This window comes from Culex quinquefasciatus, chromosome 2 (genome assembly GCF_015732765.1).
Source record: "Culex quinquefasciatus strain JHB chromosome 2, VPISU_Cqui_1.0_pri_paternal, whole genome shotgun sequence".
Classification (NCBI taxonomy): domain Eukaryota; kingdom Metazoa; phylum Arthropoda; class Insecta; order Diptera; family Culicidae; genus Culex; species Culex quinquefasciatus.
In genome coordinates this window covers 109,671,920-109,744,008 of record NC_051862.1, presented here as the reverse complement: position 1 = coordinate 109,744,008, position 72,089 = coordinate 109,671,920, and the positions used below count along the sequence as shown (strand labels likewise).

The following is a 72,089-nucleotide window of genomic DNA, read 5'->3' as shown; positions in this document are numbered from 1 at the left end:
ATACGACGAGTGCTGAAAAAATCAAGTTTTGCAACGAGTTCCATACAACATTTTTTGCAATTTCGAAAAACACCCATTGAGTGAAATTTTAAGTCGAATTTTCATGTATTTTGTCAATAAATCGTTTAAATCAAAAAAATGTTGAAAAGTGTTACTTTTCGAAACAAGTGCTGAAAAGTTCAACTTTTCAGCACCCATTTCAGTGCTGAAAAGTAGAACTTTTCAGCTTTTATTTTGAAAAGTGTTGCTATTCGATTCTGTTATTTTTGGTACAGAAAAGTAGGCTATTTCGTCGTTCAAGAATGACAGGAAAAGTAAGTAGTTTCACGACGGAATTGCAAAAAATAAATTAATCAACATTTTGATCACGGAAATGGATTTCCTTCAAAATTGAGTCTAAGACCGACCCTCTCAGATTTGTGGTTCCTAAGTTATCGTCGTTTGAAGACAGAGGTTTCGCTCACAAATCGCCAAAAAGTCGATTTTTTGGGAGGGTACAAAAATGGAGGGGGTGGTCCGATTTGGATGAAATTCGGGATTTTTGCATGTTTTGATATTCTCAACAGCTCTGCCAAATTTGAGCAGAATCGGAGATGGTAATTTTCAAATGCTGTTCCGCTTCAGATGGAATGACCCATATGGAACTGCTGTATATATTCCACTTTGTCCACTAAAACTGCGATAACTTTAAAATTTCAGCAATGACCTATACATCCCGAGCAGGGGTAAATAACACGGGAATACCAAATTTTGGTATTACTTGGGCAAATAACAGCGACCAAAATGTGCCCTTGGTTGCCCAGTAATAGATGGTAAAATACCATGAAATCATACCAAAGTCTTGTATGTGGAAGGGCACAACAATACCAAACCATGTTATTCCAAGGGTAAGATAATACCTCAAAATAAAACCATTTCAACACCAAGTTGAGGTCTTCTGGATTTTTGATCATTGCTTGAATACCAAAACTTGGTATTGCCATGGTTTTAATTTTAGGTATTCCCGCGCCCTTGGAAAATCATATTTTGGTATTTCTGTGGTCTTCCACATACATGAGTTTGGTACGATTTCATGGTATTTTACCATCTATTACTTGGCAACCAAGAGCACATTATGGTCGCTGGTATTTGCACAAGTAATACCAAAATTTGGTATTTTCATACCATTTTTAGTGCAACAGTTGCAGTTAGTGAAAAACGGAAATGATCCATATGCAACAGCCAAATCTACTCACCTGATGATTCCATGTTGTTCTTAGTGATATTCTTCACCACACCGAATGCATTTGTCATTGATGAATGGCCTGTGCTTGAAGTTCTTGAAGCTTCTGAAAAATAACAAGATTGAAAAATAAGTGTTATTAAAATGAAACTGAATTAAAATTCACCAAAATTCAATAATCTGTCGATTGACTCGTTTTTCAAAGTATTTGGTTATCCTGACTTAGAGAAATGTCAACCCTTTGGAAAAATAATTAGTGAGTATATCACACAAATTTATTAAATCATCTTTAACATTTTTGGGTTTCAAGTCATTTTAGCGCAAAATGCATTATCTCGTAAATTTTTTAAAACATTTCCCATAGTTTCAGAGAAAATTGATGAAACCTTTCAATACCAAAATAATACCAAAATGTGCCATCCTGACTTAGAAAATTTTCCACAATTTCAAGTCATTTCTGTAGGGGGTATATAAAAAATGTTTAAAATCAAGTTTGAAATTTCCGGTTTTCAATTGAAGCATTTGCTTTGAGACATCATTTTAGCGCAAAATTAATTATTTTGTCAAAATTGGTCAAAATTTTCCCATAGTTTCAGAGGAATTTGATAAAACACTTTAATACCAAAATAATACCAAAATGTGCCATCCTGACTTAGAAAATTTTCCACAATTTCAAGTCATTTCTGTAGGGGATATATCAAAAATGTTTAAAATCAAGTTTGAAATTTCCGGTTTTCAATTAAAGCATTTGCTTTGAGACATCATTTTAGCGCGAAATTAATTATTTTGTCAAAATTGGTCAAAATTTTCCCATAGTTGCAGAGGAATTTGATAAAATACTGTAATACCAAAAGAATGCCAAAATGTGGAGTTCGACCATTGACAAATTCTGCAATTTTGCAATATCAAAACAATACCTTAAATTGGTATGATACCACATTTTGCTCTTGCATAATCCTTAAGACAAATTTTAAAGGGTCCAGGAATACCAAAATTTGGTATTGATACCAGAGAAAGGTATTATTACGCATTTCCCTTGTTATTTACCCATGCTCGGGATGTCTGGGTATCAAAATTTGCGTTTTTTATTTATTTTGGTACCCAAACATGTATAGGTCATCGCTGAAATTGTTAAGTTATCGCAGTTTTAGTGAAAAACGTTACTTAATCCACCTTTAGGTAGTTGGTGCCTTCCTCGCATATTTTTATCAAAATATCTGAGATCCGGCCTCTAAAAAAGTTTATTAAAAACACTAAAGTTTTTATAACTTTTGATGGGGTTGTCAGATCTTCAATCTTTTGAACGCGTTGGAAAGGTCTTTTAAATACCTTTCTAACAATACCCGAGCAGGGGTAAATAACACGGGAATACCAAATTTTGGTATTACTTGGGCAAATAACAGAGACCAAAATGTGCACTTCGTTGCCCAGTAATAGATGGTAAGATACCATGAAATCATACCAAAGTCTTGTATGTGGAAGGGCACAACAATACCAAACCATGTTATTCCAAGGGTAAAATAATACCTCAAAATAAAACCATTTCAATACCAAGTTGAGGTCTTCTGGATTTTTGAACATTGCTTGAATACCAAAACTTGGTATTGCCATGGATTTATTTTTAGGTATTCCCGCGCCCTTGGAAAATCAGGTTTTGGTATTCCTGTGGTCTTCCACTTACGAGCAATTCCAGCTCAAATCAGGAATTTTTCTGGTACTTTTGTACCCGACCCTCTCCGATTTTAATGAAACTTTGTAGACATGTTATCCTAGGCCTATATAAGCCATTTTTGTGTATATGGAGCCAATAGTACTCGAAAACAACATTTGAGAAGGGCGTAAGATATTTAAATATTTTTGTATTTTGTAATTTAAAAATTACTGTATCTCGAAACCGTTGCGTCGTATCAAAAAGTGGTCAAAGACAAACTTGTAGGAAATTGGACGGGCTTTTTGAAAAAAAAAACACTGAAACAAAAATACACGTCACATCTATGAGATTTTTTGATTTTTAAGTCTAAAACTTAAATTTAAAGGTGATGTCACGATTTTTTTCGTTCAAAATTTTTGAGGGAATAGCCTAAAATGTTACCAAAAGACTGACGAAAAATGCAGGATGGTATGTCACTCCTAAAAAAATACAAAAATCATTTACTAAAACAGTTCTTTTGAAAAGTGGTCTAAACGTCAAAATTTTTAAAAACCGGTAGTGGCAATCGATTCTCCAGACAATTTTACATAAAAGTCTCCATATTGACCATTGTCCTATGTCCAATTCTTGGGAAGATACAGCGGTTTTAAAAATAAAAATGTTGAAAAAACGGGTTTTTTGTGGTTTTTGGCCATTTCTATATGACAGACTTGGTTTTTCAGTCTCGTAAATATTTTTACCGGAAAGCTCGTCCAATTTCCCATAAGTTTGTCTTTCCAAACCAAAGGCACATTTTTGTCGCTGGTATTTGCATAAGTAATACCAAAATTTTGTATTTCCATACCATTTTTAGTGCAGCAGTTGCAGTTAGTGAAAAAAACGGAAATGATCCATATGCAACAGCCAAATCTAATCACCTGATGATTCCATGTTGTTGTTAGTGATATTCTTCACCACATCGAATTCTTTTGTCATTGATGAACGGCCTGTGCTTGAAGTTCTTGAAGATTCTGTTGATTCTGTTAATCTGTTGATTAACTCGTTTTTCAAAGTATTTGGTTACCCGACTTAGAGAAATTTCAACGTTTTAAAAAAAATCTTAGTGGGTATATCAAAAAAATATTAAAATCAGCTTTATCATTTTTGGGTTTCAAGTCAATTAAAAATTAATTATCTTGTCAAATTTATGAAAAAAATCCCATAGTTTCAGAGGAATTTGATGAAACCTTTCAATACCAAAATTTGGCATCCTGACTTAGAAAATTTTCCACAATTTCAAGTAAATTCTTTAGGGTGCCTACAGAGTGGACGCTACAAGCGATGCTACAAGCGACGCGACTAATTTGACAGACCAAGCGACAACGCGCGACTGGATTTTTGCCCCAGAGTGGACGCGACTAGAAGCGACTCCAAGCAACGCGACTGAAAGAAGCAATTTCGATGCAAACATAATATCTTTTGATGTTAAATGCAGTATTTGTTGTGCTCTAGTTCCAGAAATGGTTCTCCGAAATAATTTGGTGGCCACTGGCCACTCCAGAACCGATACTGAATGTCCCCGGGAACCACCGAAGAGGCCAATATCTGATCAGAGCAAAACCTGTCATTATTGGAATCTTTTTTTCATTTTGGAAGGACATCTCAGACATGGACAACCTAAATAATTGAATAGCCACTGGCCACTTTGGAACCGGTTCTGAATGTCCCCCAGGGAACCACTGATATGACCAGTATCTGATCAGAGCAAAACCTTTCAAAATTGGTATTGAAATTCTTTATTTTAGAAGAACATCTCAGAAAAAAAATATTTTGGAAGAACATTCTGAAAAATTTAGATTGACCTGGCCACTCCGGAACCGGTTCTGAAACACATAAATTTAGAAATTCAAAAATACAAATACAGAGCAAATGTTCGCTAACTGAAACGAATTCGAATTAAAAAGCACTCAAACGTTATAACCAGTTGTCAAACTGGCTTCGACATTTCAACCCCATTGTTCGACGATATCCGAACACGTTGTTTTGCTTTTTAATTATCCGCACAATCCGTACTATCCGGATATTTGTAACAAAACATAATAGTTTTGGAGATTTTGCCTAATATTTTTTACTTTAATCATTATCTGGGGTGGATATGGTAGAGCACCCAGAAATCGCCATGCTCCAGTATTCACCCACTTACAGAGTTTAAACTGTGTTTAACTAACCACCATTTATACCATTTTTGGATAGAATGCAGGTACTTAGCCGGGTCCGGTGGCGCAGTGGTTAGCGTGGTAGCCTCTCACCCCAGTATGGCCTGGGTTCAATCCCAGACGGACCCGGTGGCATTTTTCGAGACGAGATTTGCCTAATCACGCCTTCTATCGGATGGGGAAGTAAAACGTCGGTCCATTAGCGTAAACCACACATAACCTTCGGACGCCTAGAAATGAGCAGAAACTTGCAACAGAGCCCTCAAAAGACCCGGGGGTCGTTAAAGTGGATTGCTTTGCTTTTTGCTTATCAAACCTGAACTAATTAATTTATTCATGAAACTGGTAGAGGGGTAATTTATGAAACTTGTTTTATGCAAACATGGATATTTTATATCGAATAAACACAGCGTTGCTCAGTGGGTCAAAGTATCTCGAAAAGATTTTACAGACTTTTAAAATTTTATTTACTCCACTTTAAGTTTTTGTTTTGAAGGCACAGTCTACCTTAATTTTAAATATTTTTTTTTAATTTTTAAATTTATAAATAAAAAAAATAAAAAAAAATATTTAAAAAAAATTTAAGTACATTCAAATAATAAGAAATCTCAACGTTTCGTACTCCGCAGTTAATTCAAGAATTTAAAATTCAAGAATTTAAGAATTTAAGAATTTAAGAATTTAAGAATTTAAGAATTTAAGAATTTAAGAATTTAAGAATTTAAGAATTTAAGAATTTAAGAATTTAAGAATTTAAGAATTTAAGAATTTAAGAATTTAAGAATTTAAGAATTTAAGAATTTAAGAATTTAAGAATTTAAGAATTTAAGAATTTAAGAATTTAAGAATTTAAGAATTTAAGAATTTAAGAATTTAAGAATTTAAGAATTTAAGAATTTAAATTTAAGAATTTAAGAATTTAAGAATTTAAGAATTTAAAATTTAAGAATTTAAGAATTTAAGAATTTAAGAATTTAAGAATTTAAGAATTTAAGAATTTAAGAATTTAAGAATTTAAGAATTTAAATTTGAATTTAAGAATTTAAGAATTTAAGAATTTAAGAATTTAAGAATTTAAGAATTTAAGAATTTAAGAATTTAAGAATTTAAGAATTTAAGAATTTAAGAATTTAATTTAAGAATTTAAGAATTTAAGAATTTAAGAATTTAAGAATTTAAGAATTTAAGAATTTAAGAATTTAAGAATTTAAGAATTAAGAATTTAAGAATTTAAGAATTTAAGAATTTAAGAATTTAAGAATTTAAGAATTTAAGAATTTAAGAATTTAAGAATTTAAGAATTTAAGAATTTAAGAATTTAAGAATTTAAGAATTTAAGAATTTAAGAATTTAAGAATTTAAGAATTTAAGAATTTAAGAATTTAAGAATTTAAGAATTTAAGAATTTAAGAATTTAAGAATTTAAGAATTTAAGAATTTAAGAATTTAAGAATTTAAGAATTTAAGAATTTAAGAATTTAAGAATTTAAGAATTTAAGAATTTAAGAATTTAAGAATTTAAGAATTTAAGAATTTAAGAATTTAAGAATTTAAGAATTTAAGAATTTAAGAATTTAAATTTAAGAATTTAAGAATTTAAGAATTTAAGAATTTAAGAATTTAAGAATTTAAGAATTTAAGAATTTAAGAATTTAAGAATTTAAGAATTTAAGAATTTAAGAATTTAAGAATTTAAGAATTTAAGAATTTAAGAATTTAAGAATTTAAGAATTTAAGAATTTAAGAATTTAAGAATTTAAGAATTTAAGAATTTAAGAATTTAAATTTAAGAATTTAAGAATTTAAGAATTTAAGAATTTAAGAATTTAAGAATTTAAGAATTTAAGAATTTAAGAATTTAAGAATTTAAGAATTTAAGAATTTAAGAATTTAAGAATTTAAGAATTTAAGAATTTAAGAATTTAAGAATTTAAGAATTTAAGAATTTAAGAATTTAAGAATTTAAGAATTTAAGAATTTAAGAATTTAAGAATTTAAGAATTTAAGAATTTAAGAATTTAAGAATTTAAGAATTTAAGAATTTAAGAATTTAAGAATTTAAGAATTTAAGAATTTAAGAATTTAAGAATTTAAGAATTTAAGAATTTAAGAATTTAAGAATTTAAGAATTTAAGAATTTAAGAATTTAAGAATTTAAGAATTTAAGAATTTAAGAATTTAAGAATTTAAGAATTTAAGAATTTAAGAATTTAAGAATTTAAGAATTTAAGAATTTAAGAATTTAAGAATTTAAGAATTTAAGAATTTAAGAATTTAAGAATTTAAGAATTTAAGAATTTAAGAATTTAAGAATTTAAGAATTTAAGAATTTAAGAATTTAAGAATTTAAGAATTTAAGAATTTAAGAATTTAAGAATTTAAGAATTTAAGAATTTAAGAATTTAAGAATTTAAGAATTTAAGAATTTAAGAATTTAAGAATTTAAGAATTTAAGAATTTAAGAATTTAAGAATTTAAGAATTTAAGAATTTAAGAATTTAAGAATTTAAGAATTTAAGAATTTAAGAATTTAAGAATTTAAGAATTTAAGAATTTAAGAATTTAAGAATTTAAGAATTTAAGAATTTAAGAATTTAAGAATTTAAGAATTTAAGAATTTAAGAATTTAAGAATTTAAGAATTTAAGAATTTAAGAATTTAAGAATTTAAGAATTTAAGAATTTAAGAATTTAAGAATTTAAGAATTTAAGAATTTAAGAATTTAAGAATTTAAGAATTTAAGAATTTAAGAATTTAAGAATTTAAGAATTTAAGAATTTAAGAATTTAAGAATTTAAGAATTTAAGAATTTAAGAATTTAAGAATTTAAGAATTTAAGAATTTAAGAATTTAAGAATTTAAGAATTTAAGAATTTAAGAATTTCAAATGTTTAGATTTTTAAAATTTCAGGTTTTAAAATTCCATAGAATTTTAGAATGATGATCTCGATGATGATCTGTTTTCCTTGAGAATTCACCTGAATTGCTTACTACATTACCATATTAGTCCTACATTATTACCAATGAATCAAGATTTTGCATTGTGTCCAATGTCCATACAAAAATGTTTTCAAAATACAAATTCAAAAGACGCTTACTGAAAAGTGTTCTGATCGATACGATTTCTATGACAAAGTTATGCAGTCCAGCCTCGATTATCCGAAGGTTTCTATGGGACTTTAGGGTTCTATGTGGACTTCCGATAATCGTATCAAATTTTTGTTTTGTTTTTTTTTTTTGTATTTTGTTACTTTGAACAAATTTAAGTTCTGCAACTCCATTTTATTAAAATTCAAATGGTTGATTGTCATCCAAGTACATTTTCCTTATGAACGCCATGGACCATTTCCGAGATGTCCTTCCAAAATGAAGAATTTCGATACCAATATTGACAGGTTTTACCCTGATCAGATATTGGCCACTTTGGTTGTTCCGGAGAACCAGTTCCGGAGTGGCCAGTGGCCACCAAATTATTTCGGTGGACCCTTTCTGAGATGTCCTTGCAATATGAAGAATTTTGATACCAATATTGACTGGTTTTGCTCTGATCAGATATTGGCCACTTCGGTGGTTCCGGAGTGGCCAGCGGCCACCAAATTATTTCGGTGGACCATTTTTTAGACGTTCTTCCAAAATGCAGAATTTTGATACCAATATTGACTGATTTTGTCCTGATCAGATATTGGCCACTTCGGTGGTTCCCCGGAGGACATTTAGAACCGGTTCCGGAGTGGCCAGTGGCCATCAAATTATTTTGGTGGACCATTTCTGAGATGTCCTTCCAAAATGAAGAATTTCGATATCAATATTGACTGGCTTTGCTTTGATCAGATATTGGCCACTTCGGTGGTTCCCCGGAGGACATTTAGAACCGGTTCCGGAGTGGCCAGTGGCCACCAAATTATTTCGGTGGACCCTTTTTGAGATGCCCTTCCAATATGAAGAATTTTGATACCAACATTGACTAGTTTTCTTCTGATCAGATATTGGCTACATCGGTGGTTCCCCGGAGGACATTTAGAACCGGTTCCGGAGTGGCCAGTGGCCACCAAATTATTTTGGTGGACCATTTTTGAGATGTCCTTCCAAAATGAAGAATTTCGATACCAATAATGACCGGTTTTGCTCTTATCAGATATTGGCCACTTCGGTGGTTCCCCGGAGGACATTCAGAACCGGTTCCGGAGTGGCCAGTGGCCACCAAATTATTTCGGTGGACCCATTCTGAGATGCCTTTCCAATATGAAGAATTTTGATACCAACATTGACTAGTTTTCTTCTGATCAGATATTGGCCACTTCGGTGGTTCCCCGGAGGACATTTAGAACCGGTTCCGGAGTGGCCACTAAATTATTTTGGTGGACCATTTTTGAGATGTCCTTCCAAAATGAAGAATTTCGATATCAATATTGACTGGCTTTGCTTTGATCAGATATTGGCCACTTCGGTGGTTCCCCGGAGGACATTCAGAACCGGTTCCGGAGTGGCCATTGGCCACCAAATTATTTCGGTGGACCCATTCTGAGATGCCCTTCCAATATGAAGAATTTTGATACCAACATTGACTAGTTTTCTTCTGATCAGATATTGGCAACTTCGGTGGTTCCCCGGAGGACATTTAGAACCTGTTCCGGAGTGGCCACCAAATTATTTTGGTGGACCATTTTTGAGATGTCCTTCCAAAATGAAGAATTTCGATACCAATAATGACCGGTTTTGCTCTTATCAGATATTGGCCACTTCGGTGGTTCCCCGGAGGACATTCAGAACCGGTTCCGGAGTGGCCAGTGGCCACCAAATTATTTCGGTGGACCCATTCTGAGATGCCTTTCCAATATGAAGAATTTTGATACCAACATTGACTAGTTTTCTTCTGATCAGATATTGGCCACTTCGGTGGTTCCCCGGAGGACAATTAGAACCGGTTCCGGAGTGGCCACTAAATTATTTTGGTGGACCATTTTTGAGATGTCCTTCCAAAATGAAGAATTTCGATACCAATAATGACCGGTTTTGCTCTTATCAGATATTGGCCACTTCGGTGGTTCCCCGGAGGACATTCAGAACCGGTTCCGGAGTGGCCAATGGCCACCAAATTATTTCGGTGGACCCTTTCTGAGATGCCCTTCCAATATGAAGAATTTTGATTTTTATTTTTTTTATTTACAATTTAAAATTCATTTCGAACCATTTTGCAATTTTTTAATTAAATGTACTTTATTTATTGCATTAAACAATTCTTCTGCTCATTTTGTTCGAAATTTTGAATAGCGAAAAGCTGAACAAAACATCACAATCAATTTAAATCGCTTGATTTGCAAGCGACTGACCTCGGTTTGCACAGGTCGGTCGCGCGACCAATTTGACAGTTGCTTGTTCGTCGCTTGTAGCGCAGCGAAAAATCGCTTCTACTCTGAATAGGCGAGCGATTTCTGCTGGCCGCAAATGAGTCGCGCGTAGTCGCTTCGCCTGTCAAATTAGTCGCGTCGCTTGTAGCGTCGCTTGCAGCGTCCACTCTGTAGGCACCCTAAAGAATTTACTTGAAATTGTGGAAAATTTTCTAAGTCAGGATGCCAAATTTTGGTATTGAAAGGTTTCATCAAATTCCTCTGAAACTATGGGATTTTTTTCATAAATTTGACAAGATAATTAATTTTTAATTGACTTGAAACCCAAAAATGATAAAGCTGATTTTAATATTTTTTTGGGTACATTGGGTGGGCAAGTTTCAAAAAAGTGACCTTCTCCAAATATTTTTTGGTATTTTTTTTCTCGAAAGTAAACGTTCTAACTAAGAAAAATCCAAATTTTCAAAGCTCTAAGTTTGTTCATTACGGAGATACGCAAGCTGAAAGTCAAAAAATGGAGTAAAAAACTAGCGTTTTTCGTAAAAAAGGCTGATTGTTTAATTTTAACATAGCTCAGCCATTTTAAATGTTTTATTAGGACAAATATACATCGTTGGAAAGATAATGAGATAAGCTTTGAAACTATTAATAGATAAAATGTTGTTTCCAAACCAAAAACTGAAGTTTTCATCGAATAACTGGAGCATTTTTTTGACAAATCATATTTTTTTGTGTTTGTTAATCGAGTACTTTTTTTGCTAACCGATGCTAAACATGAAACTAAGATCACTTGAAAGATTGGATTATAATCTAACATTGCTGAAATTTCCAGCCTGCGATTTTTTTGCGTTTTCGGAGATATGCCATTTTGAACATTTACGTTTTATCAAAATTTGCTGCAATCTACATATGCGCCCGTTTATTTCACTTGCTTTGCTACCTACTTCGTGGGCATCGTCGCTTCAAAAATCAATACCTGGTTTCAAGAAGTTCGAAATGACTTTATTGGAATTTTCTGTTGCCTACATTTAAAATTGAGTACCTTAGTCAAAATAAGGTATTCGTACCGAAGTTTCTCAAGCGAAACTGGAGAATCTCAGTTTGATACCGGAAAAAGTATTCAGCAAAATGTTGACTTAGCATGATGAATTTCTGCGATCAATCCATGAAACTGATCCACATTTAAGTTCTATGTTGGTTAGTACAAAACATCATAAAAGTACCTTTAACATATCCTGAAGCTGTCACAAACTCTATAATCAAATGAATTTTAAGAATATGGTTTGTATTTTATCGTTTTACTTCATAATTAATATTTTGAATAAAATTAATTTTTCTGTTATTTGATTTAACAATTAAAAATTTCGCAATTTATGCCCGTAAGGGGGGGGGGGGTGGTCTCAAGTTATATGGCATGGACTCACAAAAAGAAACACACAGCAGTAAATAATAAATATTTGACTTAAAATGAATTTATTACGCTTAACAAAATTTTGTTGGAGGGGAGGAGGAAAGGGGGGGGGGGGGTGAAAGAAAGAGGAGGGAGGGGTAGTGTCATTAAAGTGGGGATGTATTAGCTTATCCATAATTTAATAATATAAACTTGCAATACAATATATACGCAATTCTGTTGCACTTGCAAATGTATGAAAAGACAATTTATTATAAACAATCAACTATTGAAAAACATGAAAAGTCATAAAAATCGACGTATATCATTTCAATACCATACAATTACCCAAATTTGTATGAAAAAAACATTTAAAAAGCAAAAAAATAATTTGGCCGCCTGTTTGTATGGAGATGGCCCATATTGGGCTGGCGGTTAACAGGAAGCAGAGGTTCTTTCACGAGCTTTCTTTCTGCCTTGCTGTCTCCGGTTTATTTCTGGCACTATCGTCTCACGTTCCGGCCAGCGGGTAAAGACGGATCTGTCTCGGGTTGCTCCTGGGTAGCCCGGGTTCTCTCGACAATATTCCGGGCAGCAGCAGAAAAAAATACGTTGTGTGTGGAAACGTCATCTTGGTGAAAATTTTTGACAGGAGTTCAAGAATGACGTGACGTGAGCGTGCGTTACAAAATTGGTTTGACAGTACCCCCGTACCGTTAGAAGCTAGGGGTTAATCACTTCGAGTATACTGCATACGCGTATCATACGCACATTCTCATTGTCTGCATAAATACCGTATTGAGGATATATACCCCATACTCGTCGGTTATATCTACCCAAATATCAGCTTGGATATCATACGCGCATAATACTCGCGGAGTATTCCTAGGTTGCATACCGTATCGACTCCAATATTGGCTTCATATTGGTGCAGTATCAGAAGTGAATTGCCCTTTGGTTACAAGCGTTACCTCCGGTATTCGTCCATATTGAGCATGAGCATGAGCATGAGAGACCACCCATGGTTGTCCTTCTCCGTTGCTGAACAGGACCGTAAAATCCTATCAATACAACGATCATACGCTTCAACGGTCTAATCGTGTTTCCCTTATCAACAGCATGTATGAATGCGCTGAAAAGATAAAACATCAAGATCAACTAAACTAGATCTGGAGCTTATAGGTAACAGTCGTTGGCCACCAACGGCGCCCGCCATGTCAGTTTGTAGATCTCGGGGGGATTGGGACGGGAATGTTAGTTAACACTGGTTGTTCGAGCCTGACAGCGCCAGCTCGAAGAAAATTTGGTTTGGTTTTGGCAGCACTGCGCTTGCTGTGATGACAACTGCCACGAAGGTGGCAACCCAGCCTGCGTCGTTGCCAACAGCGGAAAAGACGCGCGCAACGACGTGTGCTCGGCAGCAAGCGAGACAGAGCTGGCAACAGCGCGTCAACGACGACGCCGTAAAGAGAGGAAGGGATCGCGCGAAACGACGTGCGTGGCAACAACGCGCCGTTGACGACGGCCTGAGCGAGAGAGCAAAAGGGAGAACGAACGACGCACGACGACGATCGTGAGTGAAGATTTTGGCGCGCAACGAAGGAGGAGAGAACGAGAAATGTGCGCGAAACGAGCAAGTTCATCGCAAGCAGCCGAACCGGTCGGACGTAAAGTCACCTCGGCGCGGTCGTCGGAAGGAAACACAAACTAATCGCTAAAGTTAAGTTAATTTAGTTAAATAGAATTAGTGCAAAGAAATTCTAGTGTTTTCTGTTTGCCTGTGATACTTCCGACCCTCCCAAGCTGGTTCCCCAAGTCCGCCTGAAGTGAAGTGAAAATACAGTCCGCTCCGATCATGGTCCAAACGAGCCGGATTTGGTGAACCGGGAGTGTGGAGACAGTGCAAGGCGGAGGGTCGTTTTTATCGCGGCAAGTGGGCACAAGGCCCAGAGTGGAAAAGACGCCGCGAAGAAAGTGGAAAACGACGCCATCTTGGCTGAAAAATGAGCCTGTGAAAAAAAGACGCCATTTTGGAAAAAAGTGCCCAGCGCAAAAGTGCGACGCCATTTTGGAAACGTCCAGAATGCGTCCAAAGAAAGAGTGAAAAAGTGCTAAGCGACGCCATCTTGTATGCGTCCAGAATCTTCTCAAGCCGGAAGTAATTCCGGACAGAAGAATCGAGAAGTGAAGTTCCGGCCAAGAGGACACAAAAGTTCCCCCAAGTACCGTGATTTCAGACTTGGCTGATTTCCGTGCTTGGTTCGGACACTGGGTCCGATCGTTGGTGTCAGGCAGAGACGGAAGAAGCTTTCGGGAAGTGGTCCTGGAAGTGAACTCCGATAAGTGGAGCGAAACCTTCTGTGAACTTGTTCCGGGAAAGAAGACGCTCGAATTGAAAGACTTCCGCGAAAGTGGTTCCGAAAGAAAACGCGAAGAACTTTCTTTGAAGTGGTTCCGGAAGTTCTTCGCAGAGATAAAGTGAAGGCGAACGGTTCCAGCAGCCGTTCCGTAACAGTGCCCTGCCACTGAAGCAACGGTGGTCGAAGAGCTTCGTCCGAGGAAGTCACCGAAAAGGCTGGTGAACTCGGAGAAGGCGGCCACATGGAAGAAGATCGATCGGCAAGAAACCCAGTCACGACGAGCACTTCGTGATCCCCAGCGGAGCAGCAAGTGCAAAGGAGATGGAGTGGTTCAACCAGCGTGAGTTGGCTCAAGGTAAGCTCACCACTATTCTTGACAGCTTGGAAGATGCCACGACGCTTACATGGGCAGCGTTGAAGACGTGCCAGAAGGAGGTAGAAACCGCGTACGATGCGTACCACACGGCGTACGAGCAGATCCTTGGCATGGTTCCGTCAACATCACGGGACGAGCAAGATGCCCTCTACGACGCCTTCGACGACCTGCACACAGAGGTCCTGACGGTCATCGAAGAGAAGCTGCTAGAAGTAGGCCAGTCCACACGACGAAGAAACGAGTACACGCCTGGTGTACCACAACGGGTGGACGAGACGACGAACCCAACAAACGGTAAGATCATCGGATGTGCCAACGAAACGGCCATCGACGAAACCCCGAAGCGTTCCTGGAAGCTGCTGGAAGAGCAGCTGGACACGGAAGATCGGGTACGACCGGAGTTTACCATCCAGCATGGTGAACGTTCCGAGAACAACACCAAGACCGTCATCGAGACGAACAAGAGCGCTGACGTGGAGGACACGTCACAAGCCAACAAGACACCCGGAAAGACCGCAACGGACGACTCGGGTCAGCAGACCACCGGGAGCGATCCGGCACAAACGTGCGACATGTGCGGACTTGGCCAGCACAAGAGCTGGGAATGTCCGCAATTCCTGGAGAAGACAGTCCCCGAGCGGCTGTTCAAGACAAAAGAGAAGCGCCTCTGCTTCAACTGCCTCCGGACGGGACATACCTCGGCGCAGTGTGTGTCCACCGGAGCGTGCGCGACGTGCAAGAAGCGGCACCACACCCTGCTGCACGCCGAGTGCCGGAGAAACCCCAAGCAACCGACAACACAAACGAAGGTGGAGCAACCTGGTGCTCCACAACAAGCCAAAGCGAGTCAAGGGACGCCAGAGGCCAGCTCCTCTGGACATCTAGCGCCGGACGCGCTGTCAGCCGTCGCGGACTTTCGAGACGAACCCTGCAGCCCAAACCCCTGCCATGGTTTATTGATCCCAAGTAAGTTCGACACACACTTGACGAAAAACACTCTGGACGGACACAACGCGAACGAGATGGCTGGCGTCGAGCAGATGCAGCCACGTTCCGACACATCGATGATTCCTGCTGGATTTCTACTCGCCGTCAGAGCCAATTAGGCTCTGCGCGAGACGAGCTTCAGCCAGGTCTTGGACGGCACGATTGGAAGTGGCGCAGCACACGAAGAAGCGGTCCTGATTCAAGGCACGGAGTTTGAGGATCGACCCAAGTTGGAGCAGCACACCGAAGCCTGCGCACGAGAAGTTGGAATCTACAAGGAAGCAAGTGAGGTGAGTGATCCAACGAATTTGAAGCAAGTTTACCTGCCGTTCCACGTGATGCTGAGAACATTTGAAGACGACGCTGACTTTTCAAGCCGAGCGATTCCTGGCCAAGGACACAAGGTTCAAGGTCCCACGACGCAGCGCTCTGCTGCACTCAGCGTACTTGAGAAGACTACAAACGCATGTGGAGGAGTAACGGTGCGTACAAGGGCGGCCTCGGCGCCGCACAAGGCTGCTGCAGTTGCCACACAGCCGAGCTATGAGTGCTCGAAACATTCAGTAGCTGCAGCACCGGCAAGGAAGAAGAGTGGCACTGGAGGACTCGGTCCACACGAGCGGTCGGTAAACGCCGACCCACTGAAGCGAGCATCACCTGAAGGCACTGGAGATGGTCCAAGTGGAAGCAGAACAAGATGCCGGTTTCCTACAATCGGCAAGCATCAACAAGCACTGGAGCACACCCCACGGGTCGGCCAGGCCTTTTGGCAGCCCCTGCGACTGTCAACTGCGCTGACCGGCACACCCTGTAAGAATGCAACGAAGTTAAGCCCGGTTTTGGAGAATAGGGCGAAAAGGGTTCGCATCGAATTGCGATTCCCAAGAGCGCCCGACGAAGAAGTAGAAGAACACTCACCTGGTCAACTTACGGCCAAACCTGGGAGGCGAAAGAGTGACCTCTGGATCGCCTGGAAAACAACGGCAGTTCTTCGCGGGTGGAGGATGTTCGAGCCTGACAGCGCCAGCTCGAAGCAAATTTGGTTTGGTTTTGGCAGCACTGCGCTTGCTGTGATGACAACTGCCACGAAGGTGGCAACCCAGCCTGCGTCGTTGCCAACAGCGGAAAAGACGCGCGCAACGACGTGTGCTCGGCAGCAAGCGAGACAGAGCTGGCAACAGCGCGTCGACGACGACGCCGTAAAGAGAGGAAGGGATCGCGCGAAACGACGTGCGTGGCAACAACGCGCCGTTGACGACGGCCTGAGCGAGAGAGCGAAAGGGAGAACGAGCGACGCACGACGACGATCGTGAGAGAAGATTTTGGCGCGCAACGAAGGAGGAGAGAACGATAAATGTGCGCGAAACGAGCAAGTTCATCGCAAGCAGCCGAACCGGTCGGACGTAAAGTCACCTCGTCGCGGTCGTCGGAAGGAAACACAAACTAATCGCTAAAGTTAAGTTAATTTAGTTAAATAGAATTAGTGCAAAGAAATTCTAATGTTTTCTGTTTGCCTGCGATACTTCCGACCCTCCCAACTGATTCTCCAAGTCCGCCTGAAGTAATGCAAGAATACAGTCCGCTCCGAACACTGGTTGTTACCAAGGGTGGGTTCTATACGATATCCACACCCCCACGTGTGCCGGAAAAAACTACTTCTACTTGGGATTTTGTTAGTTGGTAAGGGTAATGGTCAGGATTCATCATAGAGGATGATAATGCGACCCAATAATCAAGAAATTTTGTTTAATAGTGTGATGTATTATGCATTCTCAAGGCAAAAAATTGGATGATGCGGATGAGACTATTCCCAGTTATTTGGTGTTGAGTTTAGCATAAATGATTCAATCTTAGACAGCCGGCTGTGGAAAGATAAAACATTTTTTTTAAAATGCGAAAACGCGAAACCGCCCGGATAGAAAAACACGCAATCGTGGGACAACAAAGACGGAAACGGCAACGAAAATCCTTCGTAACGACCGCAACGCGCACCGTTCAAGATCACCAACGCAACTCATGACATCGTGAGGAGCTGATTAAAAACATAAATTAAAATAACGGAAATGTCCTGTCTTGAATCTATAACGCGACAATGATAAGTTTTGGAAATAAGCAAATTTCATTAGCAAAATTCTCAAAAATAACAGAAACCGTCATGAAGCGAGCTCGTCCGAATTTAACTAGCCGTTTCAGTTTTCTTACAAAAACCACCCGAGCAACATAATCAAGTACGACGTGAATCGGTAGAGTACACAGAAGCAACTGTCAACTCAGGCAAACCACCCGGAAAGTAGGTACACTCCAGAAAATGCACATACACAACACCGGGGGAAATAAACAAATCGACGGCGAAGAAAATCAAACGCGACGCCTCGACGCGAACCGTCTGAATGCACAGAACCAAATCTCACTGACCTGTAGGCAAATAAAATAGTATATTAAGATTTAAAAGGAACAATCTCACCGGATTCATTCCATCCTTGTCTCCAACAAAGCGGCCTTAGGTTGCTCGCAGCTTTAACACACCGCTCCATCACCATACTCGCCGGTCACCGTAGAGTCTTCAGATAACACTTTCCAGCGTTAATGTGTCATCGGTAACCAGAAACGCAGTTTGGGCTGCTGAATCAGCACCCACGTTGTACACATTTTCATCAAAACAAAAAAAAGCATTTTAAATTCCGATTTTCCGAACCGCGGAGCACGCATTGCATTATTAATTTTAAAAATATTTATAAAAAAACTGTGAAGATACAGTTTTGCAACTGGGCCCAAATGAAATGTTTGGCTTCAAAACAAAGCACTCGAACAAAACAAATGTCACTGCTGCCAACGCTGTGAACAGCTTGCCCTGCAGGAAAGGCATAACATCTGACAGCGTCTGATGGGCGCAAGATCCATGAAATCAGCAACGTGCCACAGAAACAAAGCAGAAAAAAAACACAAAATGGAAATCTTTGCGAACCTCAAATTATACAGAAAACACCAAAAAACCGAAAACTTTCACTGTGCCCCACTCAAGCAGGCTCCAAACAATCTTTTTGACACAATTTAGACACTACCACGCGCGTTCAACATCGAAAAAAAACAAAAACCCGACTCGCCCACGACTAGCCAACCGCACTTGGCCAGTGCTGCCAAGCTCCTCTTCCCTTCGGTATTCGTCCATATTGTTAAAAAAAACTGGATTCCAGCTTTTTCAGAGCAGTTATTTTAGAGCCAATATTTCGAGATACAAGCATTCCGAGAAAAACGCGTATTGGTGCTCGTCACCAAATCATTGATATGTGAACCATTGTTAAAATATTTTTTTTTTTGTTATTTTTGTAGGTTCTTGGAGTTCTACTATGTTTAACAATTGTAGCGGGAGCCTCTTCATCTGGGTAAATATAATATAAAAAATATAGCTTAATTATTATGTTGTCAAATCACCTTGCCACTCGCATGAGTATTTGTTAAGAAGTGCGGTAAGATAGAGCAGTCACTATTGATTTCCCTGGTAGTTCAGGAATGATTTTTTTTATTTATTCCACCGCCTCCATCTACAATTCTCAGGACCTTAAACCTGTTGCCTTAAAAACTAACATTAACTTATTCTAGTTTTAAACACAGGTTTGGACACGACATAATCAAAACAAGAGCAAATTTCATAAAATTGACGGAAACAAACATCTAGCGGGTTATGTCTCGGAATCCACAGCAGGGGGCGTTCCCCTCTGAGTCCTTGGCGAGCCGCTTCATTGAAGCATACGTGCAGCAGGTCGAATGCGAAAAGACGCTGCATCAGGGTCCGACGCTCGGCAAGTGACTGCAGCCTCAACAACAAGCAGCGTCCTTCGTACGATGGCAGGATCAGCGGGTTGTTCCATGGCAGCTTGTGCAAGGCAAACCTCACGAAAGCACGCTGGACTCGTTCAATCCGTGCAGCCAGCGTTACGTGGTACGGTGCCCAAACAACCGCAGCATACTCCAGGACGCTCCTGACCAGCGACGCGTACAGCACTTTTAAAGCAAACGGGTCGTCGAAGTTGGCGGTATTGCGCTTCAGGAAGCCTAGCATCGCAAAAGCCTTTCCAGTTGTCAAAGCGATGTGTTCGTTGAACTTCATTTTACGGTCCACGGTCACGCCTACCCGAGCATGGGTAAATAACAAAGGAAATGCGTAATAATACCTTTCTCTGGTATCAATACCAAATTTTGGTATTTCTGGACCCCTTAAAATTTGTCTTAAGGATTATGCAAGAGCAAAATGTGGTATCATACCAATTTAAGGTATTGTTTTGATATTGCAAAATTGCAGAATTTGTCAATGGTCGAACACCACATATTGGTATTATTTTGGTATTAAAGTGATTTATCAAATTTCTCTGAAACTATGGGAAAACTTTGACAAAATAATCAATTTTGCGTTAAATGATGTCTCAAAGCGAATGCTTACATTGAATACCGGAAATTTCAAATTTGGTTTTAAACATTTTTGATATACCCCCTAAAGAAATGACTCAAAATTGTGGAAAATTTTCTAAGTCAGGATGGCACATATTGCTATTATTTTGGTATTAAAATGTTTTATCAAATTCCTCTTAAACTATGGGAAAGTTTTGACCAATTTTGACAAAATAATTAATTTTGTCCTAAAATGATGTCTCAAAGCGAATGCTTTTATTGAAAATCGGAAATTTCAAACTTGATTTTAAACATTTTTGATATCCCGAGCATGGGTAAATAACAAGGGAAATGCGTAATAATACCTTTCTCTGGTATCAATACCAAATTTTGGTATTCCTGGACCCTTTAAAATTTGTCTTAAGGATTATGCAAGAGCAAAATGTGGTATCATACCAATTTTAGGTATTATTTGATATTGCAAAATTGCAGAATTTGTCAATGATCGAACACCACATTTTGGTATTCTTTTGGTATTACAGTATTTTATCAAATTCCTCTGCAACTATGGGAAAATTTTGACCAATTTTGACAAAATAATTAATTTTGCGCTAAAATGATGTCTCAAAGCGAATGCTTTCATTCAAAACCGGAAATTTCAAAATTGATTTTTAACATTTTTGATATACCCCCTATACCCGAGCAGGGGTAAATAACACGGGAATACCAAATTTTGGTATTACTTGGGCAAATAACAGCGACCAAAATGTACCCTTGGTTGCCCAGTAATAGATGGTAAAATACCATGAAATCATACCAAAGTCTTGTATGTGGAAGGGCACAACAATACCAAACCATGTTATTCCAAGGGTAAGATAATACCTCAAAATAAAACCATTTCAACACCAAGTTGAGGTCTTCTGGATTTTTGAACATTGCTTGAATACCAAAACTTGGTATTGCCATGGTTTTAATTTTAGGTATTCCCGCGCCCTTGGAAAATCATATTTTGGTATTTCTGTGGTCTTCCACATACATGAGTTTGGTATGATTTCATGGTATTTTACCATCTATTACTTGGCAACCAAGAGCACATTATGGTCGCTGGTATTTGCACAAGTAATACCAAAATTTGGTATTTTCATACCATTTTTAGTGCAACAGTTGCAGTTAGTGAAAAAACGGAAATGATCCATATGCAACAGCCAAATCTACTCACCTGATGATTCCATGTTGTTCTTAGTGATATTCTTCACCACACCGAATGCATTTGTCATTGATGAATGGCCTGTGCTTGAAGTTCTTGAAGCTTCTGAAAAATAACAAGATTGAAAAATAAGTGTTATTAAAATGAAACTGAATTAAAATTCACCAAAATTCAATAATCTGTCGATTGACTCGTTTTTCAAAGTATTTGGTTATCCCGACTTAGAGAAATGTCAACCCTTTGGAAAAAATAATTAGTGAGTATATCACACAAATTTATTAAATCATCTTTAACATTTTTGGGTTTCAAGTCATTTTAGCGCAAAATGCATTATCTCGTAAATTTTTTTAAAACATTTCCCATAGTTTCAGAGAAAATTGATGAAACCTTTCAATACCAAAATAATACCAAAATGTGCCATCCTGACTTAGAAAATTTTCCACAATTTCAAGTCATTTCTGTAGGGGGTATATCAAAAATGTTTAAAATCAAGTTTGAAATTTCCGGTTTTCAATTAAAGCATTTGCTTTGAGACATCATTTTAGCGCGAAATTAATTATTTTGTCAAAATTGGTCAAAATTTTCCCATAGTTGCAGAGGAATTTGATAAAATACTGTAATACCAAAAGAATACCAAAATGTGGAGTTCGACCATTGACAAATTCTGCAATTTTGCAATATCAAAACAATACCTTAAATTGGTATGATACCACATTTTGCTCTTGCATAATCCTTAAGACAAATTTTAAAGGGTCCAGGAATACCAAAATTTGGTATTGATACCAGAGAAAGGTATTATTACGCATTTCCCTTGTTATTTACCCATGCTCGGGTAGAAATGACTTGAAATTGTGGAAAATTTTCTAAGTCAGGATGGCACATTTTGGTATTATTTTGGTATTTAAGTGTTTTATCAAATTCCTCTGAAACTATGGGAAAATTTTGACCAATTTTGACAAAATAATTAATTTTGCGCCAAAATGATGTCTCAAAGCGAATGCTTTCATTCAAAACCGGAAATTTCAAACTTTATTTTAAACATTTTTGATATACCCCCTATAGAAATGACTTGAAATTGTGGAAAATTTTCTAAGTCAGGATGACACATTTTGGTATTATTTTGGTATTGAAGTGTTTCATCAAAAAATGAGCATGAGCATGAGCATGAGCATGAGAGACCACCCATGGTTGTCCTTCTCCGTTGCTGAACAGGACCGTAATATCCTATCAATACAACTGACCATACGCTTAAACGATCTAATGGTGTTTCCCTTATCAACAGCATGTATGAATGCGTTGAAAAGATAAAACATCAAGATCATTAAAACTAGATCTGAAGCAAATAGGTAACAGTCGTTGGCCACCAATGGCGCCCGCCATGTCAGTTTGTAGATCTCGGGGGGATTGGGACGGGAATGTTAGTTAGCACAGGTTGCTACAAAGGGTGGGTTCTATACGATATCCACACCCCCACGTGTGCCGGAAAACTACTTCTACTTGGGATTTTGTTAGTCGGAAAGGGTAATGGCCAGGATTCATCATAAAGGATGATGATGCGACCCAATAATCAATAAATTTTGTTTAATGATGTGATGTATTATGCATTCTCAAGGCAAACAGTCGGAGGATGCGGATGAGATTATTCCCGGTTATTTGGTGTTGAGTTTAGCATAAATGATTCAATCTTAGACAGCCGGCTGTGGAAAGATAAAACCAAATAAAATGCGAAAACACGAAACCGCTCGGACCGAAATACACACACAATCAGGGGAGAAACAAAGACGGAAACGGCAACGAAAATCCGGCTTGTTGACCGCGACGCGAACCGTTCAAATTCTCCAAAGCAACTGTCAAACATCCCGAAATCACCCGGGTCGAAATACACACACAATCGGGGGGGAAACAAAGACGGAAACGGCAACGAAAATCCGGCTTATTGACCGCGACGCGAACCGTTCAAATTCTCCAAAGCAACTGTCAAACATCCCGAAATCACCCGGGTCGAAATACACACACAATCGGGGGGGAAACAAAGACGGAAACGGCAACGAAAATCCGGCTTGCTGACCGCGACTCGAACCGTTCAAATTCTCCAAAGCAACTGTCAAACATCCCGAAATCACCCGGGTCGAAATACACACACAATCGGGGGGGAAACAAAGACGGAAACGGCAACGAAAATCCGGCTTATTGACCGCGACGCGAACCGTTCAAATTCTCCAAAGCAACTGTCAAACATCCCGAAATCACCCGGGTCGAAATACACACACAATCGGGGGGGAAACAAAGACGGAAACGGCAACGAAAATCCGGCTTGCTGACCGCGACTCGAACCGTTCAAATTCTCCAAAGCAACTGTCAAACATCCCGAAATCACCCGGGTCGAAATACACACACAATCGGGGGGGAAACAAAGACGGAAACGGCAACGAAAATCCGGCTTGTTGACCGCGACGCGAACCGTTCAAATTCTCCAAAGCAACTGTCAAACATCCCGAAATCACCCGGGTCGAAATACACACACAATCGGGGGGAAACAAAGACGGAAACGGCAACGAAAATCCGGCTTGTTGACCGCGACGCGAACCGTTCAAATTCTCCAAAGCAACTCTGAAGTGTTTCATCAAAAATTTTTTATAAACTTTGACGAGGTAATAATTTTGCGCTAAAATATTCCCTTGCGGAACACCAATCAGTGAGGTACTCCTGAATATTAGCTCCTGAAAAGTGCTTTAAAAGTGCAAAAATGCCTCACGGCAAGAAAAAGAGGCGGTCCTCACCAGCAGGATCGGCAGATTTGAAGAAGCTAAAGAATGCCGAAGCGCTACCTGCAAAGCCAGGCAGTTTGAGCAAGGACGCTCAAAATTCGTCTGGAAACCAGTTCGCTACCCTCCCTGTGGACGTGAGCGAGAAGGAAGAATTTGAACGACGGGAAAAGTTGCCACCCATTTTTGTGAAAACATCGTCATCGGATTCGGTGCGAAAGTGGCTGACCGGGTTTATCAAATCTGGTGCTTTACGAGCTTCCATTCGCTTGTGTGCTGATGGACTCAAAATTCTGCTACCTACCAGAAAGGATTACAACTACGTTCGGGATTTCCTGAACAACACAAAGATTGAATACTACAGCCATGACGATCCAGGTAAACGCCCCATGAAACAGGTCCTCCGAAGCCTGTACGACATGGATGTGAGTGTGCTGAAAGAAGAGCTCAAAACTCTTAAGTTGAACGTGATCGAAGTCTTCAAGATGACGAGACACAACAAGGACATCAAGTATCGTGATCAACTGTACCTGGTTCATCTCGAGAGAGGATCGACAACGCCGTCTGAGCTGAAAGCAGTTCGGGCAATTTTCAACATCATCGTGACTTGGGAACGTTATCGTCCAGTGCACCGTGACGTGACACAATGTTCGAACTGTTTGCAGTTTGGGCATGGTGGAAGGAACTGTTTCATCAAGAGTCGTTGTGCAACCTGCGGAGGTGAGCACAAAACACAAGCTTGCGAAACAATCAACGAGAACATCGAAGCGAAATGCTTCAATTGCGGCGGCGACCATTCTACCAAGAATCGGAGCTGCCCAAAACGTGCTGAGTTTGTAAAAATTCGACAGCAAGCGACGACGAGGCACCAACCAAATCGTCGCAAAACACCACCAGCATACACGGACGTGGATTTTCCTGCTTTGGCGTCACCAGGAGCAGGATCTACTCGAGTGGTTCCAAATCTGCAGCCATTGCCGTTGAATCAGCGGCAAAGAGTTGCAGAGCATACAACACCTCCTGGCTTCAGTCAGCAATCGAGGGAAAACCAACCAACATCAACGGGTGAAGGCAGTAGTGACCTGTTTTCACCACAAGAACTTTTGAACATTTTCATCGAGATGACAACAACACTGCGTGGTTGCAAAACTCGCCAAGAACAAGTAAGAACGCTTGGAGCATTCATCTTAAAATACAGTTCGTAGTTTACTCGTTCTAGTGATTTTGAATATTTCAATGATTTTTTTTTTTAGTTTTAAGTTAGGATTAGTTGTTAAAGTGTTTTTTTTTTTCTTTTTTACCCAAATGTATTCAATTCAATACAATAATGTAAAACAATTTGAAGCAAATAAATAAATGTGATCAGTTAATAATAAAACGAAAAATACAACAAAGATGAAGAGCATAAGGCCATACCACTTATCATGTAAAAGAAATGTAATTATTATAAGAATGTTCAATAAAGACATATTTAATTTCAAAAAAAAAAAAAAAAATTGCGCTAAAATTACTTGAAACTGAAAAATGTTAAAGCTGATTTTATTTTTTTTTTATTTACCCACAAAGTTTTTTTTTAATCGCTGAAATATCTCTAAGTCGGGATAACCAAATACTTTGAAAAACGAGTCAATCGACAGATTATTGAATTTTGGTGAATTTCAATCCAGTTTCAATCTTGTTATTTTTCAGAAGCTCCAAGAACTTCAAGCACAGGCCGTTCATCAATGACAAATGCATTCGATGTGGTGAAGAATATCACTAAGAACAACATGGAATCATCAGGTGAGTAGATTTGGCTGTTGCTTATGGATCCTTTCTGTTCTTTCACTAACTGCAACTGGAGCACTAAAAAATTGTATGAAAATACCAAATTTTGGTATTACTTGTGCAAAAAACAGCGACCAAAATGTGCCTTTGGTTGCCCAATGGTAAAATAACATGAAATCATACCAACTTCATGTATGTGGAAAACCACAGGAATACCAAAACCTGATTTTCCAAGGGCGCGGGAATAAAGTGTGTGATTCAGTGTAAGTATTTTAAAGTGTAATTATTCGTTATTTATTAGAAGTTATTGTTATGTCCCGTGGAGTACCGTATGCCGAGCTCACGCTAGTTAGCATCCAAACCCAGCATCCAAATTTTGAAAACCGCTACCTAGCATCCAAATCCAGCATCCAAATTTTTTTAACCGCTAGCTAGCATCCAGATCCAGCATCCAAGTTTAAAGTACTTAAAAAAGTTGTTTTAAGTTACTATTTAGCTCAGAACAGTCAAAATATTGAATTCTGAGTCGAAAACCACATTAATAAATCCTTTCAAAAATACAAAAAAAAAAACCCGTTCAGTACAATAACCTGGATGCTGGCATGTTTTCTTAACGTAATTCATCAACCAATGTTTCTGAACTCATTTTTGGGGTTTTCTGAACATATTTTAATCAAAACCACGTTGGATGCTGGGTTTATCCAATTTTATTGGGACTTGGAATATTTGATATTTGAATTTCTCAATATTTGGCTAATTTAATATTTTAAATCCTGGATGCTGGCATGTTTTCTTAACGTAATTCACCAACCAATGTTTCTAATTTCTGTAATTTGTAATTTATTGGAAACGATAGCCTGTTAGTATAACACTTTTTATCAGGTTAAGGAAGGACGTTGTGATGATTACTTAAGATCCAAAATAAACGAAACAAATTTACACCTAGATCTAGTTTTGCAAATTACTTCTCAAAGAACTCCTAAATGCTGGATGCTGGCATGTTTTCTTAACGTAATTCACCAACCAATGTTTCTAAACTCATTTTTGGGGTTCTCTGAACATATTTGAATCAAAACCAAGTTGGATGCTGGGTTTATCCAATTTTATCGGGACTTGGAATACATATTTGATATTTGAATTTCTCAATATTTGGCTAATTTAATATTTTAAATCCTGGATGCTGGCATGTTTTCTTAACGTAATTCACCAACCAATGTTTCTAAACTCATTTTTGGGGTTCTCTGAACATATTTGAATCAAAACTAAGTTGGATGCTGGGTCTATCCAATTTTATTGGGACTTGGAATATTTGATATTTGAATTTCTCAATATTTGGCTAATTTAATATTTTAAATCCCGGATGCTGGCATGTTTTCTTAACGTAATTCACCAACCAATATTTCTAAACTCATTTTTGGGGTTCTCTGAACATATTTTAATCAAAACTATGTTGGATGCTGTGTCTATCCAATTTTATTGGGACTTGGAATATTTGATTTTTGAATTTCTCAATGTTTGGCTAATTCAATATTTTAAATCCTGGATGCTGGCATGTTTTCTAAACGTAATTCACCAACCAATGTTTCTAAGCTCATTTTTGGGGTTCTCTGAACATATTTGAACCCAATACAATTGGATAAACCCAGCATCCAACGTGGTTTTGATTCAAATATGTTCAGAGAACCCCAAAAATGAGTTTAGAAACATTGGTTGATGAATTACGTTAAGAAAACATGCCAGCATCCAGGATTTATAATATTAAATTAGCCAAATATTGAGAAATTCAAATATCAAATATTCCAAGTCCCAATAAAATTGGATAGACCCAGCATCCAACTTAGTTTTGATTCAAATATGTTCAGAGAACCCCAAAAATGAGTTTAGAAACATTGGTTGGTGAATTACGCCAAATATTGAGAAATTCAAATATCAAATATTCCAAGTCCCAATAAAATTGGATAAAGCCAGCATCCAACTTGGTTTTGATTCAAATATGTTCAGAGAACCCCAAAAATGAGTTTAGAAACATTGGTTGGTGAATTACGTTAAGAAAACATGCCAGCATCCAGGATTTAAAATATTAAATTAGCCAAATATTGAGAAATTCAAATATCAAATATTCCAAGTCCCAATAAAATTGGATAAACCCAGCATCCAACGTGGTTTTGATTAAAATATGTTCAGAAAACCCCAAAAATGAGTTCAGAAACATTGGTTGATGAATTACGTTAAGAAAACATGCCAGCATCCAGGTTATTGTACTGAACGGCTTTTTTCTTAATATTTTTGAAAGGATTTATTAATGTGGTTTTCGTCTCAGAATTCAATATTTTGACTGTTCTGAGCTAAATAGTAACTTAAAACAACTTTTTTAAGTACTTTAAACTTGGATGCTGGATCTGGATGCTAGCTAGCGATTAAAAAAAAATGGATGCTGGATTTGAATGCTAGGTAGCGGTTTTCGAAATTTGGATGCTGGGTTTGGATGCTAACTAGCGTGAGCTGCGGCGCGCTCACTAGCGACATCTCCCGAGCATGGGTAAATAACAAAGGAAATCCGTAATAATACCTTTCTCTGGTATCAATACCAAATTTTGGTATTCCCGGACCCTTTAAAATTTGCCAATTTAAGGTATTGTTTTGATATTGCAAAATTGCAGAATTTGTCAATGGTCGAACACCACATATTGGTATTATTTTGGTATTAAAGTGTTTTATCAAATTCCTCTGAAACTATGGGAAAATTTTGACAGAATAATTAATTTTGCGCTAAAATGATGTCTCAAAGCGAATGCTTTCATTGAAAACCAGAAATTTCAAACTTGATATTAAACATTTTTGATATACCCCCTAAAGAAATGACTTGAAATTGTGGAAAATTTTCTAAGTCAGGGTGGCACATTTTGGTATTATTTTGTTATTAAAATGTTTTATCAAATTCCTCTGAAACTATGGGAAAATTTTGACCAATTTTGCAAAATAATTAATTTTGCGCTAAAATGATGTCTCAAAGCGAATGCTTTCATTGAAAACCGTAAATTTCAAACTTGATTTTAAACATTTTTGATATACCCCCTGAAGAAATGACTTGAAATTGTGGAAAATTTTCTAAGTCAGGATGGCACATTTTGGTATTATTTTGGTATTAAAGTGTTTTATCAAATTCCTCTGAAACTATAGGAAAATTTTGACCAATTTTAACAAAATAATTAATTTTGCGCTAAAATGATGTCTCAAAGCGAATGCTTTCATTGAAAACCGGAAATTTCAAGCTTGATTTCAAACATTTTTGATATACCCCCTAAAGAAATGACTTGAGATTGTGGCCACATTTTGGTATTATTTTGGTATTGAAAGGTTTCATCAAATTCCTCTGAAACTATGGGAATTTTTTTTTCATAAATTTTGATGAGATAATTAATTTTGCGCTAAAATGACTTGAAACCCAAAAATGTTAAAGCTGATTTTAATTTTTTTTATATACCCACTAAGATTTTTTTTTAAACGTTGAAATTTTTCTAAGTTGGGATAACCAAATACTTTGAAAAACGAGTTAATCGACAGATTACTCGATTAAATTTTCAAAAGGCCCTATCTGCATAGGAAACCCATGAGGGATAGGTTGTTTTGAAAATTTAATCTAGATTATTGAATTTTGGTGAATTTCAATCCAGTTTCATTTTAATAACACGTATTTTTCAATCTTGTTATTTTTTAGAAGCTTCAAGAACTTCAAGCACAGGCCGTTCATCAATGACAAATGCATTCAATGTGGTGAAGAATATCACTAAGAACAAATCATCAGGTGAGTAGATTTGGCTGTTGCATATGGATCATTTCCGTTTTTTCACTAACTGCAACTGTTGCACTAAAAATGGTATGAAAATACCAAATTTTGGTATTTCTTGTGCAAATACCAGCGACCAAAATGTGCTCTTGGTTGCCCAGTAATAGATGGTAAAATACCATGAAATCATACCAAAATCATGTATTTGGAAGACCACAGGAATACCAAAATATGATTTTCCAAGGGCGCGGGAATACCTAAAAATTAAACCATGGCATTACCAAGTTTTGGTATTCAAGCAATGTTCAAAAATCCAGAAGACCTCAACTTGGTATTGAAATGGTTTTATTTTGAGGTATTATTTCACCCTTGGAATAACATGGTTTGGTATTGTTGTGTTCCACATACTAGACTTTGGTATGATTTCATGGTATTTTACCATCTATTACTGGGCAACCAAGGGCACATTTTGGTCCCTGTTATTTGCCCAAGTAATACCAAAATTTGGTATTCCCGTGTTATTTTCCCCTCCGGTGGCTGTCAGATCCGACTTGTCCCCCAGAAGGTGGACACTTCGTGGCGTGGACCGATCACGGGTGTAGTAGCCACACACGCGGTAAGTTTCCTCGCGGGCTGTTCCGATCACGATGTCCGTGCAGTCCATCGCGTTGAGGTCGTGCCGCGGGGTCCTCTTCCACGTGTGTTGGTGGTTTTTGGTTTGGGATTAGCCGTGATTTCGGCCTTGGGTTCCAACTCAGAGGACGGCATTGATTTATTTTATATTATTTCGAAAGCCCAACTCAATCATTAGAGTCGTGCAACCTTGCGTGCAACGCAGTTCATCTGCAGAAAGGAAACACCCAAAAAGTTAATCTAGAACTCCCACGAATCTAAATAGTAAAAAACAAATCTCTCACCATCAGAGAAAAAAAATCTGCAGGAACAACTCGAAAAGTTTAAGACAAACTAGGAAAAACTTAAAAAAAAAACGCACGATCCAAACACTGTCAAACACTGATCAAAACTCACACAGCGCATCGAACCCGAGCAGGGGTAAATAACACGGGAATACCAAATTTTGGTATTACTTGAGCAAATAACAGCGACCACAATGTGCCCTTGGTTGCCCAGTAATAGATGGTAAAATACCATGAAATCATACCAAAGTCTTGTATGTGGAAGGATACAACAATACCAAACCATGTTATTCCAAGGGTAAAATAATACCTCAAAATAGAACCATTTCAATACCAGGTTGAGGTCTTCTGGATTTTTGATCATTGCTTGAATACCAAAACTTGGTATTGCCATGGTTTTAATTTTAGGTATTCCCGCGCCCTTGGAAAATCATATTTTGGTATTCCTGTGGCCTTCCACATACATGATTTTGGTATGATTTCATGGTATTTTACCATCTATTACTGGGCAACCAAGATCACATTTTGGTCGCTGATATTTGCACAAGTAATACCAAAATTTTGTATTTTGATACCATTTTTAGTGCAGCAGTTGCAGTTAGTGAAAAAACGGAAATGATCCATATGCAACAGCCAAATCTACTCACCTGATGATTCCATGTTGTTCTTAGTGATATTCTTCACCACACCGAATGCATTTGTCATTGATGAACGGCCTGTGCATGAAGTTCTTGAAGATTCTGAAAAATAACAAGATTGAAAAATAAGTGTTATTAAAATAAAACTGGATTGAAATTCACCAAAATTCAATAATCTTTCGATTGACTCGTTTTTCAAAGTATTTGGTTTTTTTTTTTTCAAGTCATTTTAGCGCAAAATTTATTATCTTGTCCAAATTGGTAAAAAAAATCCCATAGTTTCAGAGAAAATTGATGAAACACTTTAATACCAAAATAATACCAAAATGTGCCATCCTGACTTAGAAAATGTTCAACAATTTCAAGTCATTTCTTTAGGGGGTATATCAAAAATGTTTAAAATCAAGTTTGAAATTTCCGGTTTTCAATGAAAGCATTCGCTTTGAGACATCATTTTAGTGGTAAATCTTTCCCAGGCGCCCCGGAAGAGCCGAGGGGTTGTCCCTGTTCCACGCCTCCAAAGACTTGTGGTCAGGGGGGCCCCGGGACTTCCGGGCGCGACAGTGGTACTAGATTTCCGTTAGCAGCTTGGTGTTCCGAAGATATCGGAGGAGCGCCTTCTCCGCCTCCGGGTCATTACACAGTGCTCCATACACGCTTTGGGCTCCATCATCACGAAGCCCGTCGAACTTCCTGCAGGTGCACAAGATGTGCTCAACGGTCAGTGGCACTCCACATGTATCGCACGTGACCCGTTCGCCCCTAAAGAGACCCTCATGGGTAAGGCGGGTGTGTCCGATGCGGAGGCGGGTTAGCGCGCGTTGTTCTTCTTGGCTGTCTCGGTCGGTTCCTGGCAGGGTGTTTGGTTTGACCCGGCGAAGAAAGAGATCCCGTTCGCCATGCCATTCCCTCTCCCATGCTAGGCGGATGAGGTTTTTGGCCCATAACAGAAAGTCCTGGGCCGGGACTGGTAGATTAATGCGGTCAAGCCGTTTGGCCGATCTCGCCGTTTCGTCAGCTCGTTCGTTTCCGATAATGCCACAGTGGCCGGGAACCCAGCACAATATGGCACCTGTGCGTCTCATTTCCCTTTCAATGGCCTGTACCCATTTACCAGTCAAGAAGAACCCACGGGAAATCCGGGAGACTCGGGGCCCCCCTAACCACAAGTCTTTGGAGGAGTGGAATAGGGAACACCCCCGGGCTCCCGGTTTACCGCTGGAAGAGGACGCAAAAAGGGGGTTTAACCCCCTGTTCCCTGGGAAGAAACTAGGAGACGGCCCAGTAGGCCCAGCGTTGGAGGTGCTGCTACGACAACAAGCGGCGGTTACATCAATCGGCAATTTCTACGACGATCAGTACGGACATCGAGCACAACGGAACGAACATCACCACAAAACATAATCGTGTTAAATAGGCTTAGAATAACAAATTTATTTAATTTTTACCAACGGGAGCGAATGACCCATAGGGTTAAAGTTCCCCTAATAAAATCAACAACAACAACAACAACATCATTTTAGTGCAAAATTAATTATTTTGTCAAAAATGGTCAAAATTTTCCCATAGTTTCAGAGGAATTTGATAAAACACTTTAATACCAAAATAATACCAAGATGTGCCATCCTGACTTAGAAAATTTTCAAAAATTTCAAGTCATTTCTTTAGGGGGTATATCAAAAATGTTTAAAATCAAGTTTGAAATTTCCGGTTTTCAATGAAAGCATTCGCTTTGAGACATCATTTTAGTGCAAAATTAATTATTTTGTCAAAAATGGTCAAAATTTTCCCATAGTTTCAGAAGAATTTGATAAAACACTTTAATACCAAAATAATACCAAAATGTGCCATCCTGACTTAGAAAATTTTCCACAATTTCAAGTCATTTCTTTAGGGGGTATATCAAAAATGTTTAAAATCAAGTTTGAAATTTCCGGTTTTCAATTAAAGCATTCGCTTTGAGACATAATTTTAGCGCAAAATTAATTATTTTGTCAAAATTGGTCAAAATTATCCCCTAGTTTCAGAGGAATTTGATAAAACACTGTAATACCAAAAGAATACCAATATGTGGTGTTCGACCATTGACAAATTCTGCAATTTTTCAATATCAAAACAATACCTTAAATTGGTATGATACCACATTTTGCTCTTGCATAATCCTCAAGACAAATTTTAAAGGGTCCAGGAATACCAAAATTTGGTATTGATACCAGAGAAAGGTATTATTACGCATTTCCCTTGTTATTTACCCATGCTCGGGAAGTGTTTCGCACATGATCTGACCCTGCAGTACAGAGCACTCAAATATCAATTGCAAATAACCCTCGGAATTGCGGTTATTGGCCATGAAATAATTTCAATAGCCAAACACTTGAATTTTAAATGGTGTTGAAAAATAATAGTACGTACAAGCGTGATAGTCGTGCACGCTACCACTGCGCCGGCCGGCCAGTTGAAAACGGGAGAGTTTTTTGTGCTACTCGTTCTAGCCTCACTTCTAGTTATCGATAAAAGTCGCGCTAAAATCAATTAGTGAAACACATTAAATTCAAGAGGAAAATCACGTTGACTTTGAATAGTGCTTGTTTTGTGTAGATCTTAAGATCAATTTCAAGTGTTTTCCTCATCACTTTAAATAGTTCAAGACAGTGGGACAAATTCATGAGCAAAACACTTGAAAAGCTTGAGCCACCCGAATGACAATAACGTATCGAAAAATACCAAAAAGTTAATCGCCCAAACACTTGCATTTGATAGTGATTTGGATTGATGTTTAAACACAAACCAATTAGATCTATGATGTGGCTTTATTCAATCATTCATGTGTTTGGGCACTTGAATAAAAAGTGTGGCGTATTTTCAGTGAACAGATTTAAGTGCCGAATTTAGAAACCAGGGCTACCCAGTTAACTCAATTGGAATTCTGAAACGGAATTCAATTTGAATCGTTTACGTACGGGTCATTCCATCTGAAACGGAACAGCATTTGAAAATTACCCTCTCCGATCCTGCTCAAATTTGAAGAATCCCGAATTTCATCCAAATCGGACCACCCCCTTTATTTTTGTACCCTCCCAAAAAATCGACAAGCACGAAGTAATGGTGATGGAGCTTGGGTGAGTTTGCAACTGGTGGACATTCCAATGCTAGCGAAACATAAATCGAGAATATTGTCATAATTGTTTTGTATCCCGCAAAGTTAACCGGCTCCGTGGCTTAATGGTTACGGCTTCTGCCTCACAAGCAGAAGGTTCAGGGATCAAATCCCGGGCGGTACCTTTGAAATTTGGAATCAGGAATTTGAACTTTGAATAAAAACGAAATTGAATCAGGTGGGATTCGAACTCACACCTTTGGATTGGTGGTCTGGGACGCTAAGCAGTCAGCCATCAGAAGGTTTACACTCTAGCAGTGAATTGGTTCGTAGTGAAACATGTTATCTTCTCATATTAAATACGCGCTGATCCCTGATTTGCCTGAGGGGATTGGAAGTCTAAATATAGATCGAGTTTCCTTCAGATGCGTGCTTCTATGTTTAGGCGGGGCCGAACAATGCCCAACGACCTCGGAATTGGACCGCAAGGAGCTCTGTCATTCTGAAACGGGTCGTTGGAAGCAGCGCGAGGGCTATCACCACCTAACCCGGGACTGAGATAAGTTGTATCAGCATTCGGCATATACAAAGTCTGATACAAATTATACTTTCCCATAATATCGCTACCGGCTAGCGGGTATTGGATTGGACCACACACACACAGTTGTTTTGTATCCCGCAAAGTTGACCCAACTTTGCTATGCTGTAATCGTCGAGCAGTAGCGAGACAGTACTGTTAATGGTAGAGTGTTTGGCGTCCGGTATGAAGAACCCTGCCGTAAGAGTCCATCTTAGACAGGGGAGGTTGAAATCGCCTATTATCAAGATGCTATCGTTTGGTTTCATCTGAGATGATATCCAAGAAAGGGAATCACAGTGTTGGCTAATGATTTCAGAGTTGTTCGTGTGCGTGGGTGGGATGTATACGACACAAATGTACAAAGTTGTTGAGGCAAGCGGTAGTGCAACCCAGATTTGCTCAAGAGCTGAACAGTGTGGCGGAGACAGCTGACGAGGGCGCAGATTCGAACGAACAGCTAGCAGAACACCACCACCGGAAGCTTTTACACTGTTCGCTGCGGAACAATCGGCACGAATTACATGGAACCCAGGACCGAATATTTGATGCGAGAGAGTATCCTCATTTAGCCACGTCTCTGTGAAGGCGTACAGATCGTAGATGGCATCGGAGATGGCAAGAGCATTATCTGAGATCTTCGTATTTAAACCTGCGACATTCTGGTAGTACAACAAAAGACGTTCGTCTACTACTGGTGTAACCCCGGACTGTTCTGCATGGGTGGGAGCAGCTGATACTGGGGAAACGTTGGATAGTGTTGGGGTTGAGCCAGGAATTGGGGTTGAGGTGCGAATGGGGCCATCGTCTGTGGAACACTGGGATGAACTGCGGAGTGAATTGCTGATTCTGGTTGATTTTTGAGATTTGCGGTCTTGGGGTTACTGAACGACCGGCTGGTGCTAGACCTGACGCCGTGCGGGGGCGGGACCGCACGAGTTTTAAGGGGCGACCGGGAGCGAAAAAAACGAAGTTGACTTTATAGCTGTCGGCCACCATTGCTAGTACCAACCACTAGTGTCTTCCTTTTTATCTACAAGGACTTCGCCACCCTGGGCTCCTAAGTGTATATTTACACAAAGAATTTTAGAGCGCCCGCCGCGGGATTCGAACCAGCGACCTCTGGATTGTGAGTCCAGTGCGCGGTCCGATTGATCCACACGGGCGGGAGCGTTCCTCTAAAAAAGGTTTGATCGTGACACCGGCTTTTTTTTCAAGAGCTTCAAGTACACACATTTTGAATGACAAAAATCTTTCCGCTTACATACTTTACCAGATTTTCAGACGTTTCGTGTGGCAAAAACCTAGTAACATAGTACCAGTTCTGTTGTGGAGGGTTGGAAGACGCTGGAAGGTCAGAAGAACTGTGGTCAGGTGCCGGCGCGACAGCAAGGTGGGTTATATTTTGCACTTGGTTGGCGTTGTGTACATTGGTTTGTTGCTCGTGTTTGTGTCGCGCTTCTGAGCAGTGGAGGCGACTTCGTTAGCAGCACGCTCGGCAGCTTGAGCAGCGGCTCGTACCTTAGCTGCGTTGGCGAGATTCTGGGAGATTTGTTGCACAGCAAGGGCGGTGGCTTGCTTGAGAGCATGTGCGCAGGCGGTTTTTGCGGCTTGAGCTGCGGCCTGCTGGGCGACAACAGAGTTTGCATGCGTGGTGGGAGCGGGCACCAATTGGGCAGAGGCATTATGTGTGGCAGCAGAGGCGGCGAGCTCAGCGGCAGATGCAGACAACAGCTGCGGGGCGGCGAGTACGGCGGCTAACTCAGCTGCTCTGATCTGTGATGTTCGAGGTGATGGATGTTGTACTCGCTAGTAGATTACCGATGGCATCGGCGACAGCGAGCTCGAGCGTTGAAGGGTTAGCCCCTGGGGTGGCCGAAGGAGGGCCCACGCCATGGCGGAAGGCAATTATTATTGAAATTTAATGTACCTAAAATGTTTGTTCGTGGAAAGGTAGCTAAGGGGGTCCCTTTTCGATATCTGTGACCTAGAAAATATTTCACCTAGGGATTTTCGATTTTTTGTCATTTTCAGTTTTTTAACTGTATAAATGGAGGCGCACGGTACTTTTGGTTACTTTGCGGTTGCACAGAACCTCCCTAATCCTTTTAATTGCAATGGATACTGATCAAAGGGGTCGTCCATGAAATATTTCACAATATTTAAGGCCCCACCCACCCTTACAACCACCTCCCCCTCATCACCCTTATTTATTTAACAAAGACAATAACATTATTTTTAGTATGAGGCGTCATCCATCAAGTACTTACTTTTACTTTATCAGCAACAGGTCTATCGACCCAACGCTGAACTAATCGAAGATTTCCAGGATGCTCGATCTTGGGCCGCTCGTCTTCAGTCGCCCACAATGTTGGCCGCTCTTGCATCTTCGTTGACTGCACACGCGTACGAGGCCTTCCACGAAGTCGACGACCCCGTCCAGGTTCGCTGCTGAATATCGTTTTAGCCGCCCGCTAGTCCGACATTCTGGCTACATGTCCAGCCCACTTCAGCCTGTCGTGCTTGATGACTTTTACGATATCAGCATGTTTGTAGTCTTGGTACAGCTCGAAGTTCATGCGCCTGCGCCACCGGTCTCCTACTTGCTTGCCGCCGAAGATAGAACGCAGGATTCTCCGCTCAAAGACCCCAAGTGCTCTCTGGTCAGCCTCCTTCAGCGTCCACGACTCGTGACCGTAAAGAGCTACAGGGAGTATCAAGGTCCTGTACAGCGTGATTTTCGTAGGCGTCCTTAGGCTGCGGGATCTTAGCTGGCTACGAAGACCGTAAAAGGCCCTGTTTGCAGCACTAATCCGCCGTTTCACTTCGCAGCTCACATCGTTGTCGCACGTCACAAGTGTACCAAGATATACAAACTCATCCACCACCTCATATCTTTCTCCATCTATTTCCACCTCCGAAACACCATCACCTGCACTGCCACGCGCTCTGCCAGCAACCAGATACTTGGTCTTGGCAGTGTTGATGGTCAGTCCGATCTTCGCAGCTTCCCGCTTGAAAGGTACGAACGCCTCCTCCACTGAACGACGGTCGATACCAATGATGTCGATGTCGTCAACGTATCCAAGCAGCATGTGCGATTTAGTGATGAGTGTTCCGTTTCTATGCACGCCTTCGAGCAGCACCTTCCAACGCTATGATGAACAGTAGGTTCGAGAGAGCATCGCCCTGCTTCAATCCATCCAACGTAACGAAAGCTTCAGATGTCTCGTTAGCTATTCGCACGCTTAATTTTGCTCCATCGAGCGTTGCACGAATCAGTCTTATTAGCTTCGCCGGAAAGCCGTGTTCTAGCATAATTTTCCAAAGTTTTGACTGAATCGTACGCCGCTTTGAAGTCGATGAACAAATGGTGTGTTTGCAGGTTGTACTCCCGGAACTTGTCGAGGATTTGTCGCAGAGTGAACATCTGGTCCGTCGTTGACCGACCCGCTCGAAAACCGCACTGGTATTCGCCGACAAAGGTCTCGGTCAACGGTCTCAGCTTGCTCCACAGGATTCGGGATAGTACTTTGTACGCTGAGTTGAGGATTGTGATGCCTCGATAGTTGGGACAATCGAGTCTTTGACCTTTCTTGTAGATTGGGGTGATGAGCCCGTCTAACCAGTCGGTCGGAAGCTGTTCTTCACACCAAATTCGCTGGACGATTTGGTGCAGAATCTCGATCATCCGCGCGCTCCCGTGCTTGAAAAGTTCGGCCGAAAGTCCATCCTTTCCCGCGGATTTCGCGTTCTTGAGCTCCTTTACGGCTTTTTCCACGTCCTCCAACGTAGGCGGGTCCACAGCTGAGCAGTTCTCTACGGAATCGGTCTTTTTTCTTTAATTTTAATTTTTGTATTTTTTAATCCGGCTGAAACTTTTTTGGTGCCTTGGGTATGCCCAAAGAAGCCATTTTGCATCATTAGTTCGTTCATATAATTTTCCATACAAATTTGGCAGCTGTCCATACAAAAATGATATGTGAAAATTCAAAAATCTGTATCTTTTGAAGGAATTTTTTGATCGATTTGGTGTCTTCGGCAAAGTTGAAGGTATGGATATGGACTACACTGAAAAAAAATGATACACGGTAAAAATTTTTTTGGTGATTTTTAATTTAACTTTTTGTCACTAAAACTTGATTTGCAAAAAAACACTATTTTTTATTTTTTATGTTTTAATATTAGTGCCCATGTTTGCCCACCTTTGAAAAAAATATTTTCGAAAAGCTGAGAAAATTCTCTGTATTTTGCTTTATTGAACTTTGTTGATACGACCTTTAGTTGCTGAGATATTGCCATGCAAAGGTTAAAAAACAGGAAAATTGATGTTTTCTAAGTCTCACCCAAACAACCCACCATTTTCTAATGTCGATATCTCAGCAACTATAGGTCCGATTTACAATGTTAAAACATAAAACATTCGTGAAATTTTCCGATCTTTTCGAAAAAAATAATTTCAAAAATTTAAAATCAAGACTAACATTTTAAACGGGCCAAACTTTCACTATTACGCCCATTTGAAATGTTTGTCTTGATTTTAAATTTTTGGAAATATTTTTTTCGAAAAGATCGGAAAATTTCACGAATGTTTCATATTTTCACATTGTAAATCGGACCATTAATTGCTGAGATATCGACATTAGAAAATGGTGGGTTGTTTGGGTGAAACTTAGAAAACATCAATTTTCCTGTTTTTTAACCTTTGCATGGCAATATCTCAGCAACTAAAGGTCGTATCAACAAAGTTCAATAAAGCAAAATATAGAGAATTTTCTCAGCTTTTAAAAAATAGTTTTTTCAAAGGTGGGCAAACATGGGCACTAATATTAAAAAATAAAAAATAAAAAATAGTGTTTTTTTGCAAATCAAGTTTTAGTGACAAAAAGTTAAATTAAAAATCACCAAAAAAAATTTTACCGTGTATCATTTTTTTTTTCAGTGTAGTCCATATCCATACCTACAACTTTGCCGAAGACACCAAATCGATCAAAAAATTCCTTCAAAAGATACAGATTTTTGAATTTTCACATATCATTTTTGTATGGACAGCTGCCAAATTTGTATGGAAAATTATATGAACGAACTAATGATGCAAAATGGCTTCTTTGGGCATACCGAAGGCACCAAAAAAGTTTCAGCCGGATTAAAAAATACAAAAAAAATCGAATGACCGAAATCTCAGAGAATTGCTCAGCTATTCCATCATCCTCAACGTTCATCCTGTCCTCGACGACTCTCTCTCGCATCTCACCGTTCAACAGCTGTTGAAAGTGCTCCTTCCACCTGGCCGCTACCGCCGTCTTATCTGTCAACAGGTTACCTTCCCTGTCGTTGCACATAACAGGGGAAGGCGTCGCTTTCTTTCTTACACCGTTGACAGTTGCATAAAACCTCCGCTTATCGTTCGCGTTGTACTGTGCTTGAGCTTCGGCATGTACTCTCTCGTCGTACTCCCGTTCTTTTCGGCGGTGGGTTCGTTTCTCAGCTCTTCGCAGCTCGCTGTATCGCTCACAGTTTCGGCGCGTACCCTTAACCAGCATACGTTTCCTGGCCTCGTTCTTCTCGTCCGTCACTCGCTGGCACTCCGCATCGAACCACCCTTTGGGTTTGCGTCCTCTGGTCGTGCCGATCACTTCGGTAGCCGTTGTGTTGACGATGCTCTGGAGGGCTCCCCATTGCTCGTCCAGGTTACCCGTAGGCGCGTCCTCGTTGATCCGCTCGTCGAGCTTCCGACTGTATTCTGCAGCAACGTCGCTGCTCGCGAGACGCTGGACATTTAACCGCGCTATCCTCGCAGTCCGCGGGGTCAACACGTTCGACAGCCTAGCTCGGATCTTGCACGCTACCAGGAAGTGATCAGAGTCGATGTTCGGTCCTCTGTACGATCGGACGTCCATCACGTCCGAGAAGTGTCGACCATCCACCAAAACGTGATCGATTTGTGTGCACGATTCGCCATTCGGGTGGCGCCAGGTGTGCTTCCGAATGTTCATGCGCGCAAAGAAGGTGCTCTGGCTGCGGCGAAATTGACCAAACGTAGGCCGTTGTCATTCGTGCGAGGTTGAAGGCTCTCCTTGCCGATGACAGGATGGAAGAAGGCTTCCCTTCCGACCTGCGCGTTTGCGTCTCCGATGACTATCTTCACGTCGTGTCTTGGGCACTCTCCATAGGTCTTGTCGAGACGCTCGTAGAAAGCGTCTTTATCGTCATCGGGCTTGTCGTTCGTCGGCGCGTAGATGTTGATCAGGCTGTAGTTGAAGAATTTGCCCTTTATTCTCAACACGCAGATCCGGTCATTCACCACCTTCCACTTGATGACTCGGTTCTTCTGATCCCCAATCACTACGAAACCGACTCCGTGCATCGCCTTTTCGCCGCCACTGTAGTAGATGTGGTACTTGAAAGAGGTGTTGGCGATGGGGTCCACCACCGTGAATTCTCGCTCTCCATGACCGGGCCATCGAACTTCCTGGATGGCGGCCACATGCACGTACAGCTTGTGCAGCTCCCGGGCAAGAAGGCCAGCACGTGCAGGATCTTGGAGAGTTCGAACGTTCCAAGTACCGAGTTTCCATCAAGTATGGCACACTAAAATCATCAAAAAATAACCCCCTTCCCCCAATGCCACACATTGTCACGCTGACTACGCCTTCCCCCTTGAAAAGTACGACACGTTTTGTACCCTAATCTTGTTTTTTTGTACATTTTTATTTATTTTATAATTCTGAGTTCAATTTAACAGCTTATCATTTTTATAGGATATGTTTTTAATTTTTGTTATTGTTGAAATCACGATTGATGATTCAAGTAAGTAAGTAATGATTTAAGTATATAATATCTATCATTAACAACTCTGTTTCTTAATGCCTTTTATCATGTTTGATTTATGAGTTACGTTTATTAAACATCGAATTACTTTATGTAAATATTTTACAACCGTGGTGTAGGGCTAAGCGTGGTTGCCTCTAACCCAGTCGGCCTGGGTTCGATCCCAGATGGTCCCGGTGGCATATTTCAAGACGAGATTTGTCTGATCACGCCTTCCGTCGGACGGGGAAGTAAATGTTGGTCCCGGACTAACCTAAAGGTTATGTCGTTAGCTCAGTCCAGGTGTAGGAGTCGTCTCCCTGGGTCCTGTCTCGGTGGAGTCGCTTGTAGGCAGTTGGACTCACAATTTAAAGATCGTCAGTTCGAATCCCGGGGTGGATGGAAGCATAGAATAGGTATAGGTAGAGTTGCCACTCATTAATCTAACCGGGAGACAAAACAGTGCTGCCTAACTGAGATTGGTGGCGAAACGGGGAACTAACCTACCCCAAAGTACAAGATGATCGTAGTTAGGTGGGCATTGAATATTATTTTACAAATTTCAAGAATAATCCTGCAAAAAATAATGTCAATGGTTTTCTTTTATTGTGATTTATATTTCTAGAGTTTTTTTTAAAAAAAAAGGTCCTATAAACATATGAAAGACAATAGCTGAAAGGACCTTTTAAAAAAAACTTTAGATTTTATTTCGACAGTTATTAAAAAGAAAAAAATCAAATTATTCGCTCTACAGCATTACCTTGGCGATCTCGATTGCGAGATTCCTACTCGAAACTAAGTGTCCGAAGGCTTGATTGTTGAGGCAATTGCAAACCTCTTTTCACACCTTAGCTTCCATCCACCCCGGGATTCAAACTGACGACCTTTGAATTGTTAGTCCAATTGCCTACCAGCGACTCCACCGAGACAGGACCCAGGGAGACGACTCCTACACCTGGACTGAGCTAACGACCTAACCTTTTTTTTTTTTGGTCAGTCCGGGGCCAACATTTACATCCCGTCCGACGGATGGCGTGATCAGACAAATCTCGTCTCGAAAAATGCCACCGGGACCGTCTGGGATTGAACCCAGGCCGACTGGGTGAGAGGCAATCACGCTTACCCCTACACCACGGTCCCGAATATCTTGCAAATGCAAATGCAAACTTTAGCGTTCCGTACGTTCTGGTGGTTCATAATTGCAAGAGCTTACGAAGTTCTTTGGATCGGTCTTTCGCCAGCACTCAAACTCAGCTACAGGAACGATTTTTTCGCCGGTACAGACACTTGGCAACAGGAATGTTTTTTAGGTTCTCCAACTGTTAAATTATTAGCTGTGGTGCGTTTCTGGGGAACGACCGAAAAGAATCGATGACAAAAGGGGAAATGCCACGTGTTTAGGGATAGCCATCGAGCGGAGATCCCCAACGAAAAAAAATAGTAAAGCTTTTATCCGGCGAGAAATCCCGATAAGCTCTTCTAGCTCTGAACCTCCGAAGCACTCAAGCTTCCGAAATTAAAACAAATCAACTTTCCTTTATTTTTTCAGTAAAGAGCATTTAAAGGACGTGCAGATGAATAATTCAAAGCATTTTTGATTTTAATTATTCGTACCGATTCGAACCGATTAAAAAACCGCTTTGTTAACAACTGGCGCTAAGGACCTTTTGAAAAATAACCCGAGAAATGTCAAATAAAATCGCGCCCGCGATCTGTCACTGCAAATGACAGCGTGTCAAAAAAAAATGCGCACCTCATTTAGTTTGCAGACTTTTTAGTTCCCCGTTTGGCCTGATGATGGCACTGTCGGCAGTGTCGCCAAGCGATTATATGGGAAGAGCAACGAGTTGTAATTCTACCTATACCTATTCTATGATGGAAGCTAAGGTGTAAAAAGAAATTTGCAATTGCCTCAACAATCAAGCCTTCGAACACCTAGTTTCGAGTAGGAAATTCGCAATCGAGAACGCCAAGGCAATGCTGTAGAGCGAATAATTTTATTTATTTAGGGCTGATTTTTCAAATGTTTTATACACGCAGAAAAATGTTTTGTAGAATCAACCTGTAGGAGGTTTGAATCAACAAATTTTTTGTTGAATATAATCAACGCCGATTTTGTAGAGCGAGTTGTGGCGCTATAACCACGACAAATAGTGTCCAGGGCATTCGTGGAAATACAATGTCCCATCCCAGAGGGTCCCGGAGTACCAAACCTTCTTAGCATGGTGCTCCCAACGAATACAACCAAATCTCGGAGCGTATGGTGGTGTGTCCCCACGCTTCTTCCTCCCCTGTCGATTCAGAATTGTGTTGTTGTTCGAACACTCTGTGCTCAAACTCAACCCAATTACGAGTCATCTCTGCGATACGGCTTTACGCAGTAGGCCTGGCCGCTTTAACGCTTGTGATGTTTCAATGCATTTCAATGCAATGGCGCACTACAAATGTTAATAAATGACAAGAAGAGTGCTAGGCGTCATCTAACCTAAGGCACTCTCCAGGATCCCTTCGAAAGATTGGCTGCGCTAGGGTCTGATTAGATTAGATTAGATTAGAATATAATCAACGCCGATTTTGCGTTGAAACAAACCTTGATTTTCTCGATTCCACAAAAGTCTTTTGTTGTTTCGAAAAAAGCTGCTTTGACGTTTAGCGTTGATTCAACAAAAATAAAGATTTTCAAATCAACAAAACGTTTTGTTGATTCAAATATGCCTTATTTTTCTGCGTGTATAAATAATGCACTTGTTGTACCTTATCCAGTAAAAACACAATAAACTTATTTTGCAGTATGCCGAGAATCGCACTACCTAACACTCAGCCAAATCAACCGTAAATTTTGTTTTTTTCTGCTTATCGGTTGTGCTGAAATTAGTCGAGCTAGGTATATGCAACTAACTGCATACCAAGGGTACTGGAAATAGAAAAAAAATAAAATTCAGGCTTAAAATATTTACAAAAAAGTTATTTGATGTTTGATAAGCTTAACTCATAAATCAAACATGATACAAGGCATTGATTCAACTCAGAACTAAAAGAAAGTAAAAATGTAAAAAAAAAAACAAATTACAAAACGTGCCGGACTTTTCAAGGGGGTTCCCAAGTAACATTTTTTGTTGCGGATCTTTAAATGCAACTATTTCGTAACACTTAAAATGTGCTATCACAACATAGTTAGAACACTCGTGGTGCCCTAAAAAGCGCACGAAAATTTTGTGTTGGCAACATTTAGCCGCTTGTTTCAACTTTGTTACGACGAAGTTCCAGAAACAATTTGTTTGTGGAAATATGTCGGTAAAGTAGTTTGTTGTGTTGTCATGATGTTGCCATTATGTTGTCGTTTAATTTGCGCGAAACAAAAAAAAATCTATTTCAGCAAAAAAAAACTAAAGTGCCCCCCTGTCCGGATTCTGGACTGGTACCTTTAGATCATCACACCTTGCCTCTACCACATAAAGAAATGACTTGAAATTGTGGAAAATTTCCTAAGTCAGGATGGCACATTTTGGTATTATTTTGGTATTACAGTGTTTTATCAAATTCCTCTGAAACTATGGGAAAATTTTGACCAATTTTGACAAAATAATTAATTTTGCACTAAAATGATGTCTCAAAGCGAATGCTTTCATTGAAAACCGGAAATTTCAAACTTGATTTTAAACATTTTTGATATACCCCCTACCCGAGCATGGGTAAATAACAAGGGAAATGCGTAATAATACCTTTCTCTGGTATCAATACCAAATTTTGGTATTCCTGGACCCTTTAAAATTTGTCTTAAGGATTATGCAAGAGCAAAATGTGGTATCATACCAATTTAAGGTATTGTTTTGATATTGCAAAATTGCAGAATTTGTCAATGGTCGAACACCACATTTTGGTATTCTTTTGGTATTACAGTATTTTATCAAATTCCTCTGAAACTATGGGAAAATTTTGACCAATTTTGACAGAATAATTAATTTTGCGCTAAAATGATGTCTCAAAGCGAATGCTTTCATTAAAATCCGGAAATTTCAAACTTGATTTTAAAAATTTTTGATATACCCCCTACAGAAATGACTTGAAATTGTGGAAAATTTTCTAAGTCAGGATGGCACATTTTTGTATTATTTTGGTATTGAAGTGTTTTATCAAATTCCTCTGAAACTATGGGAAAATTTTGACCAATTTTGACAAAATAATTAATTTGCGCTTCTCAAAGCGAATGCTTTCATTGAAAACCGGAAATTTCAAACTTGATTTTAAACATTTTTGATATACCCCCTACAGAAATGACTTGAAATTGTGGAAAATTTTCTATGTCAGGATGGCACATTTTGGTATTATTTTGGTATTTAAAGGTTTCATCAAATTCCTCTGAAACTATGGGAAATTTTTTATAAATTTTGACGAGATAATTAATTTTGCGCTAAAATGACTTGAAACCCAAAAATGTTAAAGCTGATTTTAATTTTTTTTAAGTCGGGATAACCAAATACTTTGAAAAACAAAAAATATTGAAATTTGGTTAATTTCAATCCAGTTTCATTTTAATAACACTTATTTTTCAATCTTGTTATTTTTCAGAATCTTCAAGAACTTCAAGCACAGGCCGTCAATGACAAATGCATTCGTTGTGGTGAAGAATATCACTAAGAACAACATGGAATCATCAGGTGAGTAGATTTGGTTGTTGCATAAGGATCATTTCCGTTTTTTCACTAACTGCAACTGCTGCACTAAAAATGGTATGAAAATACCAAATTTTGGTATTACTTGTGCAAATATCAACGACCAAAATGTGCTCTTGGTTGCCCAGTAATAGATGGTAAAATACCATGAAATCATACCAAAGTCTTGTATGTGGAAGGGCACAACAATACCAAACCGTGTTATTCCAAGGGTAAAATAATACCTCAAAATAAAACCATTTCAATACCAAGTTGAGGTCTTCTGGATTTTTGAACATTGCTTGAATACCAAAACTTGGTATTGCCATGGTTTAATTTTAGGTATTCCCGCGCCCTAGGAAAATCATATTTTGGTATTCCTGTGGTCTTCCACATACATGATTTTGGTATGATTTCATGGTATTTTACCATCTATTACTGGGCAACCAAGGGCACATTTTGGTCGCAGTTATTTGCCCAAGTAATACCAAAATTTGGTATTCCCGTGTTATTTACCCCTGCTCGGGTACAGAAATGACTTGAAATTGTGGACAATTTTCTAAGTCAGGATGGCACATTTTGGTATTCTTTTGGTATTACAGTGTTTTATCAAATTCCTCTGAAACTATAGGAAAATTTTGACCAATTTTGACAAAATAATTAATTTTGCACTAAAATGATGTCTCAAAGCAAATACTTTAATTGAAAACCGGAAATTTCAAACTTGATTTTAAACATTTTTGATATACACCCTAAAGAAATGACTTGAAATTTCAAACTTGATTTTAAACATTTTTGATATACCCCCTAAAGAAATGACTTGAAATTGTGGAAAATTTTCTAAGTCAGGATGGCACATTTTGGTATTATTTTGGTATTGAAAGGTTTCATCAATTTTCTCTGAAACTATGGGATTTTTTTACCAATTTGGACAAGATAATAAATTTTGCGCTAAAATGACTTGAAAAAACCAAATACTTTGAAAAACGAGTCAATCGAAAGATTATTGAATTTTGGTGAATTTCAATCCAGTTTTATTTTAATAACACTTATTTTTCAATCTTGTTATTTTTCAGAATCTTCAAGAACTTCATGCACAGGCCGTTCATCAATGACAAATGCATTCGGTGTGGTGAAGAATATCACTAAGAACAACATGGAATCATCAGGTGAGTAGATTTGGCTGTTGCATATGGATCATTTCCGTTTTTTCACTAACTGCAACTGCTGCACTAAAAATGGTATCAAAATACCAAATTTTGGTATTACTTGTGCAAATATCAGCGACCAAAATGTGATCTTGGTTGCCCAGTAATAGATGGTAAAATACCATGAAAACATACCAAAATCATGTTTGTGGAAGACCACAGGAATACCAAAATATGATTTTCCAAGGGCGCGGGAATACCTAAAAATTAAACCATGGCATTACCAAGTTTTGGTATTCAAGCAATGTTCAAAAATCCAGAAGACCTCAACTTGGTATTGAAATGGTTCTATTTTGAGGTATTATTTTACCCTTGGAATAACATGGTTTGGTATTGTTGTGCCCTTCCACATACAAGACTTTGGTATGATTTCATGGTATTTTACCATCTATTACTGGGCAACCAAGGGCACATTTTGGTCGCTGTTATTTGCTCAAGTAATACCAAAATTTGGTATTCCCGTGTTATTTACCCCTGCTCGGGTGAGCCACCGATGAAATGATGTAAGGGCAAATGGTTGGGCTGAACTGTATCTAAGGATTTTTGATTTCAATATTATTCTTAGCACACAAATCGGGCTAAGTCACATGTTGCAACAATGGAACCAATATGTTTTCAATATGTTTCGATTACAAAACGAAATGGATTGTTGCAAAGTTGTTTTCAATTCGAAACGTTTGCAACATTGCAACGTATTGTTGCTAAAATGTCATTTATATGTTTCTACAGCAAAACAAAACAAAAACTGGACTTAGTCAAATTTATCATGTTGCCAAATGCTACTTGGGTTGCGTGACAATGTGTGGCATAGGGGGGAGGGGGTTATTTTTTGCTGATTTTAGTGTGCCATACTTTATGGAGCCTTTGTTAAATAAACTAGGGGGAGGGGGGGGTTTGTAAGGGTGGGTGGGGCCTTAAATATTGTGATATATTTCATGGACGACCCCTTTGATCAGTATCCATTGCAATTAAAAGGATTAGGGAGGTGCTGTGCAACCGCAAAGTAACCAAATGTACCGTGCGCCTCCATTTATACAGTTAAAAAACTGAAAATGACAAAAAATCGAAAATCCCTAGGTAAAATATTTTCTAGGTCACAGATATCGAAAAGGGACCCCCTTAGCTACCTTTCCACGAAAAAACATTTTAGGTACATTCAATTTCAATAATAATTGCCTTCCGCCATGGCGTGGGGCCGGCGGCAGGCGGTGCCGGAGATGGATCGGCACTGAGCGTGACCGAGGAGGACACGGCGACTGGAGGTGCTTGAGGGCGGCTTATGCTGTTGGTTTGTCCAGCTGCTGCTGAAGCGATCGCACCTGAAACATAGGGGTCTGTAGTTGTTGTTTCAGGGGGTTGAGAGATTGGAACATCAACTTTCGTGATTTTGTCAGGTTGAGACAGTGATGTTTGCGAGACGCTGCTGGTGCGGGGACGTTTTTCTCCGAGAATCGACTGGAACACAGCGGCGAAGTCGAGCTGTTCGTTGAAAATTTCACCCGCAGATTCTTCAAGAACCGGAACGTCGTTTGGGCGGAGTGGAGCAGTGCAGCAGGACCGTGTACAGGTCTGAGGAGTCGTCCTGCAGTACTGCTTCATTGAATCGATGAGTGCCCCAATCAGCGTCAATGAAGAAGTCGTCCGTTGCAAGATGAGGTCAAGCGTTGGACTCGTTGAGGTTTGCTTGCGATTATCTAGGGTTCGGCATTTGGCACACAGCCAGCAAAAACCAGGTGTTTCCCGAAGCGGTTGGATGAGAGCGGAGGCGATGTCAGCGCATTTTACATGCACGCTTATCGCGCAGAGCTCGCAACGCACTCGAGGGCATCTTGTACCGGACCCACCAAAACAAACATCAGCATCGCATTTATTTGTTTTGGTCATCTTCGTTGTGGCAGCTACAATCAACAACCACCGAGGCGCTGTCGACAGTGTGGAGTGGTGAGTCGACACGAAGAAGCAGAGAGGCCAAACGAAAAAAAAATAACTTGCGCGATACGAAATTTCGAATTCTAATTAGACGTTCGATACGCGATAGAACCGTTGACTAACACTTTCGCTGAATAGTTTGTACCGGGGGCAGCGAATGAACGAAATTTATCCGACGAGAAACTAGTTTCACACACTTAAAAACGTGAACATTCAAGAGCGATTATAGTAAACAAACACGTCGTGCGGGTGCGTTTAGTATTTCCTGATAATATTTCATCATAAATAATCTTTATCAAATTGGGCAAAAATTAACTGTATAACACTGTAGGAAACTGGAGTTTAATCGCGAATGTTTATATGCTAAAAAAAATGAATTAAGTGAATTTCTGTGCTAACCCACAGAACAGAGCAATAACAACACACAGTAAAGGGCAGAATTGGATTCCGACGGAGCGAGCAGGAAAATGCAATTAATCTTGTTAGTAACACTGAACATTATTGAGTAAAAAATATGAATTAAAATTAAATTAAATTTAATAAAAAAATATGAATTAAAAGTGAGGTCAAATAAGGGTCATTCCATCTCAACTGTGCACGAATAAGTGCAAATTTAAAAATTACCGTCTCCGATCCTGCTCAAATTTGACAGAGCTGTTGATCAAAACATGCAAGAATCCCGAATTTCATCCAAATCGGACCACCCCCTCCATTTTTGTACCTCCCCAAAAAATCGACTTTTTGGCGATTTTTGACCAAACCTCCTAGTTTCAAACGGCGATAGCTCAGGAACCACAAATCTTAGAAGGTCGGTCTTTGACTCAATTTTAAAGGAAATTGGACGTAGAATCCATTTCCGTGATCAAAATGTTGATTAATTTGTTTTTTTACCTGTATTGCGCAATTGAAAACTTTAATCGGCCATATCTCAAAACACCCCAACTTATTTTTTTTTATTTTACCTCACCATCGTGTTCCCCGGCCAATTTGACATAAGAATCACTTATCGACAGAAATGAATATGTTTCGTTCCAGAGATATCGAATTTTAAAGTTTTGTGTTTTCGAGATTACCTACATCTTCATTCGCCGCATCTGCTAGAAGCACACAGGCGGGCAGATTAATAACTGCTACCTACCTGGTATTCTGGGAGATGATTAATTTAATTTATATTTTTATAACTTTATGCAAATATTTACTAAATGGCTAATAGGGGCCGGGACCGTTGTGTAGGGGTAAGCGTGGTTGTCTCTCACCCAGTCGGCCTGGGTTCGATCCCAGAAGGTCCCGGTGGCAAATTGTGAGAAGAGATTTGTCTGATCACGCCTTCCTTCGGACGGGAAGTGAATGTTGGCCCCGGACTAACCTAAAAAAAAAGGTTAGGTCGTTAGCTCAGTCTCGGTGGAGTCGCTGGTAGGCAGTTGGACTAACAGTCCAAAGGTTGTCAGTTCGAATCCCGGGGTGAATGGAAGCTAAGGTGTAAAAAGAGGTTTGCAATTGCCTCAACAATCAAGCCTTCGAAGACCTAGTTTCGAGTAGAAATCTCGCAATCGAGAACGCCAAGGCAATGCTGTAGAGCGAATAATTTGATTTTTTTTCTAATAGGGGAAATTCTCGTATGTTTGGCAGGTTAAGTCCTCGCTCCTAGTTTCGTCCAATTTGCTCATTTTCACTATTTAAACATGAAATTTTGCAAAACTATTGATAGAAACATGCTAGTTCACTTCTTATTGAGCTATTTATCACTCGATTTCAGTTGAAAACGCTTTTAATCAGCTGTAATTGAATGCCAAAGCGCTGATATGGCAACATTAGAGGAACGCTGGAAATAGATGCTGTTCCCCTAACTTGATCAATCTATTTTTGTGAATGGAATATTTATTGGGTTATTATTATTATTATTATTATTATTATTATTATTATTATTATTATTATTATTATTATTATTATTATTATTATTATTATTATTATTATTATTATTATTATTATTATTATTATTATTATTATTATTATTATTATTATTATTATTATTATTATTATTATTATTATTATTATTATTATTATTATTATTATTATTATTATTATTATTATTATTATTATTATTATTATTATTATTATTATTATTATTATTATTATTATTATTATTATTATTATTATTATTATTATTATTATTATTATTATTATTATTATTATTATTATTATTATTATTATTATTATTATTATTATTATTATTATTATTATTATTATTATTATTATTATTATTATTATTATTATTATTATTATTATTATTATTATTATTATTATTATTATTATTATTATTATTATTATTATTATTATTATTATTATTATTATTATTATTATTATTATTATTATTATTATTATTATTATTATTATTATTATTATTATTATTATTATTATTATTATTATTATTATTATTATTATTATTATTATTATTATTATTATTATTATTATTATTATTATTATTATTATTATTATTATTATTATTATTATTATTATTATTATTATTATTATTATTATTATTATTATTATTATTATTATTATTATTATTATTATTATTATTATTATTATTATTATTATTATTATTATTATTATTATTATTATTATTATTATTATTATTATTATTATTATTATTATTATTATTATTATTATTATTATTATTATTATTATTATTATTATTATTATTATTATTATTATTATTATTATTATTATTATTATTATTATTATTATTATTATTATTATTATTATTATTATTATTATTATTATTATTATTATTATTATTATTATTATTATTATTATTATTATTATTATTATTATTATTATTATTATTATTATTATTATTATTATTATTATTATTATTATTATTATTATTATTATTATTATTATTATTATTATTATTATTATTATTATTATTATTATTATTATTATTATTATTATTATTATTATTATTATTATTATTATTATTATTATTATTATTATTATTATTATTATTATTATTATTATTATTATTATTATTATTATTATTATTATTATTATTATTATTATTATTATTATTATTATTATTATTATTATTATTATTATTATTATTATTATTATTATTATTATTATTATTATTATTATTATTATTATTATTATTATTATTATTATTATTATTATTATTATTATTATTATTATTATTATTATTATTATTATTATTATTATTATTATTATTATTATTATTATTATTATTATTATTATTATTATTATTATTATTATTATTATTATTATTATTATTATTATTATTATTATTATTATTATTATTATTATTATTATTATTATTATTATTATTATTATTATTATTATTATTATTATTATTATTATTATTATTATTATTATTATTATTATTATTATTATTATTATTATTATTATTATTATTATTATTATTATTATTATTATTATTATTATTATTATTATTATTATTATTATTATTATTATTATTATTATTATTATTATTATTATTATTATTATTATTATTATTATTATTATTATTATTATTATTATTATTATTATTATTATTATTATTATTATTATTATTATTATTATTATTATTATTATTATTATTATTATTATTATTATTATTATTATTATTATTATTATTATTATTATTATTATTATTATTATTATTATTATTATTATTATTATTATTATTATTATTATTATTATTATTATTATTATTATTATTATTATTATTATTATTATTATTATTATTATTATTATTATTATTATTATTATTATTATTATTATTATTATTATTATTATTATTATTATTATTATTATTATTATTATTATTATTATTATTATTATTATTATTATTATTATTATTATTATTATTATTATTATTATTATTATTATTATTATTATTATTATTATTATTATTATTATTATTATTATTATTATTATTATTATTATTATTATTATTATTATTATTATTATTATTATTATTATTATTATTATTATTATTATTATTATTATTATTATTATTATTATTATTATTATTATTATTATTATTATTATTATTATTATTATTATTATTATTATTATTATTATTATTATTATTATTATTATTATTATTATTATTATTATTATTATTATTATTATTATTATTATTATTATTATTATTATTATTATTATTATTATTATTATTATTATTATTATTATTATTATTATTATTATTATTATTATTATTATTATTATTATTATTATTATTATTATTATTATTATTATTATTATTATTATTATTATTATTATTATTATTATTATTATTATTATTATTATTATTATTATTATTATTATTATTATTATAATGTGCCAAATCCGATTTATGGTTTAAAAGATTGATCATATTAAATCAATTTTTATTTTGTGAGCCAGCACCATTTGATTGAAAGATGATTTTGGTCAAGGTAAATTTAATTAAAAAAAATCCTTATACGTGAGTACAGCAGCCGTATTGTGTTCCAAGAATCCAAGAATAACAGAAGAAAATAAACACTGTTGTTCGGACGGTGTCGAAATCATCGCAACTAAATTTGGGGAATTAGCCGCTTTGCAGCAGATCAAACTTTGTGATTTTCTTACATTTTTAAGTTTTATATTTTCCGGAAATCCTTTTCCTACTCCCTGTGATCGTCCTTCACTAGAGTACAACGTATCAACAAATTTTATTTAATTTAATTCATATTTTTTACTCATTAATGTATCGTACACTAATTGTTCAGTGTTACTAACAAGATTAATTGCATTTTCCGGCGCTCCGTCGGAATCCAATTCTGCCCTTTACTGTGTGTCGTGTGTGCTCTGTCCTGTGGGTTAGCACAGAAATTCACTTCATTCATTTTTTTGAGCAGATAAACATTCGCGATTAAACTCCAGTTTCCTACAGTGTTATACAGTTAATTTTTGCCCAATTTGATAAAGATTATTTGTGATGAAATATTATTTCAATAAATGACCAGGTAGCAGTTATTGATCAGCCCGCCGGTGTGCTTCTAGCAGATGCGGCGAATGAAGCTGATGTAGGTATTCTCGAAAACACAAAACTTTAAAATTCGATATCTTTGGAACGAAACATATTCATTTCTGTCGATAAGTGATTCTTATGTAAAATTGGCCGGGGAACACGATGGTGAGGTCAAATAAAATAAAAATAAGTTGGGGTGTTTTGAGATACGGCCATTTAAAGTTTTCAATTATGCAATACAGGTAGAAAAAAAGCAAATTAATCAACATTTTGATCACGGAAATGGATTCTATGTCCAATTTACTTCAAAATTGAGTCTAAGACCGACCTTCTAAGATTTGTGGTTCCTGAGTTATCGCCGTTTGAAGATAGGAGTTTTGCACCAAAATCGGCAAAAAGTCGATTTTTTGGGAGGGTACAAAAATGGAGGGGGTGGTCCGATTTGGATGGAATTCAGGATTCTTGCATGTTTTGATAGTATCAACAGCCCTGCCAAATTTGAGCAGGATCGGAGAGGGTAATTTTCAAATGCTGTTCCGTTTCAGATGGAATGACCCATATGCCTTATTTTTCTGCGTGACCCAGATTGGATGACAACCATCTGTTTCAAATAATATACATTTTAAACTATCTAGGTTTTAGTTTATTTTATCTTTTTATCTATATAATAATTATTTCAGCAAGAGAAGAAAAATAGTAATCCACGTTCCGGTTAAGGTGAAGCAACAAAAGCACACGCATACTGAACTTAAAACAGTTCATCATCATCATAAGCCTACCATCATTAAAGAAGAAACAATAGTCAAAAAGGAAATACCTAGACCCATAATCGTACGCGAGGAAGTAGAGCACGAACATTTCCATCATCACTACAAGCATCAGCATGATACAATCAGTGAACAAGATACCAAAAATACCGATCATTACTCTTGATTCTGTCTGATTGAAGCATTAATAGATTATTTTGCAACGCTTTTTTGCGAAACATGTTATTTGTAAATGTAAAATAGTCAAAAATAAATTCATTTATAATTTTTTTGTAAGTCATTATTTTATCACATCCTTTTGTTTTCATTTATGTGTGAGTTCAAGCTAAACAATGTAAATTGCTATGAATACAAAGAGACGAGTTGTTCCTTTTAATTCCGCTATATATTTTTTTAATATCTTGACAGATGACCAGTTCTCTCAGATTTCGGTCATTCGATTTTTTTTTTTTGTATTTTTTAATTCGGCTGAAACTTTTTTGTTGCCTTCGGTATGCCCAAAGAAGCCATTTTGCATCATTAGTTTGTCCATACAAATTTGGCAGCTGTCCATACAAAACTGATATGTGAAAATTAAAAAATCTGTATCTTTTGAAGGAATTTTTTGATCGATTTGGTGTCTTCGGCAAAGTTGTAGGTATGGGTACGGACTACACTGTAAAAATTTTTTTGGTGATTTTTTATTTAACTTTTTGTCACTAAAACTTGATTTGCAAAAAAACACTATTTTTATTTTTCTTTATTTTTTGATATGTTTTAGAGGACATAAAATGCCAACTTTTCAGAAATATTCAGGTTGTGCAAAAAATCTTTGACCGAGTTATCAAATGATTTTTTCAAAAAATCGAGATATTCGTCGCAAAAATTTTTCAACTTCATTTTTCGATGTGAAATCAAATTTGCAATCAAAAAGTACTTTAGTGAAATTTTCATAAAGTGCACCATTTTCAAGTCAAATCCATTTTTAGGTAACTTTTTTTGAAAATAGTCGCAGTTTTTCATTTTTTTAAATTAGTGCACATGTTTGCCCACTTTTGATAAAAATATTTTTGAAAAGCTTAGAAAATTCTCTATATTTTGCATTTTTGAACGTTGTTGATACGACCCTTGGTTGCTGAGATATTGCCATGCAAACGTTCAAAACCAGGAAAATTGATGTTTTCTAAGTCTCACACAAACAACCCACCATTTTCTAATGCCGATATCTGAGCAACTAATGGTCCAGTTTTCAATGCTAATACATGAAACATTCGTGAAATTTTCCGATCTTTCCGAAAAAAATATTTTCATAATTTTTAAACCAAGACTAATATTTTAAAAGGCCGTAATATTGAATGTTTGGTCCTTTTGTTAGCTCTGATTTTAAAATTATGAAAATATTTTTTTCGAAGAGATCGGAAAATTTCACGAATGTTTCATATTTTAACATTGAAAATCGGACCATTAGTTGCTGAGATATTGACATTAGAAATTGGTGAGTTTTTTGGGTGAGACGTACCCAAGTAACCACAAGCATTTAATCAAAACTCTAAATTCACTCTTATTAAACATTCTCAATGCTATGACTTTCCAAATGTTTTGAAACATTTGTAGCTTGAAACATTATTACCTACTGTATAATGACATATGGAACAGCCAATTAAAGTTTCAAAGCATTTAGCACAATAATGTTTTGAAGCATTAATGGTTAGCTTTATATATCACTGTAAAGTAAGCCTTTAATGTTACATCACACTTTGACTTTTCTTAAATGTTTCAAAACACTAACTCAACTCTAGTGAGGGCAATAAAAGTTTGGCAGTATTTCGTAGTATTTTTATGTTTATGCTTGGAAAAATCGATCCGCGTCTATAAAAAAGGTGAGTTTATTACATTAAATTTATCTAGGTTTTGTTTAAAATTATTCTTAATTCTAGCTGCGATGGCAAAAACAAAATACGGTAAGGAGGAGGTCCAGGTTTTGCTGTATGCTCAAACCGTAGGTCCGCGAGGGCGAGATCGTTTTTCGAAGTGAAAGACATACATCTATTCCAGCTTAAACAAAACCTTCGTCCACGTCACGGATCTTTCCGGCAAGGAAACTGTATTGTCCGTCACCGGCGGCAAGAAATGACGAGATCTCGCTCTACGCCGCTTCGTTGGCCGCTCAGGGCGTCGCTGAAAAGTCGCTCAGAGTCACCGCGCGCACACCGGCGGAAGCTGCATGCCATCGGCGGAAACCGCTCCAAGACCCCAGTACCGGGTGCCTAGTCGGCACTCTGAGCCCTGGCCGCATCGAAGACGTGATGCCGATCCCGTCCGATTTGCCTCGCCGAAGGGAGGTCGCCGCGAAAGAGAGTGCTGAAATTTTTGTGGTGGTTTTTTTGGTGACGCTGTGCATGTTTCCTTTTACACACTCAGGAAATGTTATTAATGAGGAATAAAGGATGAAAAAAAGTAAATATACAAGTGCGATATATCGTGATTAACCTTTGTAGCTAAGTGAAGAATAAATGCTCCTATTTAACCTGCCAGGTGTTTTTATTTTCCCTGAGCAAAATAAAGTTGTTCTGACTGACTGCCCGAGCATGGGTAAATAACAAGGGAAATGCGTAATAATACCTTTCTCTGGTATCAATACCAAATTTTGGTATTCCTGGACCCTTTAAAATTTGTCTTAAGGATTATGCAAGAGCAAAATGTGGTATCATACCAATTTAAGGTATTGTTTTGATATTGCAAAATTGCAGAATTTGTCAATGGTCGAACTCCACATTTTGGTATTCTTTTGGTATTACAGTATTTTATCAAATTCCTCTGCAACTATGGGAAAATTTTGACCAATTTTAACAAAATAATTAATTTCGCGCTAAAATGATGTCTCAAAGCAAATGCTTTAATTGAAAACCGGAAATTTCAAACTTGATTTTAAACATTTTTGATATATCCCTACAGAAATGACTTGAAATTGTGGAAAATTTTCTAAGTCAGGATGGCACATTTTGGTATTATTTTGGTATTAAAGTGTTTTATCAAATTCCTCTGAAACTATGGGAAAATTTTGACCAATTTTGACAAAATAATTAATTTTGCGCTAAAAAGGAAAGGTTTCATCAATTTTCTCTGAAACTATGGGAAATGTTTTAAAAAATTTACGAGATAATGCATTTTGCGCTAAAATGACTTGAAACCCAAAAATGTTAAAGATGATTTAATAAATTTGTGTGATATACTCACTAATTATTTTTTCCAAAGGGTTGACATTTCTCTAAGTCGGGATAACCAAATACTTTGAAAAACGAGTCAATCGACAGATTATTGAATTTTGGTGAATTTTAATTCAGTTTCATTTTAATAACACTTATTTTTCAATCTTGTTATTTTTCAGAAGCTTCAAGAACTTCAAGCACAGGCCATTCATCAATGACAAATGCATTCGGTGTGGTGAAGAATATCACTAAGAACAACATGGAATCATCAGGTGAGTAGATTTGGCTGTTGCATATGGATCATTTCCGTTTTTTCACTAACTGCAACTGTTGCACTAAAAATGGTATGAAAATACCAAATTTTGCTATTACTTGTGCAAATACCAGCGACCATAATGTGCTCTTGGTTGCCAAGTAATAGATGGTAAAATACCATGAAATCATACCAAACTCATGTATGTGGAAGACCACACACCAAATTCTGATGTTCGTTTTCAGTAAATAAGTTTACTGAAAATTTTCAGTAATCCTTTTTTTACTGAAATTCAGCATTAGTCTTTTGGAATTACTGAAATCAGTAAACCGTATCAAATTTACTGAAAATCAGTAACATTGCTGCCAGTCAATTTATGTTTCTGACATTTGCTCTGCCAGTCTATTTGGTCGCCATTTTAGTTTGTTCTCGAAGCGTGCCGTTGTAAGTTGAGATTTTATCCGCGTCCCCGGGGTAGGAAACCTGCCCGTTCAATCCGGAAAATCCCCGGTGGTTCAAAATCCACGGTCAGCACTGTCTGCGGGTAGAACAAAGATCGTTTATTATTTTTCCCAAGAGTTCTGTAACAAAATTATGCGGGACCCAAAAATGGCAATTTTTGACCCACTTTGACCCAGAGACCCACCGGAATATCTCCGGCTACCGGAACATTTCCGGGTTCTGCGGGTCATTTTTGGAAAAAAGAAATTCTAACGAGTTCAACTTATAAAGCTAATAAATGCCAATTGGTTGAGTTTTCGCTGAGCTATGGCCATTTTAGTGATTCCAGTTTCACCCAGGCCTATACGGATTAACTGAAGACACAGTTCAGTTTGACAGTAAAGAATTACTGAAAATTCAGTATTGTTTGACAATTCGTGCTTACTGAAAATTCAGTTCACTTTGACAGCTTATAATTACTGAAAATTCAGTTTTATTTGACAGATCTTCGATTGCTTTGACATTTTCAAACTTACTGAAAATCCAGTTAACCATCTGTCATCCTGATTGGTTTCAGGAAACTGAAGTTTCAGCAATTTACTATTTACTGAATAACTTGCTGAAGATTCAGTAGTGCAGATTTCAGTAAATTTTTACTGAAATTCAGTGAAAGAAAGTTGCTGTGCACAGAAATACCAAAATATGATTTTCCAAGGGCGCGGGAATACCTAAAATTAAAACCATGGCAATACCAAGTTTTGGTATTCAAGCAATGTTCAAAAATCCAGAAGACCTCAACTTGGTGTTGAAATGGTTTTATTTTGAGGTATTATCTTACCCTTGGAATAACATGGTTTGGTATTGTTGTGCCCTTCCACATACAAGACTTTGGTATGATTTCATGGTATTTTACCATCTATTACTGGGCAACCAAGGGCACATTTTGGTCGCTGTTATTTGCCCAAGTAATACCAAAATTTGGTATTCCCGTGTTATTTACCCCTGCTCGGGTGTATTGAAAAACATCAACTGTTCATACATATTTCAGAACGGACGAGACGGTTGGCGTAGCGCATCAAGGAGAAACATCTCATAAAAATTCAATTCAACACCCCGTTTAGAATCTCCAATGTAGAGGAACTCAACAAAAAAACACAAATAAGCTTTCAAAAACATAATCTCAGCGTGAAAAGCACTCTCTCCAGAAAGAGAGAGCTGCGCAAAGCTTTTTGAATGTTTCTATTTTTAATACTGTCGGTAAAGCAGTATTTTGACATTTTATCACGGTATAACTTTATATCAACTCTACACGTCGCCACTCAATTTTACCTCCATGCGTATAAAGTGAATATAAAGTTTTGAGACTCTATTGAAATACTTTATATGTTGATATAAAGGGGACAACTTATACAGTCCCGCGGTTACTTGGGTAGAAAACATCAATTTTTCTATTTTAAAATCTTTGCATGGCAATATCTCAGCAACTAAGAGTCGTATCAACAAAATTCAAAATATAGTGAATTTTCTCAGTCTTTAAAAATATTTCTTTCAAAAGTGGGCAAACATATGCACTAATTTAAAAAAAATGAAAAACTGCGACTATTTTCAAAAAAGTTGCCTAAAAATTGATTTAACTTGAAAACGGTGCACTTTATGAAATTTCACTAAAGAACTTTTTGATTGCAAATTTGATTTTACATCGAAAAATGTAGTTGAAAATTTTTTGCGACCAGTATTTCAATTTTTTGAAAAAAAAAAAAATCAGTATTGATTCAAAAATTCATAACTCAGTCAAAGATTTTTTGCACAACCTGAAAATTTCTGAAAAGATGGCATTTTATGTCCTCTAAAACATATCAAAAAATAAAAAAAAATTAAAAACAATGTTTTTTTTGCAAATCAAGTTTTAGTGACAAAAAGTTAAATAAAAAATCACCAAAATGTTTTTACCGTGTATCATTTTTTTTCCAGTGTAGTACGGACCCAACTTTGCCGAAAACATCGATCAAAAAATTCCTTCAAAAGATACAGATTTTTGAATTTTCACATATCATTTTTGTATGGACAGCTGCCAAATTTGTATGGAAAATTATATGGACAAACTAATGATGGCTTCTTTGGGCATACCGAAGGCACCAAAAAAGTTACAGTCGGATTAAAGAATACAAAAAATAAAATTGAAGAAAAAAGACCGATTTCGTAGAAAATTGCTCAGATACGTATTTCGTCTACTACTTGCAGACTTCATCAGTGTTCTCGACTGAAGGTTCATCACTGGTGTATCCGTATTTGAAGATACTGTAGGTACTACCTCCTTGTTCTTCTTTGGTGCCTGTATAGGTAACAGCTTAAACAGCCACGTTGAGCCGTTACCTGAATCTTTGTTGAGTAAACGTTTGTTGCCTGCCTTAAAGATTTCCAAACTTTCGGCGACAGCAAGCTTCGATGTAGCTCGTATCACAATGGCCGCAGGATACCTCGTAGATGGCGGGTTTGCCTAAAGTCGGTATGGGGTCTTTCGTTGTACCTAAGATGGATTCCAACTGGCTGTTTCTACTGCTGAACACTAAATCGATGCCAAATTTAGCCAGTTTTTGTCGTAATGGGCGTGTTATCCTGTAGTCGAATTCTACTACTGCTCTTCGTAGTGGCTGTACTAGTGGCGTAAGAGTTGTGAGTGACGTTCTGTGGAGTTTTCTTTCCTTCTTATCTTGGATAGTTGTTCTGCTGTAACCGTTGATTTCCGCTGTTTCAAAAATGTACTCCAATTCTTTTGTTTTCCTGCTTCGCTGAGGGGTAAAGTTGTCATCCTATGTATGAAATAATGATACGCTGCCATCTTATGTTGGAATGAATGGTTTGACGTGGCTGGGATTGTTCTTCTGGTGTTTGTTGGCTTCCAGTAGATCTTGAAAGAAAACGAAGATGGGCAACCTGGTTCTCTTAGGATCAGGATGTCTAAGAAAGGTAACTTTCCTTCTGCGTGCACTGTTAATGGTGTCCAGTACCGTTGTTAGTGAATCCCATTTGATGATGCAGAAGACGTCATCCACATATCTCCACCAACGTTCTGGTAGTAGGTTTTTGGTCTGTAGTTCGTGTTCCAAAGCAGCCATATAAACATCGCTCAGGAACGGTGACAGTGGGTTACCAATCGATGCTCCCATCCTCTGTTGGTAGATGCAATCCCTGAACTGGAAGTAGCTCTGTTCCATGCATAATTTGACAAATGTTATATACTGGATCGTTTTTTGTCTCCATGGTTCTCCCTCGTATTGTGATTGCAGCCAATCCCGTAGAGTTCCTATTGCGTTGTTTACTGGTATGCTTGGAAACAATGCTTTTACGTCGAAGGAAACCATTATTTCATCCTCAGCTATCGGTCCTGACTCTAAGAGCTCCTTTGTGAACACCTGCGAACTGATGGGGGGGAGGGGGGGGACTGGGCCATTCGGCAGAAAATTATTCGGCAGAATGACATTCGACGGAAAGCCGAACGGCAGAAAAACAATCGGCGGAATGGGTCATTCGGCAGAAAAGGTCATTCGGCAGAAAATACGTTTGGCAGAAAAGTTTGTTCGGCAGAAAATCAATTGGCAGTAGGTCATTAGGCGGAATGGTACAAATGGCAGAATAACTCATTGGGCCGAATAAGTCGTTCAGCAGAAAACAATTCGGCAGAAAGCCTTGTTTGGCAGGATCTCTTCTTAGTTGGAAACGTTGGAAAACAATACACAAAACAATAATGAATTAAAAAATCAATTTGTTTACATTAAAAAGCAAAGTACAAAAAGATCACATTTTCGCGGTACTTTTGTACACCTTGCTGAGTCCGTCCATCGTTTGTCGTCCGTGCAACCGTACGACGTCAAAATATCAATATTTTTCGACATTGTTAAGCGTAAAACGTAAAACGAAACGTCATCCACGAATTTTGGGGGTCTGTTTCTATAATGGTACGTTCGTTTGAGGGCTAGTTTCGCACTGAGTGCCGCACTCAGAGCTGTCAAAGTGTTTGTTTGAAGAAACTCGCGCTAGTTCCGCACAAGTTTCACCGCCATCTTGGAACTGAAACTCTACACTCAAAAAAAAATGAGTTCGCGTAAACGTGAACAGCCTTCATGCCAACGGGAACCAGGAAGAAAACTGTTCAACTTTTAAAGTGCATTGCACCATGAAAGTGAACAGTTTTCTTCCTGGTTCCCGTTGGCATGAACGCTGTTCACGTTTACGCGAACTCATTTTTTTGACACTACACTCTACACTTTTCGATATATTTTTCAGTTTCATGCGAGTTCCACGCACACTGACAAATGACGTTCGATTGAACCAAAACTGGCACCGACGAGTGCGTCACTCAGTTCCGCACCGGCTCTTTAAACGAACGTACCATAAGTTTACAATAAACTAGCGCTCCTATTCCGTGTACGTATCGGTTGTTGCGTTTGACACGGAATACGTAATCGATTCGAACTGAATTCCGTTTCAGAATTCCGATTGATTGACTGGGAATAATGTTCACTTGTACTGCACAAAATTTCACAATTCTAATGATAATGGCAAACACCACAATCCCACTCTAACGTTTGGGGGGCTGCGGGCGAGAATCGGGCATCGCCAGTGCCAATAAGACGCTTAAGCAAAGACACGCACCTTAAAAATTTAAACTTTTGTGTTGCTCACTCACACCAATACATTCGCGCTCGCCTGCACGCACACTGCCTCAATTATCGTAACGCGCAAACTGTCAAACATTTTGGTCTGCTTTCGACAAAGGTTCGGAAAATAGTTTGATGGTTAGCGCATTTTTTTTTCGTTTTACATTATTAAAGTGAAATTGAAGGTAAGTGATTTCATTAATTAATCATTCAAGCCATTAGCATAGCATACCATAGCATTGCACTATGGGTGATCTCCATACAAACAGGCGGCCAAATTATTTTTTGCTTTTTAAATGTTTTTTCATACAAATTTGGCTAATTGTATGGTATTGAAATGATATACGTCGATTTTATGACTTTTCATGTTTTTCAATAGTTGATTGTTTATAATAAATAGGATCAGTAGTGCGGTGCCTGTGTGGACGCGCAGTCCTGTTTTTTCGTGTTATTTTCCGTCTCTTTTGTGTCGCTGTTCGAGTGCATGGGGTGATTGGCTATTATAATTAAATAATGGCATCAGTAGTGTGGTGCTTTTCGGGACGCGCAGTCCTGTTTTTTTTCGTGTTATTTTCCGTCTCTTTTGTGTCGCTGTTAGAGTGCATGGGGTGATTGGCTATTATAATTAAATAATGGCATCAGTAGTGCGGTGCCTGTGTGGACGCGCAGTCCTGTTTTTTCGTGTTATTTTCCGTCTCTTTTGTGTCGCTGTTCGAGAGCATGGGGTGATTGGCTATTATAATTAAATAATGGCATCAGTAGTGCGGTGCCTGTCTCACACAAACAACCCACCATTTTCTAATGCCGATATCTGAGCAACTAATGGTCCAGTTTTCAATGCTAATACATGAAACATTCGTGAAATTTTCCGATCTTTCCGAAAAAAATATTTTCATAATTTTTAAACCAAGACTAATATTTTAAAAGGCCGTAATATTGAATGTTTGGTCCTTTTGTTAGCTCTGATTTTAAAATTATGAAAATATTTTTTTCGAAGAGATCGGAAAATTTCACGAATGTTTCATATTTTAACATTGAAAATCGGACCATTAGTTGCTGAGATATTGACATTAGAAATTGGTGAGTTTTTTGGGTGAGACGTACCCAAGTAACCACAAGCATTTAATCAAAACTCTAAATTCACTCTTATTAAACATTCTCAATGCTATGACTTTCCAAATGTTTTGAAACATTTGTAGCTTGAAACATTATTACCTACTGTATAATGACATATGGAACAGCCAATTAAAGTTTCAAAGCATTTAGCACAATAATGTTTTGAAGCATTAATGGTTAGCTTTATATATCACTGTAAAGTAAGCCTTTAATGTTACATCACACTTTGACTTTTCTTAAATGTTTCAAAACACTAACTCAACTCTAGTGAGGGCAATAAAAGTTTGGCAGTATTTCGTAGTATTTTTATGTTTATGCTTGGAAAAATCGATCCGCGTCTATAAAAAAGGTGAGTTTATTACATTAAATTTATCTAGGTTTTGTTTAAAATTATTCTTAATTCTAGCTGCGATGGCAAAAACAAAATACGGTAAGGAGGAGGTCCAGGTTTTGCTGTATGCTCAAACCGTAGGTCCGCGAGGGCGAGATCGTTTTTCGAAGTGAAAGACATACATCTATTCCAGCTTAAACAAAACCTTCGTCCACGTCACGGATCTTTCCGGCAAGGAAACTGTATTGTCCGTCACCGGCGGCAAGAAATGACGAGATCTCGCTCTACGCCGCTTCGTTGGCCGCTCAGGGCGTCGCTGAAAAGTCGCTCAGAGTCACCGCGCGCACACCGGCGGAAGCTGCATGCCATCGGCGGAAACCGCTCCAAGACCCCAGTACCGGGTGCCTAGTCGGCACTCTGAGCCCTGGCCGCATCGAAGACGTGATGCCGATCCCGTCCGATTTGCCTCGCCGAAGGGAGGTCGCCGCGAAAGAGAGTGCTGAAATTTTTGTGGTGGTTTTTTTGGTGACGCTGTGCATGTTTCCTTTTACACACTCAGGAAATGTTATTAATGAGGAATAAAGGATGAAAAAAAGTAAATATACAAGTGCGATATATCGTGATTAACCTTTGTAGCTAAGTGAAGAATAAATGCTCCTATTTAACCTATCAGGTGTTTTTATTTTCCCTGAGCAAAATAAAGTTGTTCTGACTGACTGCCCGAGCATGGGTAAATAACAAGGGAAATGCGTAATAATACCTTTCTCTGGTATCAATACCAAATTTTGGTATTCCTGGACCCTTTAAAATTTGTCTTAAGGATTATGCAAGAGCAAAATGTGGTATCATACCAATTTAAGGTATTGTTTTGATATTGCAAAATTGCAGAATTTGTCAATGGTCGAACTCCACATTTTGGTATTCTTTTGGTATTACAGTATTTTATCAAATTCCTCTGCAACTATGGGAAAATTTTGACCAATTTTAACAAAATAATTAATTTCGCGCTAAAATGATGTCTCAAAGCAAATGCTTTAATTGAAAACCGGAAATTTCAAACTTGATTTTAAACATTTTTGATATATCCCTACAGAAATGACTTGAAATTGTGGAAAATTTTCTAAGTCAGGATGGCACATTTTGGTATTATTTTGGTATTAAAGTGTTTTATCAAATTCCTCTGAAACTATGGGAAAATTTTGACCAATTTTGACAAAATAATTAATTTTGCGCTAAAAAAAGGAAAGGTTTCATCAATTTTCTCTGAAACTATGGGAAATGTTTTAAAAAAATTTACGAGATAATGCATTTTGCGCTAAAATGACTTGAAACCCAAAAATGTTAAAGATGATTTAATAAATTTGTGTGATATACTCACTAATTATTTTTTCCAAAGGGTTGACATTTCTCTAAGTCGGGATAACCAAATACTTTGAAAAACGAGTCAATCGACAGATTATTGAATTTTGGTGAATTTTAATTCAGTTTCATTTTAATAACACTTATTTTTCAATCTTGTTATTTTTCAGAAGCTTCAAGAACTTCAAGCACAGGCCATTCATCAATGACAAATGCATTCGGTGTGGTGAAGAATATCACTAAGAACAACATGGAATCATCAGGTGAGTAGATTTGGCTGTTGCATATGGATCATTTCCGTTTTTCACTAACTGCAACTGTTGCACTAAAAATGGTATGAAAATACCAAATTTTGCTATTACTTGTGCAAATACCAGCGACCATAATGTGCTCTTGGTTGCCAAGTAATAGATGGTAAAATACCATGAAATCATACCAAACTCATGTATGTGGAAGACCACAGAAATACCAAAATATGATTTTCCAAGGGCGCGGGAATACCTAAAATTAAAACCATGGCAATACCAAGTTTTGGTATTCAAGCAATGTTCAAAAATCCAGAAGACCTCAACTTGGTGTTGAAATGGTTTTATTTTGAGGTATTATCTTACCCTTGGAATAACATGGTTTGGTATTGTTGTGCCCTTCCACATACAAGACTTTGGTATGATTTCATGGTATTTTACCATCTATTACTGGGCAACCAAGGGCACATTTTGGTCGCTGTTATTTGCCCAAGTAATACCAAAATTTGGTATTCCCGTGTTATTTACCCCTGCTCGGGTGTATTGAAAAACATCAACTGTTCATACATATTTCAGAACGGACGAGACGGTTGGCGTAGCGCATCAAGGAGAAACATCTCATAAAAATTCAATTCAACACCCCGTTTAGAATCTCCAATGTAGAGGAACTCAACAAAAAAACACAAATAAGCTTTCAAAAACATAATCTCAGCGTGAAAAGCACTCTCTCCAGAAAGAGAGCTGCGCAAAGCTTTTGAATGTTTCTATTTTTAATACTGTCGGTAAAGCAGTATTTTGACATTTTATCACGGTATAACTTTATATCAACTCTACACGTCGCCACTCAATTTTACCTCCATGCGTATAAAGTGAATATAAAGTTTTGAGACTCTATTGAAATACTTTATATGTTGATATAAAGGGGACAACTTATACAGTCCCGCGGTTACTTGGGTAGAAAACATCAATTTTTCTATTTTAAAATCTTTGCATGGCAATATCTCAGCAACTAAGAGTCGTATCAACAAAATTCAAAATATAGAGAATTTTCTCAGTCTTTAAAAATATTTCTTTCAAAAGTGGGCAAACATATGCACTAATTTAAAAAAAAATGAAAAACTGCGACTATTTTCAAAAAAGTTGCCTAAAAATTGATTTAACTTGAAAACGGTGCACTTTATGAAATTTCACTAAAGAACTTTTTGATTGCAAATTTGATTTTACATCGAAAAATGTAGTTGAAAATTTTTTGCGACCAGTATTTCAATTTTTTGAAAAAAAAAAATCAGTATTGATTCAAAAATTCATAACTCAGTCAAAGATTTTTTGCACAACCTGAAAATTTCTGAAAAGATGGCATTTTATGTCCTCTAAAACATATCAAAAAATAAAAAAAAATTAAAAACAATGTTTTTTTTTGCAAATCAAGTTTTAGTGACAAAAAGTTAAATAAAAAATCACCAAAATGTTTTTACCGTGTATCATTTTTTTTCCAGTGTAGTACGGACCCAACTTTGCCGAAACATCGATCAAAAATTCCTTCAAAAGATACAGATTTTTGAATTTTCACATATCATTTTGTATGGACAGCTGCCAAATTTGTATGGAAAATTATATGGACAAACTAATGATGGCTTCTTTGGGCATACCGAAGGCACCAAAAAAGTTACAGTCGGATTAAAGAATACAAAAAATAAAATTGAAGAAAAAAGACCGATTTCGTAGAAAATTGCTCAGATACGTATTTCGTCTACTACTTGCAGACTTCATCAGTGTTCTCGACTGAAGGTTCATCACTGGTGTATCCGTATTTGAAGATACTGTAGGTACTACCTCCTTGTTCTTCTTTGGTGCCTGTATAGGTAACAGCTTAAACAGCCACGTTGAGCCGTTACCTGAATCTTTGTTGAGTAAACGTTTGTTGCCTGCCTTAAAGATTTCCAAACTTTCGGCGACAGCAAGCTTCGATGTAGCTCGTATCACAATGGCCGCAGGATACCTCGTAGATGGCGGGTTTGCCTAAAGTCGGTATGGGGTCTTTCGTTGTACCTAAGATGGATTCCAACTGGCTGTTTCTACTGCTGAACACTAAATCGATGCCAAATTTAGCCAGTTTTTGTCGTAATGGGCGTGTTATCCTGTAGTCGAATTCTACTACTGCTCTTCGTAGTGGCTGTACTAGTGGCGTAAGAGTTGTGAGTGACGTTCTGTGGAGTTTTCTTTCCTTCTTATCTTGGATAGTTGTTCTGCTGTAACCGTTGATTTCCGCTGTTTCAAAAATGTACTCCAATTCTTTTTGTTTTCCTGCTTCGCTGAGGGGTAAAGTTGTCATCCTATGTATGAAATAATGATACGCTGCCATCTTATGTTGGAATGAATGGTTTGACGTGGCTGGGATTGTTCTTCTGGTGTTTGTTGGCTTCCTGTAGATCTTGAAAGAAAACGAAGATGGGCAACCTGGTTCTCTTAGGATCAGGATGTCTAAGAAAGGTAACTTTCCTTCTGCGTGCACTGTTAATGGTGTCCAGTACCGTTGTTAGTGAATCCCATTTGATGATGCAGAAGACGTCATCCACATATCTCCACCAACGTTCTGGTAGTAGGTTTTTGGTCTGTAGTTCGTGTTCCAAAGCAGCCATATAAACATCGCTCAGGAACGGTGACAGTGGGTTACCAATCGATGCTCCCATCCTCTGTTGGTAGATGCAATCCCTGAACTGGAAGTAGCTCTGTTCCATGCATAATTTGACAAATGTTATATACTGGATCGTTTTTTGTCTCCATGGTTCTCCTCGTATTGTGATTGCAGCCAATCCCGTAGAGTTCCTATTGCGTTGTTTACTGGTATGCTTGGAAACAATGCTTTTACGTCGAAGGAAACCATTATTTCATCCTCAGCTATCGGTCCTGACTCTAAGAGCTCCTTTGTGAACACCTGCGAACTGATGGGGGAGGGGGGACTGGGCCATTCGGCAGAAAATTATTCGGCAGAATGACATTCGACGGAAAGCCGAACGGCAGAAAAACAATCGGCGGAATGGGTCATTCGGCAGAAAAGGTCATTCGGCAGAAAATACGTTTGGCAGAAAAGTTTGTTCGGCAGAAAATCAATTGGCAGTAGGTCATTAGGCGGAATGGTACAAATGGCAGAATAACTCATTGGGCCGAATAAGTCGTTCAGCAGAAAACAATTCGGCAGAAAGCCTTGTTTGGCAGGATCTCTTCTTAGTTGGAAACGTTGGAAAACAATACACAAAACAATAATGAATTAAAAAATCAATTTGTTTACATTAAAAAGCAAAGTACAAAAAGATCACATTTTCGCGGTACTTTTGTACACCTTGCTGAGTCCGTCCATCGTTTGTCGTCCGTGCAACCGTACGACGTCAAAATATCAATATTTTTCGACATTGTTAAGCGTAAAACGTAAAACGAAACGTCATCCACGAATTTTGGGGGTCTGTTTCTATAATGGTACGTTCGTTTGAGGGCTAGTTTCGCACTGAGTGCCGCACTCAGAGCTGTCAAAGTGTTTGTTTGAAGAAACTCGCGCTAGTTCCGCACAAGTTTCACCGCCATCTTGGAACTGAAACTCTACACTCAAAAATGAGTTCGCGTAAACGTGAACAGCCTTCATGCCAACGGGAACCAGGAAGAAAACTGTTCAACTTTTAAAGTGCATTGCACCATGAAAGTGAACAGTTTTCTTCCTGGTTCCCGTTGGCATGAACGCTGTTCACGTTTACGCGAACTCATTTTTTTGACACTACACTCTACACTTTTCGATATATTTTTCAGTTTCATGCGAGTTCCACGCACACTGACAAATGACGTTCGATTGAACCAAAACTGGCACCGACGAGTGCGTCACTCAGTTCCGCACCGGCTCTTTAAACGAACGTACCATAAGTTTACAATAAACTAGCGCTCCTATTCCGTGTACGTATCGGTTGTTGCGTTTGACACGGAATACGTAATCGATTCGAACTGAATTCCGTTTCAGAATTCCGATTGATTGACTGGGAATAATGTTCACTTGTACTGCACAAAATTTCACAATTTAATGATAATGGCAAACACCACAATCCCACTCTAACGTTTGGGGGCTGCGGGCGAGAATCGGGCATCGCCAGTGCCAATAAGACGCTTAAGCAAAGACACGCACCTTAAAAATTTAAACTTTTGTGTTGCTCACTCACACCAATACATTCGCGCTCGCCTGCACGCACACTGCCTCAATTATCGTAACGCGCAAACTGTCAAACATTTTGGTCTGCTTTCGACAAAGGTTCGGAAAATAGTTTGATGGTTAGCGCATTTTTTTTTCGTTTTACATTATTAAAGTGAAATTGAAGGTAAGTGATTTCATTAATTAATCATTCAAGCCATTAGCATAGCATACCATAGCATTGCACTATGGGTGATCTCCATACAAACAGGCGGCCAAATTATTTTTTTGCTTTTTAAATGTTTTTTCATACAAATTTGGCTAATTGTATGGTATTGAAATGATATACGTCGATTTTTATGACTTTTCATGTTTTTCAATAGTTGATTGTTTATAATAAATAGGATCAGTAGTGCGGTGCCTGTGTGGACGCGCAGTCCTGTTTTTTCGTGTTATTTTCCGTCTCTTTTGTGTCGCTGTTCGAGTGCATGGGGTGATTGGCTATTATAATTAAATAATGGCATCAGTAGTGTGGTGCTTTTCGGGACGCGCAGTCCTGTTTTTTTTCGTGTTATTTTCCGTCTCTTTTGTGTCGCTGTTAGAGTGCATGGGGTGATTGGCTATTATAATTAAATAATGGCATCAGTAGTGCGGTGCCTGTGTGGACGCGCAGTCCTGTTTTTTCGTGTTATTTTCCGTCTCTTTTGTGTCGCTGTTCGAGAGCATGGGGTGATTGGCTATTATAATTAAATAATGGCATCAGTAGTGCGGTGCCTGTGTGGACGCGCAGTCCTGTTTTTCGTGTTATTTTCCATCTCTTTGTGTCGCTGTTCGAGTGCATGGGGTGATTGGCTATTATAATTAAATAATGGCATCAGTAGTGCGGTGCCTGTGTGGACGCGCAGTCCTGTTTTTTCGTGTTATTTTCCGTCTCTTTTGTGTCGCTGTTCGAGTGCATGGGGTGATTGGCTATTATAATTAAATAATGGCATTAGTAGTGCGGTGCCTGTGTGGACGCGCAGTCCTGTTTTTTCGTGTTATTTTCCGTCTCTTTTGTGTCGCTGTTCGAGAGCATGGGGTGATTGGCTATTATAATTAAATAATGGCATTAGTAGTGCGGTGCCTGTGTGGACGCGCAGTCCTGTTTTTTCGTGTTATTTTCCGTCTCTTTTGTGTCGCTGTTCGAGAGCATGGGGTGATTGGCTATTATAATTAAATAATGGCATCAGTAGTGTGGTGCCTGTGTGGACGCGCAGTCCTGTTTTTTCGTGTTATTT

The 72,089-nt window shown here is 37.5% G+C and overlaps 3 protein-coding genes and 2 pseudogenes across 3 annotated transcripts; 2 read left to right on the top strand and 3 right to left on the bottom strand.

The window, feature by feature from the left end:
• Positions 1-37,902: 37,902 nt before the first annotated feature.
• LOC119766230 lies at positions 37,903-40,666 on the bottom strand. Its single transcript, XM_038250669.1, has 2 exons — positions 39,925-40,666; positions 37,903-38,489 (listed from the first exon to the last, which is right to left on the bottom strand). Exons 1-2 carry the CDS (start codon positions 40,664-40,666, stop codon positions 37,903-37,905), a joined length of 1,329 nt encoding a protein of 442 aa, XP_038106597.1.
• A 10,596-nt stretch (positions 40,667-51,262) lies between these two features.
• LOC119766860 (uncharacterized protein DDB_G0287625-like) lies at positions 51,263-51,847 on the bottom strand (the record flags this gene model as incomplete). The annotated part of the gene is made up of 1 exon (XM_038253070.1): positions 51,263-51,847. A coding segment is annotated over one exon (585 nt), but the record flags the coding sequence as incomplete, so codon positions are not given.
• A 915-nt stretch (positions 51,848-52,762) lies between these two features.
• On the bottom strand, positions 52,763-53,599 carry LOC119766859 (probable serine/threonine-protein kinase clkA; the record flags this gene model as incomplete). Its single annotated transcript, XM_038253068.1, has 1 exon — positions 52,763-53,599. A coding segment is annotated over one exon (837 nt), but the record flags the coding sequence as incomplete, so codon positions are not given.
• Positions 53,600-56,974: 3,375 nt separating this feature from the next.
• LOC6051626 lies at positions 56,975-57,397 on the top strand (annotated as a pseudogene).
• A 7,723-nt stretch (positions 57,398-65,120) lies between these two features.
• On the top strand, positions 65,121-65,543 carry LOC119766229 (annotated as a pseudogene).
• Positions 65,544-72,089: the final 6,546 nt, after the last annotated feature.

What these genes read in the sequence shown, in the direction of transcription:
- LOC119766230 (XM_038250669.1), bottom strand. Translation starts at nt 40,666, where the DNA reads ATGAACATTCGGAAGCACACCTGGCGCCACCCGAATGGCGAATCGTGC. An exon ending in CTTTCAACAGCTGTTGAACG is followed by an intron (nt 38,490 to 39,924) that starts GTGAGATGCGAG and finishes CCGATTCCGTAG; the next exon opens with AGAACTGCTCAGCTGTGGAC.